The sequence below is a fragment of the Lathamus discolor genome, chromosome 5 (assembly GCF_037157495.1).
Source record: "Lathamus discolor isolate bLatDis1 chromosome 5, bLatDis1.hap1, whole genome shotgun sequence".
NCBI lineage: Eukaryota > Metazoa > Chordata > Aves > Psittaciformes > Psittacidae > Lathamus > Lathamus discolor.
The window spans coordinates 105,364,353-105,429,508 of record NC_088888.1 but is presented as its reverse complement, the minus strand read 5'-3'; the positions used below and the strand labels follow the sequence as shown (position 1 = coordinate 105,429,508).

The 65,156-nt window shown below is 40.8% G+C and overlaps 1 long non-coding RNA gene across 2 annotated transcripts; it reads left to right on the top strand.

Moving 5' to 3' along the window:
• Positions 1–9,962: 9,962 nt before the first annotated feature.
• Positions 9,963–33,053, top strand: LOC136014451 (uncharacterized). Of its 2 annotated transcripts, none has more exons than XR_010612717.1 (4): positions 9,963–10,149; positions 24,643–24,755; positions 31,818–31,864; positions 32,743–33,053. It is a non-coding gene; the product is annotated as an uncharacterized LOC136014451 (long non-coding RNA). The 2 variants fall into 2 exon arrangements; XR_010612716.1 differs by lacking the exon at positions 9,963–10,149 and adding an exon at positions 16,249–16,352.
• The last annotated feature ends 32,103 nt before the right edge of the window (positions 33,054–65,156 follow it).

Genomic DNA, 65,156 nt, shown 5'->3' with positions numbered 1-65,156 from the left:
AAGTAAAAAAGAACAGAGCAGATTAGCATAGTGATTCCTTTTCCTGGTTACATTTTCAGGAGACAAATACTGAAGGCGCAGTTGCCTAAGAATAAATATGCAATGTTTTTCAGATACCCCAGTGTAAATTGCCTTCTGTAATATCTGTAGTATTTGTCATATCTGTGATATCTGTGATATGCACAGGAATGTCTCTGACCAACCAAATCAGACAGCATTATATTTGGGAACATGATCAATACCTGAATGACTTGCCCTAATAATAGATGTGCATAGTCAGGTCTTTAAATCACAAGCTGAAATGCAGATACTGTCATGCCCATAACGTGAAGGCTATGGTTTACTAGCAGTGGGTGAAGTTCACATAGATCAGATATTAGGATGCGCAAGCACTTGGTGGGATGTTGACTGTGTACAATATAAAAGCTATAACAATCTTTTTTTGCTAGCAGAATTTTAAAAGGAAATCCTAAACCGATCTTTCAGTAGTATTATATGACAACCACTGATAGCAGTACTGTTATTTATAGTTTGTCTTTAGCTGATTGTCTTAAAACAAAGAAAGACCTGTTGTTCATTGTACCTCAGAAAAGATATAAAAAAGCCAGGAAAACACAATGGTGTCTGAAATGGATGATTCCTAGTGTGGTCTGACTTTCCTGCTAAGAGCAACTAGGTTATGTAGGACTATGTCAGCCTTGACATTTCAGCCTGGGAAAGGTTACTCCTGATGGAAGTAAAAGGATAAAGTGAGTAAGAGGGCAAGGATAGAGTGAATAAGAGATTATTGCTTACTACCTCCTCCACCACACGAAGAACTAGGGGTCATCTGTTAAAGCTTTTGGGTAGCAGGATCAAACCAAAGCCAAAAACTATTTTCCTCAGAAAACACAATTAGATAGAGTTTGACAAATGGATGTTGTGAATATCACAAGTTTCACACACCCCCAAATGAAAACTGAGTGAGACGGTACTACACTGAAGTTATTAAGTATGTGGAGGTCACGCAATTCTCAGGAAATATTAAAGCCTGGGAATATATTCAGGAAGCATAACATACATGCTTAGTGTATTCCTATAATCTTTCCTAGGCATTTTAGTTTGCGCACAATTTATGCAATGTTCTATGTAAAAGAGACTTTGTTACAGATCAAAAGGCTAGTGCACCCTGCAACGTTATCAACAGAGCCTGAGAAATTAAAATGTGACCCAGTTCAATAGAGCACTTCAATGCATGCTTAGTTTGAATTCATTAAATCTTCAGTTTAATAAGTAACTGCTGTGTATCTGCTTGACTCTTCTAGGGAAACAGAGTATGTGTTTATACAAAACAGCACAACCACAGACCTCTATACTGGAAGGGACTGCATCAAGAAAGTACATTGTTAGTGCAGAAAATAGCATGTTGGGGATGCTAAACTGGAGCTTTCAGGTAACAGAATAAAGCAGGACAACATTTAAATGGAATCATTTTGCTAAGTAACATTAGCTGCAATTAATAACATATACCTGTCAGTCCAGATCATATCTGTGTTCAGTTTATGCTATAAAAACTTATTCCTATTGGACTAAAGATATATATCTTTGAAGAAACACAAGGGATATACATCATATAAAAATTACACACCCACACCTCACCCCTGGCCCCGGGAGCTCCTGGTTTATTAACTCGCTCTGCACAGAGTAGTAATGTGGCACTAATCTTACAAGGGAAGCAAACCTGCCAGTTCTTAAAGTTACATACTTGCGAGCAGGGGAACCTTTCTTGTTCAACCTGGGTTGGAATTTTGCCAGAAGTCTTTGGGAAAAGCAAGAAAATGGTTTTAACCACATGCAATGAAAGTCAGAGCTGTATTAACTATCACAGAGGCATAAAACGCCCATGACTGGGCAAGCCTCAGGAGATACATGTTCTTGATGTGAATTTTCTTTGCTTTGGCTTTCCATGTACTTTATGTTTGTTTATCAGGCCCTTCTGCATGTCTTGATGAAAGATACAGTATATTTGCTTTTATATCAACTGTTGGTGAAAATAAATGTTAGCTCACACAGTTGTTGTGATTGTTTATATCCAGCAAATGCTGGACAAACGTTCATATTATCTTACCTTGTCAGGCCATATAACCTGGTGTAGGAATTTTAATTAGGTCACAGCCCTAGTATCCTGCTCTTTGCAACATAGCAGTAGGGTTAAGTGGTTGCTCAGGCAACTGAAATATCTGGCTCCTAGGTATAGCCCTACACTGAGGACACTTAAGACGAAGATGCCCGCATGTAGGCATCTGTCACCGCCGGAGACATCCAAGGATACATGAGGCATCTGCACAGGGGTGTACAGTATGCCATGGTGTTTATAGGGAAATCATATCTTTCTGGAGCATCAGCTAGAAGTGGAAGTAATACCTTATGGGATGTCAGGTAATAATACTACAGGCCCATACTTTGTCAGCTGAACCAAGACACTGCGTTTCAGAAAGCAACTCATTTGTCTAAAAACAGAGATACCTGGAATTTCCTAAAGTATTCAGGACATCTCTATGGAGGCACTATGCCATTCTGCCAGATAGGAAATTCCAAGAAATCTCACATGACATGAGATGCTTCTATTTAGGCAACTGAGTCAAGTCCTAGGTCTTTGAAGTTGATTCCCACCCTCTTGTCAGTTTGATCTACATTAGTACTGTGATAATGTTCACAAATGTATCAGCATGCTTTAGGCTAATATTTAGACCCTAGTTAATTAAAAACAGCTTTTTAATCAAGAACTTTCCTCATTTCCTCTTTATGAATGTTAATATGATTTTGTAAATCATTCATTTTTATCAGTGTCATGCCAATGCTGAGGCTTTTTAAAAAGGCTTTTTGCCAAAATAGTTTAGGCATATGGAGTACTGTAGCCCGTGATAAGATTCACACAGAAAGCTATTCCATTATGAATTATTTTCTTCAAGGATTTTAAGCCTGCAGGCTGCGCTTACAGATAAAACAGAATCTTGGAACTGAGTAGCATCTAATCTGAAGTATCCTTTTATTCTGTTCTAATAGTGTTTTAAAATATTTCTCATTTTTATGGGATCCTTATAAACAAATACTTATATGTTTCAGCTTTTTATTTTTTTCCCCTGAAATTACACAACAGAACTAAAAAAAATGTTTCATTCAAATGACAAGTCCTGATGGAAAACAGCCAACAAAATTTTATTATTCTGAGCAACAGTCTGAACAAAGGAATAGCTTTGATAAGTTCTCATTCATTCAACTTTTTCATTCAGTCTTCTTTGCATTGTTTTCCTCTTTAGAAACACAAAGTATAATACATTTTGCCCCAAACTGTAATGCAATGACAGGTGCTCTCTATCAGGGTTTTGTTGCCTATCTATACAAAGCCCAAACTTCACAATATGCTGTGCTTGTGGTTATTGAACCTCTGACAGCTATAACTGTGGAACATAACTGAATAATCTAGGTAGAAACAAGTTGAACAACACTTGCTAGATTATATATTATTCAAATGATGTGCCTTCTGAACAGTCTTAAAAACTGTCAGTGGACTAGGCTGGGTATCAGAGGAATTAAACAACACAAGTTTTGCTCAGTTCTCTGCTGTGCTAATGCATCCTACTTAGCTGATGTGGTCTTACTGCTTCACAAGTTAATTTACTTAGAGCTAGTTTGAGTATACATACACATAGCACTTCATTTTGTAGCAACACCTAACTTGGAGTAAATAACTCTTAACAACCAGCCTTCCAGATAATATGAAAACTAATCTAGGAAGCAATGCAAGGAAGATATTTGTATGTGTATCTTTCTAGGTGAAATAATTTTTAAGATCTGATTTCCCAAAATAAAGTTAGAAGACTTCAGAACTTGAGAAATCTTTTATCAAAATATCATGTGGTGTGCCAGTAAATATGCCCTAGTAATCTCAAAAGATTAAAAATATTTTAGTAAAATGGTGTTGAAAAAGAAGATTTCATCAATGTTTACAAATATGTGAAGGGTAGGTGTCAGGATGATGGAGCTAGGCTTTTTTCAGTGATATCCAGTGATAGGACAAGGGGCAATGGGTGTAAACTGGAGCATAGGAAGTTCCACGTTAACATCAGGAAGAACTTCTTTACTGTAAGAGTGACAGAGCACTGGAACAGGCTGCCCAGGGGGGTTGTGGAGTCTCCTACACTGGAGATATTCAAGGCCCGCCTGGACAAGTTCCTGTGTGATGTACTGTAGGTTACCCTGCTCTTGCAGGGGGGTTGGACTAGATGATCTTTTTAGGTCCCTTCCAACCCTTGGGATTCTGTGATTCTGTGATTCTGTGAAATTAAACGGAAGTTGTTGGTGCTGGCCTCGTGTTTTTAAGTTACTGCATTCATTCCAAAAAAAGTGTCTTCAAAGGACATGACATCTGTTCCATGCCGGGCAAATACACCTGCTCAGCAAAACATGTCCTTAAGTCTATTTGAGAAATCATGCAGAAATGTTTATTATAAATGTAAAATATTTCTAAATCTTGTTCACTAACTGATTTCACTAAAACATAGTTCAGAGAGAGAAAGACGAAAATAATAATCACAATTGCAATATCTGACTTCCTACATAGCACCGGACACAAGATCTTAGGATCTTACTATCATTTCTACATGAAGTAATTTATTTAGCTGAGATCAATGTCTGCCCAAGAGGTTGTGGAGTCTCCCTCTCTGGACATTCAAAACCCACCTGGATGTGTTCCTGTGTAACCTGCCTTGGCAGATGGGTTGGACTAGGTGATCTCCAGAAGTCCCTTCCAACCCTAATGATTCTGTGATTCAGTGACTTTAGACTTTCAAAGCTTTTTGTTTGTGAGAGATTTTTAAATCACAAAGTGTACACTATGCTTTCCTCCCAGTCTGAACTGTATTCTGAGTTGTTGTAAAAGGGTTTCTGTAAGGCCAGTGACTATGGCGTAGTTGTTGAACTACAGGTTTCTCACCTAGTAACCTGTTCATCTGCCTACATGTCACAGGCCGGTACTGTTTGTCTCTAATAAAAACACTAGGCTTTAACTGAACTCTTCACAGTGGGAAAGCTTACCTCATCCAGGAGCGATTCCATGTCTAATACTCAATCAGTGATAAAAGGAAAATAAAGCAATAATTATTGGCCAGAGTCCTTATGCTGCAGCATGCTGCTCTCTGCAGCAAATCTGTGTGACATTACTTTTTGTCTACTTACACACTGCTAGTAATGCAGCAAAACGGAAATGTCAATTAGCATTTGCACTGAGAGCAGAAAATTCCATATAAATGGATGTTCACTGCATTTGTGAAAGATTATATAAACATATAATTGTTTATATCCAGCTCCTACCAGCATATCTGATCAAAATGATTTTGCAATAGCAAAATACAGAGGATTTTTTCTTTCTTCTGAAAAGAAGCAATAGCAAGAAATGATAAAGGAAATAAGGTAAACTGTGACAAGACAACAAAGTCTTTACACATATTCCAGAATATGTTGAAGTTCTGATTAAGAGAAACACTTTAAGCTTTACTTAATTCCTGCTTAGAGATAAAGGGGCCTTATCAAGAGACATGAGTATACCCAGGAGGCTAAAACATGCCTAAACACTCTGCTGAATAGATTGCCATTAAAAATTTAACTTACAGAGGCACTTGATGGTTTTATAGAAGGTAGACTTGGAGAGAGTGCTTGTCTTTTAGATACTTCCTCCATTTGAATTCCTGTTTCTTTTGTATAGAAGTCAGAAAACTCTTCTCTCCACATAGCTGTACTGTAGTACACGGTACTTCCATGTGTTTAGATAAGATACTGATACAAACATCACAGCCACTGTACTAGAGCTCTTTTACACTCACTTTCCTCCTGCCTTGATTCATCTAAAGGCAGTACCAAGATGGTACCAGTGGAAAACATGGGCTACTAAATTTCTAGAGATTGCCATCAGTTCGGAAGTGAGGTGCCTCAAGAATGTGATAAATTGCAAGCAGTGCAGAAAAACTGACAAGGCAGAGGTTAGAATAATTCATTAGCTATGGTAAAGTAAGAGAGAAAACTCCATAATTTGGAAAAGTGTCAATATCCAGTGCTTCATATTTAACACAGGTACAGCTATGAATACAGGTGTAAAATTTGAGAAAGAATGGGTTAAAGGACGCAAGCAGACTAATAATTTTGGCAATAAGTCTTCAATGAAATTCAAATTCAGGCAATAATCTCCTGGGAGAGAAGTGTTGCATATTTTTCTGTATAGGACATCTACATCAAACCTAGATGACAGTGACAGCAGAATGATTTTTTTTGCTGTGCCATCTTGGAGAGACTGGATACTGTCCTGACAGATATAACTGCAATTTTTTAAAACCTTGTTGCCTCCTTGTCATTTCAGTTTCTCCCCAACTTGTAACCATTCACCTCCTGTCTTCTCTTACCAGTCATACACTAGAATCACACTTATCCTCCTTCTTTTCAGAAATAGACATGCTTTGTATGTACAGTAGTTCTCTCCAGCATCTCCTTTGGCTGCTTTTTACTCTTCTACCTTGTACTCCTCAAAATTAACACAAAGGTTTCAGCAAAGCCCCACATGAACCTAATTCTGCTTTTAAAAGACTTGGTGAAAATTTTGCCAGGGAGTTTGAAGGGAACATATTTAAGCTGTCTTAGCACTGTTGGAATCCCATTCATAGACGCACCAGCTTCTTATGACATTAGAGAAATTAGCCTTCTAGAAGACTGTGGGAGAGGATGTTTCCTCATATGTCAGAAGGGAGTAGAGGATATTTGAATATTACTAAAGGGACCTATTAGAATCATAGAATAATTAGGGTTGGAAAGGACCTTAAGATCACAGAATCACAGAATCCCAAGGGTTGGAAGGGACCTCAAAAGATCATCTAGTCCAACCCCCCCACAAGAGCAGGGTAACCTACAGTACATCACACAGGAACTTGTCCAGGCGGGCCTTGAATATCTCCAGTGTAGGAGACTCCACAACCCCCCTGGGCAACCTGTTCCAGTGCTCTGTCACTCTTACAGTAAAGAAGTTCTTCCTGATGTTAACGTGGAACTTCCTATGCTCCAGTTTACACCCATTGCCCCTTGTCCTATCACTGGATATCACTGAAAAAAGCCTAGCTCCATCATCCTGACACCTACCCTTTACATATTTGTAAACATTGATGAGGTCACCCCTCAGTCTCCTCTTCTCCAAGCTAAAGAGACCCAGCTCCCTCAGCCTCTCCTCATAAGGGAGATGTTCCACTCCCTTAATCATCTTTGTGGCTCTGCGCTGGACTCCTTCAAGCAATTCCCTGTCCTTCTTGAACAGAGGGGCCCAGAACTGGACGCAATATTCCAGATGCGGCCTCACCAAGGCTGAGTAGAGGGGGAGGAGAACCTCTCTTGACCTACTAACCACTCCCTTTCTAATGCACCCTAAGATGCCATTTGCCTTCTTGGCCGCAAGAGCACATTGCTGGCTCATGGTCATCCTCCTATCCACCAGGACCCCCAGGTCCCTTTCCCCTTCGCTAGTTCCACCCGCCCTGCCATGGGCACGGACACCTCACACTAAACCATGTTGGCCAAGGCTCTGTACTAGCATCTGCACATGGCAGCTGATGTACAGTAAGGGCTGCAAAATCAAGTCACACAAGAAAACCAAGTAAAGAAACAGGAAATATCCTTCAGAAGACAAAGCTGCCAGGCTGGAGATATAAGACTAAGCCTCAGTTAATGTAAATCAGCACTTACACTAAACATATTTATGATCCATTCAAAGATCTTTCTCCACCTCTGAAATAAACTTTTCATGTTTTCCACTTAGGATTCTTCAGCTTAGACCTAACTTACTGTAAATGTTCATTATATTATTTACCCTCTTTCCTTCTCAAAACGGGAGCAGTGACTACTTTCTTCTTCAAATATATTTGCAAGTTTTGACATTGCTACAAAGATCAGAAAACACAGTGCATTGCTCGGGTTACACAGATGACAGCTGAACTCTCTCTTTCCCCATCCTAATCTTCCTCTGACATCTCTGAATAAGACAAAAAAAAGGAGGACATAACTTCCAAGCCACTAATTAAGCTGTGTCCTTTCCTCATCATATTGATTCATTCAAATGTTTCATTTTCATCTTACCCAAAGGCCTGGGGCAATGGTCACTTCTGTATGCCTCAATAGTGTCTAGCAGAAAGAGATACTTCCTCTGCAGAAATATTTGCAGTTGCCAGCATTACCCTGCAACCCAATAAAATAGAAAATTGCTCAATCAGAGATGGCTCAGAGAAGTGATCCTGTTCTGCCTTAGGCCCATGAACCCAGATTCCACTTGACATCCACAGGCTCTACCAGGCATTTCCAGAAATGCTTTCAGAAAAGACACAAAAGAAAGTGGAAAAAACTTTCCCTGCTTATGTTATCCTCACTTAATAACTTTTGCAGGAACCTTTCCTAATGGACTGTGCTCCCTAGACTATCAGGATATTGAAATGGGAATCTGTGGACCAAAGGAAATTCAGTCCAAACTTGTCAACAAAAAGAATTATTTGAGATTCTGCTGGCATGTGCAAATTACAGAATAAGAACCACATATTTGGCACTCTTCTGCTGACTGTAATTTGCTGCATTTGACTAGTCTGCTGTTTGCTTCACCACAACCCATGGGATGCCTCTGTCTAAAACACCGCTTGTAACCTGGATTTCTATTTTATTAACCTTCTCCTTTATCTAATGACAGTCTGTCATGTTTTGGGATGCCAGAACAATGTTTGCCTGATAAGATGTCTCCTGGGAAAACAGACAGTTATAAGGTATAAAAAGCACACAAAAATGGCCAGCTTCAGCAAAAACTCCTGCTTTGTGAACCTGCCTTAATTAATACGTGCTCTACCCTTGGTGCATTTGTGCTGCCACAAATGACATTATTTTAAGTTTATTAAGGACGCCTGCAAAGAGAGAAGAGTTTTTCAAAAGACCATGTCTTCTGAATTGGTGTTATGAAAAATACAGTGTTCTTGGGGGTGGGCTGGAAGCAAGCAAAGAGAAACTTTATTATAAAACTACAGCTCTGAGTTACATGTTTTCATTTGGACATATTATATGGTAATATTCTAGTACCAAAACCCTGCTATGAGCTATCTGTCTTCATTTTGCATATTTAATACACATGGAGAGAGGAGTAGCTTTAGTATCAATTCCCCTTTCACCGTGATTTTTCCTTGGATTTCCTCATTTCATGTTCCTCCATGAACTCTTTTACAGCTCTTTGTAGCACCAAAGAATAATTATTCATGTGACACTTTCTTTTTCTGTCTTCTCAGCCACCACTGGGCTTCTCGTCCCTGACAAACAGAATTTCCTGAGCAATAAATTGTGGGGAGTGAAGGTGATAAGACTTGCGTGAAAAAGAGTTTGGGAATGAGCTCTGAGGTCTTGGTGCTTTGAGAAGCCCTGGGGCGATGGGTTGGAATGTTATGGACAGGGAAGGTAAACGAAGGAAGCCTCGGGAGGATGGGCCAGGATGTAGTTATGGCAGGAATCTCAGTTGTAGGCCAGAGGATGTAGGGGTTGTGAGAGGGTCTGCAGCGTTGTGATTGGACTGTTTACCTGGAGAGTTTCACAGTGGCCAGTGAGACTGAATGTTCTATGTATGTGCAGGTTGGGAAAGTACCGAACAAGGGGATAAAAAAGGCTTGGTGGTAATAAACCAGGTAATTTGAATTTGATGAAGATTAAACTTATCCTCTTCATAGGATACACATCATAGCTTCTGACTGTGGTGAGCAGCTCGAGAGAGGACGCCTTCAACACCGGAGTCCGGAAGAGATCAGCGTCCAGGAGCCTCAGCTCAGAGCGGCCAGAGCCACCGAGGGAGCCTCAAGTCCTCGGCAGGACCTGCCCAGGAGCCGGCAGCTCCGCGGACGCGAGCAGGGACTCACAGGGGGCGGAGCCAGGAGCAGCGGCACCAGCCCTGAGGGGGTAAAAACCTGCCCCAGGGAGCGCGGCGAGCAGAGCGGGCCGGGGCAGTTGGCGCGGGCAGGCGAGCGGGATGGTGAGCACCCGTCGTGTGGGCAGGGCCCGGCCTGGGAGCTCTGCTCTGGCTGCCCCGGCGGTGGCAGCGGAGGCACCCAGACAGAGCCGGTGAGAGGGGAGGCTGCAGTGCAGAGCTCGGGGTGCAGAGGGTGCCTGCACTGGGCTTGCGAGGGGAGGGTGCACAATGGGCAGGGCTGCGCTCGGTGCTCCCTGGGGGAGGTCCTCCTGCAGCAGGGGCTGAGCTGCGGGACGCTGTCAATAGGCTGCAAGGTGTCAGGGGAGCTGAGAGGAAGCGGGGCTGCTTGCTCCAGCCCCATACTGTGCGGGGGCCTCAAGTGTCCCCTGTAGCTCATGGAGGGAAGAAGGAGGCCACCAACCGAGAAACTGGGAAACAGCAACAAAAAAAAAAAAAAAAATCCCAACAAAAAAAGGAGGAAGAGGACAGTTAAAAGCAAGGCCCCTTCTCCTAAATCTGTTGTCTAATGAGGCTAATGAGGAAACACACACCAGAAACAGCCGGCTTATGCACTGGTAAAGAAGATCTCTACTGGTGCCGCAAGGAAAAAGCGGAGGGTCGTAGTAGTATGGGACTCTACTTTGAAAGGGACAGAAGCACGCGTCTGTCAGCCTGACCCAGTCTCAAGTGAGGTGTGCTGCCTACCAGGGGCATGGATCAGGGACGTTGCAGAGAGGCTGCCTGCTCTAGTAAGTCCCACTGACTGTTACCCACCTGTAGTGATCCTCGTGGGTGCTAGTGACATAGACAGCAGTAGCCTGGAGAACATAAAGAAGGACTACAGAGCCCTGGGAGAGGTGGTTAGGAGGACCCTAAAAAGGCTAGGAGGATTGGCCAGGTTAATAAATGGTTAAAAGGGTGGTGTCATAGTCAGGGGTTTGGGTGTCTTGAACACGGGACCCAAGTTTGTAGGCCAGGTCTACTGGGGACTGGTGGAGCTGCTCTGGTAAAGAAGGGGAAGAACAGTTTTGGTAGGAGGCTTGCCAGACTGGTCAAGGGTGCTTTAAACTAGATGTGTTGGGGGAGGGGGCATCATTCCATCCCAACACACCCAGTCAGTTGCCAGCACCTATAATAAATGCTTGGAGCAATGTAGAGATATTCCAGCCGCTCCAGCCAATGAGCCGGCTTCATTTGGAGCTCGGCTCAGATGCCTCTATACAAACGCCCATAGCATGGGAACAAACAAGAGGAATTAGAGATGTGTGCACGTCTACGGGGATATAATAGGCATCACAGAAACATGGTGGGATGGCTCCTATGGCTGGAGTGTTGGAATGGAAGGTTACAGGCTCTTTAGAAAGGACAGGCCTGGCAGTTGGGGAGGGGGAGTTGCCCTTTATGGTAGGGATAGGCTGGAGAGTATGGAACTGTCTGGGGGCAGGTGAGCAATTTACAGAGAATTTGCGGGTCAGGGTTAAAGGGAGAACAGCGATGGGAGACATTACTGTGGGAATCTGTTACAGACCGCCTGATCAAGGAGAACCTGCGGCTGAAGCACTCTACAGACAGATAGGAAAAGCTCACAGGCCCTTGTTCTCATGGGGGACTTCAACCACCCTGACATCTGTTGGAACGATGGTACTGCACGGCACAAGCAATCCAGGAGGTTCCTTGACTGTGTGGAAGACAACTTCCTTCTGCAAGTAATAGAGGAGCTGACAAGGAGAGATGCCATGCTTGACCCTGTGCTCACCAACAGGGAAGGGCTCATTGGAAATGTGACACTCCAGGGCAGCCTTGGATGCGGAGATCATGAGATGGTCGAATTTGAGATCCTCAGGACAGTGAGAAGAGCATGCAGCAAGCTCACTGCCCTGGACTTCAAAAGAGCAGATTTTGGCCTCTTTAGGAACCTGCTTAGTAAGGTTCCATGGGATATAGCCCTGAAGGGCAGGGGGGTCCAAGACTGTTGGTTGATATTCAAGGATCACCTGCTACAAGCTCAGGAATGTTGCATCCCTACTAGAAGGAAGTGCGGCAGAAGGGCCAGGAGACCTCCTTGCATGGATAAGGAGCTGCTGACGAAAATTCAAACGAAAAAAGAGGATTATAAAAGGTGGAAGCAAGGACAGGCAGCCTGGGAAGAATACAGGGATGTTGTCTGGGAAGCTAGGGACCAGGTTAGGAAAGCCAAGGCCCAGTTAAGAGTTAAACTTGGCTAGGGATGTTAAGGATAACAGGAAGGGATTCTATAGGTATGTAGTGAATAAAAAACAGACTAGGGACAACGTAGGCCCCCTGAGGAAGCTCTCGGGAGAACTGGCTACACAGGATTTGGAGAAGGCTGAGGTTCTGAATGACTTCTTTGCCTCGGTCTTCACTAGCAAAGGCTCTGACCACCCAAGTCTTGGAAGGCAGACGCAGGAACTGTTCAGCATCTTTGTCGGTGACATGGACAGTGGGATGGAGTGCTCCCTCAGCAAGTTTGTCGATGACACCAGGCTGTGTGGTTTGGTTGATACACTGGAGGGAAGGGATGCCATCCAGAGGGACCTTGACACGCTTGTGAGGTGGGCTGATGCCAACCTTACGAAGTTTAACCATGACAAGTGCAAGGTCCTACACCTGGATTGGAGCAATCCCAGGCACAGCTACAGGTTGGACAAAGAAGAGATTCAGAGCAGCCCTGCGGAGAAGGACTTGGGGGTGTTGGTCAGTGAGAAAATGAGCATGAGCTGGCTTCAGTTTTCCTGCCCCTCTACTCTGCTCTCGTGAGACCTCACCTGGAGTATTGTGTGCAGTTCTGGTGTCCTCAACATAAAAAGGACATGGAACTGTTGGAACAAGTCCAGAGGAGGGCCACGAGGATGATCAGGGGACTGGAGCACCTCCCGTATGAGGATAGGCTGAGAAAGTTGGGGCTGTTGAGCCTGGAGAAGAGAAGGCTGCGTGGAGACCTCATAGCAGCCTTCTAGCTTATCTTCTAGTACCTGAAGGGGGCCTATAGGGATGCTGGGGAGGGACTCTTCATTAGGGACTGTAGTGATAAAATAAAGGGTAACATATTCAAACTTAAACTAGGGGAAGTTTAGACTGGATATAAGGAGGAAGCTCTTTACTGTAAGGGTGTTGAGGCACTGGAATGGGTTGCCCAAGGAAGTTGTGAATGCTTCATCCATGGCGGTCTTGAAGGCCAGTTTGGACAGAGCCTGGGGCGACATGGTTTAGTGTGAGGTGTCCCTGCCCATGCAGGGGGGTTGGAACTAGATGATCTGAAGGTCCTTTCCAACCCTAACTATTCTATGATTCTATGACTCCAAAGTTTTAACTTCAGATATTGAATATTTTTTACCATTGCAACAAACAGCCATCTGTAACAGCCCAGATCATATATTATTCTCCCCATGATGAAAACCTTGGTGCTTGAATGAGAATCTACAGCCGTTGTACATGAGTAGATAATTGCATCCAATGAATGCTGTGTAGCGAGTGCTGTGCAAAAGATATCCCTTAGCAGAATCAACCCCTAACATGCCCCTTGTCATCCATCATGCCATATTAAGCAGACTGCATGTGTGATTTGTGAAACCTCATCAAAAAGCAAAACATACTTGTTGCAGTTAGAAGTTTCCATAATGGCTCATGAGAAATACCTGTCCTGGGTTCAGCAGTAGCAGTCATTTTTCTCCTTCTTAGTAGCTAGTGCAGTGCTGTGTTTTCATTTTTTGGCCTGGGAAGAGAGCTGATAACACCGATGTTTTCAGTTGCTGCTCAAATGTTTGGTCTGGCCAAGGGCTTTGTGAGTCTCATGCTCTGCTAGGGAGGAGGGGAGGCTGGGAGGAAGCAGAGACAGGACACCTGACCCAAACTGACCAAAGAGGTATTCCATACCATAGCACATCATGCCCAGGATGTAAGGGGGAGTTACCCCGGAAGGGAAGGGCTGGGACTGCAGGGTTGGACAAGGTATCGGTCAGTGCTCGGCTGGGGGGAGTGGGATGAGTTATTGGTCGGCTGGTGTTGAGGTGGTGTATTCTTTCCTCTTGTTATTTCCTTTATCATTATTATTATTGGTGGTAGCAGTAGTGATGTGTGTGATACCTTAGTTACTAAACTGTTCTTATCTCAACCCGTGGGAGTTGAATTCTTTTTGATTCTCCTCTCCATCCCTCCAGGAGCAGGGGGAGGGCAAGAAGGGGGGGGTGGGGGGGTGGGGTGTGTGTGTGAGTGAACGAGGTTTGTGGTTGGGTTTAAATGATGACAATACCTAAGGTGTCAAGAGTCTGAGCACTAGTGGGATCTGCCAGGACGCACATACCAAGGGCACACATACCAGTTAACTGAACATGAATTATTTTTTCCCTCTAAATTCTACAGATTCTATAACCTTTTTGTTAACTCTGGGATGCGCTTTTTTGCATGAGTTTGTACTTCCGGTTTTGTTGTGGGGTTTTTTTATAGTTTTGGGGTGTTTTTTTTCTTAGTTTTTAAATTTTTTTATTTTTATGAAATAAAATCCTACTCCAGAAACATACTGTGAAAAAAGAATAGAAACAATTTATCTTTCACATCAGTTTCTTTCTCATTTTTCTGCGCACCACTCTGTTCTGGCTGTGTTCAGTGTAATCAGCATGCCCTTATTGCAAGGTCTTTATTCATATATGTCTTCAATGCTCACTAGGCTGTGTATGTATAGCTATGACATCTCTACTTAAGCATAGCCAGATAACAGAAGAATGCCACATCGGTCAGAAATTTTCCAGGTAGATGGAACAAGTGGTGTTAGCTCTAGCCCAAGAGTACTGCTCCCTTGGAGGCACATTGATTAGATTTTACAGCTCATTACTTGAAATCAAAAGAAATATAATGTTCAAGTAATCTGTTTGTAGCTTAATTTCTCTACATAATTAATTGCTCTTCTCCAAGAAGGGTAGACCCTTCTTGCCACATGTTCTTTTTATTGCCATTAAACTATTTATTGAGGTAGCTTGCTTGAGAAGCTCAGCTAATGGTATACAGCTGAATACTAATATGACTTTGATAGAAGTAAGGCTCAGTGGCAGAGTGCTGGCATGTTTTAACTGGGACTAAATTCTATCATCCTTTTTTAATTCAGAGGATAAATTAAATGTCAACCTGAATGCCTGCATCTGTTACAGCAACCTATATTCAATAAAGATAGCTAAGAAAATCAGCTAGAAAATAACATTATGCTTCTCCAGGCTTGTGTTTGGAATTACTGTCTCTGCAACTATTTAGAAATGTTTGTTATGGCTAACTTAGTCTCATACCATAAGGTGAGCTACCTCTGCCTACCTATCACTTCATGATACGCTTGTATTTTCTAGAGATGGAAATGGGCTGTAGTCTGGGAAAAAAACCCCAAACAATTGCCATTACCTGAGAAAAGCACCAGGTGAAGGAGGGACGTCTGATAGGAGGATCAGGAAGCCCGTCACCAGCATGTCTGGGTGTGTACCTGCCACTGAGCCGAGCCCAAGAGTAAATTATTTACTTAAGCTATACTCATTTCAATTCTCAAATTCTACTAAGTGTGAAATAGCATTATGTTCGTAGCGAAGGAGGTGTCAGACTGCTAATGTTAATACTTAGATGTATACAAGAATGCAAATACAGCTGTAATAGGTTCCCCTATGCTATCCCAGGCAGCTTGGGCACCAGTTACCCTTAAAAAAAGAAAATTTACCTTTCAGCACTCTCAGCTGCCAGTGTAAATAGACTGAAAAACACAGTATCAGCCTCCAGACCTTGCACAGAACTTTTCCCTATAGTATCCTCGTAGCTGTGTAACAGAGGAAAATGCAGTGTGAGCAGGAAACCGAGTGTTATTACTGGACAATTCTGACATATTTTATGTTACGTTGAATGCAAATATAATATTCCTCTCAAATAAAAACCACTTTTCTATAATCAGTAAGCAAATATTAGGACACTTTCAAATTTGCCTGTAAGAAACAAAACAAAACGAAACCAAAAAACTTAACAGGGGAAGTTTAGATTGGATATAAGGAAGAAGTTCTTTACTGTAAGTGTGGTGAGGCACTGGAATGGGCTGCCCAGGGAAGTTGTGAATGCTCCATCCCTGGCAGTGTTCAAGGCCAGGTTGGACAGAGCCTTGGGTGACATGGTTTAGTGTGAGGTGTCCCTGCCCATGGCAAGGGGGTTAAGATGATCTTAAGGTCCTTTCCAACCCTAACTATTCTATGATTTCATATTTCTAGAAAAGAAATCATAGAAACAGAACTCAGGAAAAACCATCCATGAACTTGAAAGGAAGAGTGATGAAACCACATACTCTAATCAAACATGGAATAGAACAGTATTAATTCAGGTAAGGAATGTCTAGAAAGCATTTTGCTCCTCATCACGAAAAAAGCTCAGTCTAGTTTGGATAGGATTGCAGAAAATCAAGGTCATGCACCTTCATTAAAAAAACAGCCTCACTATAAATCTGTACATTTGTTAATAAGTTATCAAGACAGTTGAACACAATCAGACACCTAACACTGCTGAATGGGGACAGATCCAGGCACATTCTTATAATTCAGCATATGCTTGCAGCATTTTCTTCTGTTGGGAACCTCCTCACAGCTTTCATTGGGGAAATAATGTTTCTGTAATAAGCTACAGACCGACCCAACAAGACCTGCTGTGACCATTGTTCTATTACTGTGAACTACTTGCTTCGTACATGTGAAAAACTGATTTATCTGAGGTGGCCTGATCTTTCTACTTCATAGGTCCTATTCATCTAAATCCCCATATAAAGATTTTGAAGTATTCCAGGCTCTGAGTAGCTTTAAACGAGTGATATTGCTTGCATGCAGATGAACTGAAAGGCAATGCCACTTTTCTGGTAGGTGGTAACTTTGACAGTGACTGTGCCTGAAGACTCAAAAGGCAGTTCAGCTACTAGATGAATATGAAAAATAATAGAACTGGCTTCCAGAGCACTCTTAGTTCAGCCAAGTGACCAGAAGGAGTTAGATGACAGTTTAATTTCAGCAGAACAGACATTCATAGCACAAAACCATTACCAAAACTTACAGCAACAAGACTCATCTGAAAAGGGTGAAGGACTTAATGGATTTGGAACCAGTGCTACCTCTAGGTCAAGCCAAAAGTGCCATGAGGAAAAGCTTGAGCTGTCACGGGGAATAGGAGACTTTGATCTCCAGGGCTGGTATCAATCTTCAATCAGCACTGAATTAACAAGAACAATTCAGAAGCAAAGTGAAGGCTTTGGGGCTCTTATCGCAGCCAGTTCTCTGTGACCTTCACAAATAAACCTAGGCTGGGGAGAAAAAAAATGTAGAAGTCATGTAACAAATGCTGCACAAGGAAAAGTGATGCAATAGCTAAACTTTAGAGGACAGCACAGATCTCTAGATCCTGATGAAAGGGAATCCAATCAAAAATAGCCGGGGGACACTCAGTGGAGGAGATGGGCAGCTGATGATCTTGACAGCAGCTCTTGACAGTAAATGTCATTATTTGCCATCAAAAGAAATCAAATGTCCCTGCTAAGTTTCTTTGGAGCACTTCTGCTTGCGTGTTGTCAATCAACACTGTATTTTCTCTACATTTACTGTGGTCCATACTTCGGGAAAAGTCAGTACAGCAATGGGGCGACTGATAGATGGTACAGTCACTGCAACACAGAAGGGGGGTGAGTAGGAAAGATCTCAAACCTGACTCCGATGCTGCTTCTTGCAAAGGGAGGAGCTTTTTCATTATCTTGGTTGGGGGTTGTCACTGTCCTTCAGAAGGAGTGCAGCTGTCTGGTTTTCAGCACCTCACCTGGTTTTTATTCTTCCTGTAGAAGTTCAGTTTATAAATAGGCTGGAAATTTTTCCTGAATTTGTCTGTGACATAGACAAATAATCACCATGGACAAAACCCCTTTAGTTTGAATCCAGGCTCTTCCACATAAATAACTCAAGCTTGGAAGGTATTTACAGATTAGGCTTTTTTTCTCCTCTATGGTCTATGGAGAATGTCCATCCTGCATACTCAAGGCTATATTAAAAGCTGTTGGTTACAATAATTTTGGTTTTTTTGAACCAAAGCCTAAATCCAGTTCTGTTGTACCATCCTAGGCAGCTGCAGTTGCCTCACAGTTTCTTTCCTTTACAGTCAACTTCCCATGCTGAATTTGCAGTGTCAATTGCTTTGATCCATCCCAGTTGGCATGCAACCACACGGGAAAACAGGAATACAGAGCTGCTTGGTCATCTGTGCCATGTCTAAGCTGTTTAGCAATGTGCTATGCAGCTCTCGGAAATTATTGCAGTAGATTTTCAAGAGTGGTGGGAAGTAATCAGAAATATGCATCTTCCATGCAGATGCACCTGATCCCATAGGAATCCTGAGTAAGGGTAGGAGCAGGATAAACCCCTTATGTTAATTTAGCTGTTTATGCTTTCTTTTTGATTTCTGTAGCTTTGGCAAATGTTGATCTTCCTTTGAAGAGCAGTGATCCCATTGGATTCAGGCACGTCTGTAGTGCACTATGCAGCACAGCTGTGACATAGCACTGGCTCTGCTGTGCTTCATGAACCCACCTTTTCCAAACTGGAATGATGGAAGGAAAGCTCTATTTTCTCTTCTCTAAAGGATGGTTTCCTCCAAAGTAGATGCTTCTGACTTCTCTGAAAATGGAAGAGAGACTGTGTTTGAGGTGTAAAGTGGTCTGTGTTGCTTTTCGTCATCCGCATAGGTGTTTTTTTCTGGGACGGTGCTGATCTCTGTCCATATCAGACTTTCAGACTCTCAGCAGACTCATTCTGGACATCACTACAGCACTGCACCTGATTCATAACACCTAACTCTCCTGCACAAACGCTATGGCCACAGACTTTAAAAAAGGAAAACAAAACCAAACCAAAAAACAAAAACGAGGTGTCCATGTGTGTGTACCCCCCAAAAAAAATCAAAAATCAAAAAATCAAAAAAGACACAAGAAGAAAAAGTTATTTTATATTATATATATTATATATTATATAAAAGTTATTTATATTATAAAAGAATAATAGAGACCTTGTCAGCTGCTACCTGGTGTCAGCACTGGAGAGACCTTAATCAACCACTGAGTCTGCTATGATAAAGACTGTCCTCTCCAGCTTCACATGATACATGTCTCTGTGCTCAGTCATCATACACAGTATGTTTGAAAACATAAGGTAAAAATGTAAATAACTCCTGCACTGAACATGACCTGGTGAAAATTATATTTGAAATAAAACTGATTCTCCTTGCCTGCAAATTGTTTTTAAAAGTGTTGCTAAATGTTTTAGTGATGCTAATAAGTGATGCTTAAGGCAATTTGGAGAGAATAACACTCCATGCTGTTATACTAATCATGCATACTTTTAATCTCTACTACAACAGTACATGAGAAAGCAAAGACAAATTTCTTATTTGCTTAGGGCTTCAGTTAGCTTTGAAATACTGTTTGATAAAATGTCAAACACTGATTTACTCAAACAGCTGCATATCATGAATTGAGCTCCCCAGTAAATTATTACCTTGTAGCAATAATAATCAAAGTAGAAGTGTTTTTTTCATTCACTTTCAGGTTTTGAGCATTTATAGGTCAGATTTTTTGGTTTTATATGTAAGCATGAAAACTAAAGCATTTCGTCATCACTGGATTCTAGGAACAGGAGCTGTAAGAAAACCAGACAATATTCTGAAACTCATGCTGGCAAAATCATACTGTATTCCTGTGTAGACTGACTCAAGAGTCAAAACTATCTGAATGAATGAAAGTACTAGTTCATTAGCCTAGTTGCAGAAGAAGTTCCAGTTTGTTTGCATAACATGTAGATTTAGATGAGGATGTTTAAAACAAATTAAGTGAATCATGAACTGGATGAATAAGAATACATGCAAAATGGTAGCTAAGTCAAGCAGAAATAACAAATTAATATAGGAAAGTGAACATTTTGATACTGTAGATAAATCAATACCAATCCACGATAGCCATTGCCATACTTCTTGGCTTGAAGGAGTCCAGCGCAGAGCCACAAAGATGATTAAGGGAGTGGAACATCTCCCTTATGAGGAGAGGCTGAGGGAGCTGGGTCTCTTTAGCTTGGAGAAGAGGAGACTGAGGGGTGACCTCATCAATGTTTACAAATATGTAAAGGGTGGGTGTCAGGATGATGGAGCTAGGCTTTTTTCAGTGATATCCAGTGATAGGACAAGGGGCAATGGGTGTAAACTGGAGCATAGGAAGTTCCATGTTAACATCAGGAAGAACTTCTTTACTGTAAGAGTGACAGAGCACTGGAACAGGTTGCCCAGGGGGGTTGTGGAGTCTCCTACACTGGAGATATTCAAGGCCCGCCTGGACAAGTTCCTGTGTGATGTACTGTAGGTTACCCTGCTCTTGTGGGGGGGTTGGACTAGATGATCTTTTGAGGTCCCTTCCAACCCTTGGGATTCTGTGATTCTGTGAGGATCAGAACAACACAGAACTCTTGTGAATCACTCTGCAAGCCAGTATAATCTATTGCACTGTAAAATTCATTGCAATTGTGTCTCTAGGAGAACAAGGAAAGAGTTTGTATGGCACTTCTATGTTTCAGCCTTCCTGTGTGAGTCTCCAAAAAGTTGTCCATAATAGCTAATTACCCACTTGTAGTAAGCCACTGAGACTCAGCTATTTTGCATCGGTGGGTCCTTTTCCTACCAAAGAAGTTTGTTGGAAGTACCTGCATGACAAAGAACTTCAGATTTCCTAGTAGGGTATAATCTATATGGGCCTGTTTAATGTAAAGAGTTAAAACTGGACATTAATCTTCCCACTAGAGATGTTTTGCATCACTGGGCATAGAGTGGATGTAAATCAGGCATTAAGGCATAATATCACCACCTCCCATGTACATACAAAATATTTAGAGCTGTTTGACTGTGCTTGCAAGAATCTGTGAGACAGGTGACAGTGCAGAAAGAATCAGTTGATCTTATCGAGTTCCTTTAAAGGGTAGTTCTGAAACGCAGGATTCCTCTCCATGTGCAGGTTGGAGGTAGAACAGGTCAATCCACTGTCAGTCATCTCAGCTGAATCAGGGTGGGTTGCCAGACCAGAGCAGAGTAGAAACTGGTCAACCAGAATGGTAAGAATGTTAATGCTCTAAGAAAGCTTCCAGGCATGAATCAGTTCATGAACTCAGGATCCTGAGAATGTTGGAATAGATCCAGACATCATTTCACCTGGTTCTTCTCTTTGGTTTTAAGTGGAGGTATCACAAAAAACTAAAATTAGTTCTATTTCCAATGTGAACTTTACCCTTTAGAAAAAATTCAACGTTTATAAAATTAACTGTTCAGGATTTGTGACTTGATTTTGGTTTATTTTGTGGTTTTGGTTGGGGTTTGGTTTATTGATTTTGGATTGTTTTGTTTTGTTTTTCCAGTGGGAAATTTGTCAAACTAGTAACTAGAATGGATTTGATGTTTGATGAAATGACATTTTTCTGAAAAGAAAATATTTTCTCAAAAAATTCCCTATCCATCTTTAGTCTACCTCTATTATAACATCAAAGAAGAAAGTGGGAGATTCTCAGATTTTCATAGAAACGGTTCTTTCACCAACCTGAATCATATCTAAACTTGAATCACAGCTATTACTAGATAATGCATGCTGTGACCCAAGGATCAATGACACAGCTTTCTATTGATGCAATAGAAATGCTGCAGATTTATTTGGAAGCATTCTCTGTCCTCTTGCTCTCAGAAGGGCATTCTGTTCCTTATATTTTGCAATATCTAGATACCGCTATGCTCTGACCACACGTGTTCTTCTTATCCCACTCAGCTGCATTATGTCGGGACACTGTTAAATATTTAACTTCTGCATCATAATGCAGCACTTAAATGCTAAACTTGCCATTTCTGCCAGACAAACATAAACTATAGCAGGGTTTATAAAGTTATAAGTTCCAGATGGTGATGAATAAGTAATGTTGCACTCTGGGCCTAATTGCTGTAAGTTTCTAGATACCTGCAAACCATCAATTATACATTACAAGTGCTGCTCCTTAATTGTTTCTTGCTGGCATTTCAAAAGAAAATGTAGCACAACAATGGCACTGTACTGGCAAGGAATTTCTCTTTCAAAACTCTTTCTTTACCCTTACCATATTTTTAAACAGCTCTTTGGCTCTGAATGCAGTTTACGAAGCCGGCATTGAAGAATTTCCCCCAAGAGAAAAAATGAGAGTCCTCACTGTCTGTTTAATGATAAAAATGGGAATTTACTTCCTGCATGACAGTCATTGTGCCTAATATATAATCCAGTAAGAGGCTGGGCACTGTGCTTTCCTTATTAGTGAATTTTAAGAGGCTGATCCAATTAACTTGGAATTTTACTTCAGTCTCCACTGGCAGTGTCAAAAAAACGACTACTGAGTATTTCGTAGTTCACTGTACCCTTCCAGCTCTGGAGAAAGCATGTTTGCAAGCTCAGCAGGAGTTAGCCGCCCTCATCTTCCACAAATCAGCACAGCTGTCTTGCCTGGTGAGCTCAGTCGCATTTTGGCAACTCTTGATCCAGCCCTCTCCCATTGCAAATGCAGCTCTCCAAGGAGTTGGTGGTGATAGCAGACTGACTGGGGAGCATGCGCAGTCTGCACTGACCTCCAGCATCCCACCTATCCCACCTGACTTACTGTGTGCAAGACTGGTGTCACGTGGTATTGTTCTAGGATAGCAACACACTCCTGAAAGGTCATGCATGGTAGATTACGAGTAACGAGTGGTGTCCCTCAGGGGTCGGTGTTGGGACCGGTCTTGTTCAACATCTTTGTCGCTGACATGGACAGTGGGATGGAGTGCGCCCTCAGCAAGTTTGCCGATGACACCAAGCTGTGTGGTTCAGTTGATACGCTGGAGGGAAGGGATGCCATCCAGAGGGACCTTGACACGCTTGTGAGGTGGGTTGATGCCAACCTTATGAAGTTCAGCCATGACAAGTGCAAGGTCCTACACCTGGATTGGAGCAATCCCAGGCACAGCTACAGGTTGGGCAAAGAAGAGATTCAGAGCGGCCCTGCAGAGAAGGATTTGGGGGTGCTGGTCGATGAGAAAATGAACATGAGCCAGCTTCAGTGTGCACTCGCAGCCCAGAAAGCCAACCGTATCCTGGGCTGCATCAAAAGGAGCGTGACCAGCAGGTCGAAGGAGGTGATCCTGCCCCTCTACTCTGCTCTCGTGAGACCTCACCTGGAGTATTGTGTGTAGTTCTGGTGTCCTCAACATAAAAAGGACATGGAACTGTTGGAACAAGTCCAGAGGAGGGCCACGAGGATGATCAGGGGACTGGAGCACCTCCCGTATGAAGACAGGCTGAGGAAGTTGGGGCTGTTGAGCCTGGAGAAGAGAAGGCTGCGTGGAGACCTCATAGCAGCCTTCTAGCTTATCTTCTAGTACCTGAAGGGGGCCTATAGGGATGCTGGGGAGGGACTCTTCATTAGGGACTGTAGTGACAGGACAAGGGGTAATGGGTTAAAACTTAAACAGGGGAAGTTTAGATTGGATATAAGGAGGAATTTCTTTAGTGTGAGAGTGGTGAGGCACTGGAATGGGTTGCCCGGGGAAGTTGTGAATGCTCCATCCTTGGCAGTGTTCAAGGCTAATACAGAGCCTTGGATGAGATGGTTTAGTGTGAGGTGTCCCTGCCCATGCCAGGGGGTTTGGAACTAGATTATCTGAAGGTCCTTTCCAACCCTAACCATTCTATGATTCTATGATTGCACCTAGGCACCCTTATATACATATACCTATACCCAGTTCAAGACTACATCTATTTTAGTAAGGTGGACAGGACCAAGGACATTGGGGCATTTCAGCCTGTCTTCTAACAAATTTTTAGGGTGGTGCTGGCTTGGATTTGTCTCCTTTCAATGAGCATTGTCCCAAACAAACCCTGGTCATGGTGGGAATTTAGTATGAGAAGGAACTGCTCCCAGCAAGAAGCTTCTGTCTGGCCAACCTGCCTCGGAGACTGAGAAGTTTAGTACCTTGGAGAAAACCTGTGGTATGCCAGCTGGCCTAAGGGCTAGAGAATAACCCTGGAACTGCCCAGTGTGTAAACAGAGATGAGGCTTGTGGAAACACACATGCATTGCAGTCTGCCAAACTGCTTTAGAGTTCACCCAGTGCCTGAACCAATCTACTTGGGGAAAGGCAAATTTGGATTTGGGCAGGTCTTATACCTCCTCCTCGGCAGACACAACCTTTCTGTGGAATCTGAGTCAGTGAATTGATTCGGGTATTAACATATTATGTGGTCAAAGTTTAATTTTAGCTACAGCAGAGATTGAAAAGTGACAAAACAAAACTGTAGCCCAGTGAACATGATATCTCAGTCTGCTAAGAAAATAAATTCCACAGAGTTATTGAAATAGAGCATAGAATCAGAACAAAATATTTTGCCTCCTGCTACCTTTTTTTGTGCAAGATTTTGTGAGAGGAAAAATAAACACAATTAAAAAAAAAAAAAAGAATAAAATGCTCCAGTGATTAAGATAACACAGCTGAAAAATATCTGCAGCCTAAACCTGGTGACTGATTTTACGTGCCAATTCAGAGAATTTTTCCTGATTTCTTCTCAGGAAATCCAAATTGGACGAAGGAAAATACACTCACAGGATTGTCCATGCCTTGATTCTCACATCAATGCATTTGCCACCGTCACCGCTCTTTGATTACACATACTAACTAAGAGGCAAGTATTTATTTCATTGATGTTTTCTGCTGTTTTCTATGTTAGCGAACATCTACAGTATAAAGGTTTGGGTTCCCGGCTAAAGACAGGCTAATTATTCCCATCAGAATGTTAAACTTCCTGAATGTCCACTTACTCTAAAGCTGAATTCCACTATTAGGACAGGCATCCTGCTTGCAGATAGTTTGGTAGTGCTTCAACGCTGAGCAGAAGCAGAATAGAAACATTTCCAGGTATTTGTGCAATTAGCTGCAGATTCTTTAATGTCTTCCCAGTTAATTTTGGCAGGAGGAACTGTGCATTCTTTAGAAAGAAACCTTATTTTTTTCTTATGTGTCCCCCTACAAATATATACAAATATATAGCATCTGTCCTGCATATGTAGGCTGATGCCAAATATTTTTCTGTGTTGCTGAGTTTTCTGTTGGTATTTTGCATTTTACTGTGAGTGAATTCTCGTTTTGCCTCCCCTTCCCTCCTCTCTTCTCGTCCCCTCCCCTCCTCTCCCCGCCTCGCCTCACCCTTCCTCCACTAATACAACAGGGATCATGCCATACTCTGCTGATTATTATATACTCATGTAAGCTAGAAAACTGGTTTTCTAGAAGTCCTGCATATAGGGCAGATAAAATCAGGCACTGTGATTCATTTAATGCAATTTTAGACAAGTATGCACACAACTGTATTTAGACTTTTGACCTCACCAAAAGATTCCCAAATAGGCAATCTGAAAGCATCATTCCTCCAACATATTCTGTGTGCTTCAGGATGTCTCCCTCCTGAAAATATCTAGACATCTAAGTGGTAGTCATTTAATTAGTTAAATCTTGGGCCTTTTGCCTCTTATTTGTCTTTCTAGTTGCCTGGAATATTTTTTTATGTGCAGTCTGTGTTTGCCCTCACAGGCATTTGTCAGCTAGCACAGCTGTTTTGCCTCTGTGTTGTGCGCAGCAGACTCAAGACTTCATCCATTCCTTATTTTATGTGTTTCCTCCCATTCACCTGCTTGGTTTGCATGTGCATTGGCTGTTCTTTCCTCAGTGAGTACAAGTAAAGGTTTTGGCCTTTTTAACCCCTTTCACAAATGTATGTATTGAACAATGACTTGACCCTCTAGTTCTAACCTGTTGCCCCATTGCTGATGGCCAGTGTTGGCTGTTCTGCTGAAATTTCAGCTCCTGGAAATGCAGAAGACACGTTGGGCTTCTGATGCTTCTGTTAGAACATGGATCCCAGCCAGTAACTTTGTCCTCTGTCCAGCCATTGTTAGTCCAGCTGCATATATATTTTATTTAGTCAATATCTTGTCACTTCACAACTTGGTCATTCAAGTGTTGCAGAGCCCAGGTGTCCTGTTTATCAAACAAAAATATTAGAACCAAACAAAAGCAAAACAAATAAACAAAAAAAATGCAGTAACAAAAAAAAAAGTTTCATTGGAAATTATGGCCAGTACATATGGAGATACCTACATTTTTTGTAGTAGAAAAAGGGATATAGAAGAAGAGAATTCTTGGAACTGAACGAAAAATTTCTCTGCAGTTTTAATGCACTGGAGATAGAGATCAATAGACCCCAACTGTGCCCAATGCACTATTTTCTATAATCATAGACTTTAGAGTTGAAAGAGGTATATTAGGTTTATCTAAGCCATCTCCCTGTCATATAACTGCATTGTTCTTTATTGTTCATTTTCCACTGCTTTTCCTTATTTAGCTTATAAAAACTTGTACAGCTTAAAAAAGCAGGTTAGAGACAAGAAGTGAATAGTTAACTTAGAGGTATTCTGTCTCTGCACTAAATTACTGTACTAGTACATATGTTCTGCAAGAATGTGACGTCTGTGTATTTTTATTCTTCTTTGTGATATTGTATCTGTGTTACAGCAGTGAAAACATTAAAAGTTTAAGCTGATTCTATTTCAGACTTAAGTAGTTTGTCCCAGGTTTTTCCATCCATTTTAAAGAATACATATTTCTGTTTGATTATATATTGCTAAGTTACTATTGCTAAGAGAGTGTAAAACAGCAGTCCAAAAGGAGAATCCCATTGAAGAAAATTAGTGCTCAGAAAAAATCTGGTTGCCAGCCAGCCAATACTGCAAAAAATTATTCATATTCTGCACACAATATAGAGCTGTTAGGGGCTCAGGATTCAGGAGGTGGGAGAATTTAGGAACATGGCTTGAAATGATAAAAGAGAGTTGCAGAAAGACTTAGGAAACAGATCCATGTAATAATGAGCAGCTTCTGAGACCCTGGAGACTATGTTTTAAATAATATACCATTTGTTGGATAAAATACCTTGGGCTTGATACTGATCTCACCCACTCAGATGTTACAATGCTGCTTTTTACTGACTCAGAGGAAGATGACCCTGATTTATATCATCACAGCTCAGAGCAAAGTTTGTCCGTTGCACTGGAACAGAAGCGGGTTATTAATGAATTCTGTTGCAAGTTTAACCTTGTAACCTCCAAAGGTACTACCATTACGAGAGACAGTGGGATTAGGAAAGAAAGAAAAAAATTAAAAGAACCCTCAGAATTCATTCTGACTTCTAACTAGCTCCTGGGTCTTCCCATTACCTGGCATTGTTTCAGTGTCAAGGATGCTTTCACTTCTGACTGTTACTGACATGCTCCCGTTTCCTTCAAGAAGAATATTTATCTTGTATCACATATTCACATTTTCCAGGTGCTTGATTTTCAGCTCAGGCATTCTGAGAGTTGCTGTTTCGAAGTTTGTTGTCAAACGCTCTTTTCTTTTCCCAACAGGGAATCTCTGATACCCCTTTTTAAGAAAGTAAGAGAAAAGGAAATCTCAGTAGGCTGTAACCTAGAATGACAGAATCACAGCAATTATTGTGACTACTGCTCGCACCCTAAAGCACATGGACTGCAAGATATCCATGCAATCACACAGCAAGGGGTTATGGCATAACAGATGTGGGGGATAAGGAGAACCCCTGAGACAGTCCAAAATCCCTTAGCCTGAACTATGATGAGCATCTCCATCCCATTTCATCAGGGTCATACTTTCACAAACCCGTTTCTTACTGTATGATCCCAGTCTTTCAGAGGACAATCTGGTCTGCAGTGCCTTGCTCTCTGCTTTTTCAGATCCAACACTAACACCACCCATCAATCCTTGGGACACAGACTGTGAATGGGATGTTTTTTTGCCTCCACTCTGAGAAACCAGATCAGAACACTTCCAATGATTCGTGCACATTGATCTGTATTACCTCAAAAAAACTGTATGTGGAAATAGCAGGAGTCTGCTTTGGGATTGCTTCTTGGCTCACGGCTGTGCTATTTTCTTGGTCATTTTCTGTTGTTGATTCACAGGGTTCCTAAAAGTATTAATATATTTATGGAGTTCTTCAGGGCATTATTCAACAAAATGTTCTCTTCACGTAACTAGGTCAAAAGTACAGAATCCAAACTCACAGGCTGGCACCAAACCAAAGAATGACCATACAGGAAATTAACCCCTGCTGAGCTCTGAACTAGCTATTCCCACCAACAAAAAAGAATTCAAAACCATAAGTGCCAGTTCAATGCAAATAATAGATTAGTGCATTGTAGGACATGTAAGAGGTTAGGAATTGCCTTGAAAGGAACAGAAAAAAAAATAGCAAGTGTTATTATTAATTCTATAAATCAGTGGTGCACCCATAAATTGTGTATGATCTGCTGTCCTGCTTCCCTCATCTCCAAAAGAATAGAGGAGTTAGAGGAGGGTAACAAAAAGTAACAGATTCCGTAGAAACAGGAAAAATACATGAGGCCCTTCTTCCTGGAACATAGAAGAGTAAGAGGGATATAACAAAGTGTGCAGCATCCTAGAGATAAGCATCTGTTAAGGCCTTCTAACCTGCTGACATTTGTAAGCTGAAGAATGTGTTCTGATATTGCTTGATCTCCTTTTTCATTAGCAATTACTATTAGAACAATAAATACTTCTACCACCTATAAGAAATAAGAATCTGTCCTTGAATATTGGTAAGAATTTCATAACAGTGATGGAGAAAAATATCCAGTTCTGCATCAAAGGTCCTTTTAGGTCTACCTGCTATAGCTGCCTGTAGCAATGCAATTACTTTGACATCTGGACCAATAATAGAGCAATGAATGATTTGCCGCTATGCACAGTTGTTATCCAGTCAATAGAAAGAGACAGTCAAGGCATCAGAGTTAAGCAGCTATAGAGTACAGCCAGATACATCTTTGGCTGAGAGGCATTTTCTTTCATATATCTTGAATTTCTCCCATTTCACTTTTCAGAAATCTTCAGAATGAAAGGCCTTTCAAGCCATGTGTCTCGCTCCATCGACCCAACAGGGATCATAGACACCTACATTAGAAGATTGCTTTATTGAGCACTTCAGATTTATGCCCAAGCAAGGAACCCAAATGAGGTGGACTGGATCTTAGGATTTCCATTTTCCTCTATGGAGATGGCAATAGTTTTTCCCACTGGTAGCTGCCACCTTTGTTTAGATTTTTATTATAAGCAGTTGTGGAAGGAAAGGAATACTTATGGAGCAACATGGAGTCTTTACATGCTATTTAAATAATGTGGACGATTACAACATGTTCCAATTTTGACTTTCTGAATGGAACAAGATTAACAAAAGAAATTACCAAGAATGGGGTCAATTCTGAATACAGCAGCTAACACAACTCCTTTTAAGCTGAGAATAGATGAACAAATTCCAGTAAATAACACAATCAATTAACTCCAGAATTTCCAGTTCAGATCCTCCAAGTGCTCTTTCTCACCTATTAAAATTTAAAAGGCTAATGTGTTCTGTTTGAAATATCAATCTACTGACACACAAAAAAGTATGACCTGAGTACGAAAGCAGAAGAACCCATCATTTAGAGTGTCACTGGAGCCAGATTTTTAAAGTTAGTTTTTTTCTTTTGAATTTCCAGGTTATTAATCACCTTTATCTGGCCCTGAGGCTCTTTATATGCAAATATTAGTGAGATATATTATTAATATCATTCAGTAGCTCACTTGGAAGATTTAAGGAAAGGAAGAGAGGATCTGAGCTGCAGCTGTTCAAGAAATACAGGGAAGGACAGGTTTTAATGCAAGAGAACATAATGTACAAATTAAATAGGTTCTTCCTGAACTTGCAGCAGATTCACTCTTAGCTTTCACTCCCTTCCAATTTGACATCTGTTCCTTCCTAAAATTTCCTTCTACTAACAGCGGAACAAATTTAAATCCACTCCAGAAATACATTTAATTCAGAGCTTGTCTTTTCCCCCCACCTTTTCTGGTGGCTGCCTGGCTGTCAAGCAAAATAGTACTGCCACACTCAGCAGAATGAGAAAAATACCAGCCTAAATGCATTGCCCTCCACCTTCCAGAAAACGTTCAGAGCTTTCTTCCATTAACAAGATATTCATTTCAGCTGAAGAACACATCCACAGGGGAGCAACTGTTTCAGCTCATTTTCATGCTGATATATTTGCTTCTCTGGAAACTGCAGAACAACAGCATCGCTGCTGCAGTGCACAGCTTAGAAGCCACTAAAAAGCATTACTGAAAACAGGCGTAAAAGGTTTTCTATCCCCATATTCTCTACCTAAAGAGGCTGGGCACACTGCAGAGCTATGAGAGGGCACAGTATCGTGGAGTCTGAGGATGATTAGTGTGGGTCTGCAGAGAAGCTGTGTTACTTACTGATGGAGTGCAAAATTTAAATCCCTGACTTTGTCCAGGAAGTTTGGACCTGGTGTCCAGCTAAATAAACAGCACAGATTCTGAGCAAAATGAAAAAAAATAAAAATTCATTACATTCACTTTAAAAATCAGTGAAGGAAGACAGAACAGCACAGTTCCCAACTTCATATAAGTGTGTTTTCATAGATTCAACTGATGTCGTCAAGATCAGTAGTTGTAAACTTTTCTGCCGCACACTATATTACCTAATAATAACCCACAAATGATGACAAACCTATTGTTTCTGTCTCGAATTACTAAGCAGGAGTCCACAGTTACATGGGTCTTAGTTTAAGACTCCTCAGATTGCAAAAGGTTGAAAACCATTGTCATGGGTGATAAATTTTTTTCTGTGAGAAATGGACTGAAATAAGTACAAAATAAGTGGCCACTGCTTGGCTTTTCAGAAGGCAATTTACAGAAAGTCAGGTCAATAGAGTCAATAGACATAGTCAAAGACAATAGACAAGAAAATCAACTAGATCTTTTGTGCTGTAACACTGACAAAATTTCTTCTTGTAGAAGATCTGCAATGTATTGACGATACTCTATATATGTCAGAGAAACATTAATGACAAGTGTCGCTGAAGGCTAAAAAGAAGGCAAGAAAGCGCGTAATAAAATGGGTGCAGCAAAATAAATCAGTTGCTGACTTTCCGGTTCGATTTATAAAGAACTGATTTTTTTTTTTTATTTTTTGCAGAAATGTAGAAAAAAAAGAGAAAATTGGAAACCCCTTCTCTCCCTCCCTCCTTCCCTTCCTCCCCCCCCTTCCCTCCCCCCCTCCATCCCTTCCTCCCTCCTTCCTTCCTTCCCTCCTTCCCTCCATCCCTCCCTCCATCCCTCCCTCCCTCCTTCCTTCCTTCCCTCCTTCCCTCCCTCTCTCCCTCCTTCCTTCCTTCCTTCCTTCCTTCCTTCCTTCCTTCCTTCCTTCCTTCCTTCCTCCTTCCTTCCCTCCTTCCCTCCTTCCCCACCCCTCCCTCCTCCCTCCCTTCCTTCCTTTCTTCATTCCTTCCTTCCTTCCCTCCCTCCCTCCCTTCCTTCCTTCTTCCTTCCTTCCTCCCTTCCTTCCTTCCTATTTTCCTTTGTTATTCTGCATTACATTCTTTCTCTTTCTTGCATTCTTCTGTTAATTTTTTCCCCTTTTCCCTTCCCTTCCCCACATAAATCCCAGCAGCTCTTGGAAAGATAGCTGGAATTACAGTCATCTTTAAAAAGGAGGCATTTATTAATAGCCACAACTGCAGACATAGCTTTCCCCTCTGCTTGAATTCAAGCTTTGCCTTTTATATATATATATATTATTTTATTTTTTTGCTAGAGAACACATCCCATCTGCAACTCCATAGGACAAAGAGACATCTGCAGGTAAAGATTTCATATTCACTTGCTGTACAACAAAGAAGTGCCAGGGCAAAGCACCTTCAGAAAGAACAGTTTCCACTGCAAGAAAAAAAGCAAATTTAACATGTTTTCAAACAACTAATAGAGGTGGTACTCTAATAACCCCTTTTTTTGAGATGTTCTTCTTTCTCATGAGAAAAGAAAGCATATGAACAGCATATTAATGAAATATGGAATATGATTGCTGAAATATGATCACTGGATTATTAGGAATCACTGACTAAGCTATATTTAATTAAATATACAGATTCAAAATCATTGGAGAAAATATTTCAGCAACATATACTCCATTTATTGGTATTATACATCACATACAGATATCTGAGTGGATTTTGTATTTTTCAGTGGAGGCTGTGGTCATGCACCATTTTATTAGCAATGACACACACAAATAAAACCCTCAAAGCAAAAAAAATTCCACCTGACTGTTTTGGGTTTTTTTCCAATTTATCATTCAGGGTGTACATGCAAAACTTTCAATGAGATCATTAATTTGGGATGTTTGAATTGTCTTCGTTTTTATCTATGACCTAGAAAAAGTCAGTATTAGTAGACAAAAGTAGCGTGTGGTCCTTAATATCTATGAATTATGAGGAATTTTATCCCTGTCCACTCACAAAGTAATATCTGTGTATCCAGATATTGTCTGTATGGCATTGCAGACAGACTAAGAAATGTGCTCTCAAGAAAGACATGTAAACCAGGGTGCTCAACAGGCTGGATCCTGCTGCCTGTACAGTCACTGAGATGAAGGTGTGATATCTCAACTAATTCAGAATACAAACATGGTCCATCCTTGTCTCTGCCTTCTGTATTTATATCTTTTTCCTCTATCCATCTAGGCTCCAGCAAACCTGGAGAAAACAGGGGCAGATATACATGGCAGCACTTTGCACAATCCCACCATGGATGGAGTTTTGACGCCATGCAAGCCTCAGCTCCTGTGAAGCCACACCTGACTTCTGCCACTGCCCCCATTTCAGATGGCCCACTCCTTGAAAACATGAACTATTCCAATTAAAGATAGTTTGACAAGCAGGAAATAATTTATCACAGCTTCATTCTTTCACGGAGAAGAATGATGAAGAGTAATGTGGCTCTTTTCATGAGAATCTGTTCGTTTTACAAACACTTTACTCTGCTGTACTATTTCAATCCCATAAAAAATTATTTGAAATGCAGATTTATTTCTTCCAAATGTAATTGTGCTCTGTAAAGCACTCGAGTGCTGTTGACCATGACTAATATTAGCTGGCAAAGCTCACAGGGGCAGCAGCTTTTGGAGGTAGCTAGATATGTTTGTGGCATTTCCCTTGGGAAAATAAGAGAAGCTGAAAAATTATGCATGAAATGTACTTTGCTGTCTGAAAAACACTGATTTGCTATTACTACCTAGAATGAAAACAAACATACTCTGGGAAAAAGCCTCTTACATGGGAGTCTGTTTGCAGACAGGTTTTGAGTACACTATAATTGTAGTGAAAACTTGTGTGAGTTTTTAACCAAGGACTTCTAGCTCATTGTTTCTCAATAATTGAAATTAATTCAGTTTGCCCCTATTTTACTTTCTGACTTTGCAAACTGGTATTGTATTAGTGAAAAAGCCTGTGCTGCCACAAACACTGATTTGCAAAGCAAGATGTGTTTGTAAAAACATGGATGTCTCTAAGCAGATTCTTAGAGACATCACAGACAGGAAAACAAAGAAAAATAGGTCAACTACATTCCCAGTGTTACAGTCTTTAACTGATTAAACATAGGAATTCAGGTAAGCTGAATCACTTTTTAGATTCCATTGGTTGTTTGATAAAACACAGTTTCTAGGAAAATAAGTTTTAAAATTTATATTTACCTATATAACTTAAAAAATGAGAAATACATGATACTATCATCCACAAAGAAATATACAAATACTATTATTAAATTTAAGACATTCAAGTAAAGTATAACTATCTTAAGGTTGCTCAAAATCTGCACAAAAGAAACCAATATTATTAAAAATAACTTTTATTTACTATTATGTCACAATTTACTTGCTGTAGAACAACTTTTTAATTTCATAAACACCTTTACAGTTAGGATTCCTTACATTCTATCATGAAATCACTGACAATATCAGGACCTGTCTCCTTCTAGGCAGTCATTGTTACTTGACAAGTCAATTATTAATCTAAATTCATACAGCGTGAATATGATGGCATGTTTATAGTAGTCAAAGGCTACCAAGTGTAAATTGTTTTTTTTTTTATTCTCCAACATTTTCAAGGTTTTTGAAATCTTGACATTTTCAAAAAAACCCAGAGAAATAAACCACCTTATAAATGAAAATAAATAAAGCACTTATAAACCTGCCAATGACAAGGTAAGAATGACCCTCATTTTACAGATAGGTAGAAAATGTAGTGTTTATGGTTCAGTGGAAGGTCGGATAAGAACCAGCTACTATTAAGTATTTATTCTGTAAAACATGTTTGTTTTACCCTGTCAAATATTTTAATCTGTCTAGGACTATATTTTTAAATACTTGTCAAGCACTTGTGTAAGGGAGTGCCGAAACCTGACTCTTCTTTGGACAGGAAGGTAATAAATGGCATCAAGAAGAGTCTTGATTGGAAATCAGTTTTATTGGCTCCCAAACTTGCCAACTCACAAGTTCACTTCTTTCTGAGGATGTACTTTAATGACTTCAACAATACACAAAAGAAAGACAATACTGATGTCCCTAATGGAGGCTGTTAATCACCTCAGCTCTAGAACACTTTCCTAATTTACACAGGGGACTTCAGAAGTGAGAAGCACTAAGGTCCCCATCTATCAATCAGCTTTGCAATGCAACTAAGGTTTTGGAGTGAGATGGCAAATTCTCTCCTCAAAACAGGAATTCCTGAGCTCAGGGATAAATATTTTTGAAAAATCTATCGACAAAAACTTGAGATTAAGTAGGAAAACATTTTTAAAATCAGCAACAGAGAAAGATGGTTGAGAAAAGGAGGTAGACCTGAATTCTTTCTGGGAGTGACATGAATTTCAAGGGCCTAAGTGAGATGCAGTAGAACTGTATCCCACTCTTCATCATAACACATACACACGTGGGAAGAGATTCAAGTTTCCCTAGACCTTTTTAAATTTATCATTTCCGTGCTTGTTAGTGTTTCTCATTGCAAAAATCTGTTTAAGGTGGACTTTCTTGAATACCTGCAGTTATAAATGTATATTTCTGTCTTTTTGCTAGATAACTTCTTTGTTTATAGTTGAAAATGTTGCCAGAAACAAGGAAAGAAACAGTGTACTAATGGAAAGCAGTGCTACACAAAGATGTATACGGCAGGCAGTGGACTTTGTGAAGGTCATAGCATAAATTAGAATAAAACCAGAAAGAGAATAAAACTTTGCAAACTGCAATTTGAACATAAAACATGGAAAAACTTTTAGTCATGTAAGTCTTGTACCCTAAGCTGATTCCATGCACTGTTTAATGTATCCGTTACTGGATTTTTTTCCTTATGTAGAATTTGCTAAAAGTGAGTGGGTGTTTTGTGCTAGCATCTGTGAGGATCAAATGTAATCCTTATGAAAATCACCATGAAAATGTATAAATAGCCCTGCTATTTTTATCAATTCCCTGGAATTTTATCATCAGAACTGTAGCACTCATGATTGCACATATCAGAAATGAAGTGAAAAAAGGAAGGTTTTTTTTATAGTACATAGTTGGTTATGGTTCTTTTAATCCCTACAGTTTTATGAGCTTTAGGAGGGACTCCATATAAAATTAGACAACATACATCCAAATTAAATGTCTCAGAACTCAACAAAAGGGGTGAATATCCATGAACATTCAACTTTGCAGTGCTTTCCGCTGCTCAAGGATATGTTGCTGAATCACTAAAGAAAATCCTGATATTTATCTTTCAATACGGGGGCATATCTCTATGAAGAGCAAGATAACAATATATTGCACTGTGCAATATTTACCTATTCATTTATTTTAAATTCATTAAAGGTTTGCCTCTAGACCTAAAGCAGTGACAATTGTCTTACATACTCTTTAAGAGAGGAGCAATATTAAGTGGATTTTTTGTTTGTTAAGCCTCCCAGCTGAATGATTAATAAATTCCCAAGCCTCCTAAATGATGAATGTTTAAATAGAATTAAAATAGATACAATAGATGAGATTCATTTACATTTATATGTTTCATATTGTAGATGCCTCCCTTTTTGCTAGTCCCTCAGTCATTTTCCTTTGTAGTCAATGGAGAGAAATAAGAACTACAATTTACCTCAGCACACTGTAGAGGTTAAAAATAATTTAGATTAATTTTTAAAATAATAATAATAATTTTTTTCTTACAGCTGATAATTTTATTCAAATTCGGTGACTGTTAATGTCGACAAACCTGGACTCTGTTGGAAGTCTGTAAACTGTTCCCTTTATGTAAAATGATAGTGATTAACAAAAAGAGCAGGTCTGACACAGAGATTTCTAAAAGTCAGTGAATTCAACCTGATTTTGAGGTCAGCATGGCTTGGGAGGGGCAAAGATTTACAGCAGGTTAGCTTGCCCTACAACCTGTCACCGCCACTAAGAGCAGAAAGTGTTTAAAAGCTCGACAGTGAACTATACACTGCCTCTTTATAACAGATTGGTGGTGGTAGCAAGGTGTCAGGCACCAAGATAATACTGGACATAGCTGCATTTATGGCTCCCATAAGGCACTTATAATTAATGTACAGTAACAGCATTTCCATAAGAGAGCCCATTCAATGTATCAAGGCATTTTAATGAGCAAAATGCATGAACTTTCCAATTTGCTGCCAGATTAAACCTTACTTTACTCTGATGACCATAACTTGTGCCTGAATAGATCCTTTTCTCGTCCATGCTCTTATATAAAGTTGGCACTGTGTAATGAATTTGCATATGTCAAAACAGCTACTTTAAAAAGTCACATTGCTCAGGCATACAGACTTAATGAAGGACAGATGATGAAAAATGTAAGGCCTGATTCGCTGTTTCATAAGAAAAACAAACAAAACTAAGCTGAGAAGGGTTTTAGATGCAACTACCATCCTGCTAATTTCCCAATTAAATTGCTAGGTATTCCAGTGTTCTGATTGTGCACTAGATTCAAATAGGGTTTGCTGGTTTGCTGTAAACATAGTTAACTCTACTTTGAACTTCTATGTTCAGGGCAATAAATTAATACAGGAGCTCATCTGCTTAACAATGAAACACCAGAGAACCACTGTTCCCAGTGCTTTTCAAGGTTCCCTGAGTAATTTTGCCATAGGATTATCCCAGAGCTCACAGGACTCAGTCCTCCTGACTGTACATAATCTGCAAGGGGCTAGCTCTGAGGCTTTTTTTAGCAGACATATGGTATGTCCCAAAGGAAAAAAGCATGCACGAGTTTTACAGGTGTGTGCATTTCCCACCAGTCCATCATGCAAACATTTGTCTTTGTTCTCTTCCTGTTATGTTTCTCTTGTTTTCTGACTGAACTTCTGCTAGCAGATGCTTTGTGGCCTGTGCTGCACGGCACTCTGAAAAACCTTCACCTGATTTTGCAGTATCAGGTTCCAAGGCTGATGCAGTGCTGGTCTCAGGCACCAACTCTGATTATATGATTTAGTGTTTGCAATAAGAAGCAAGCAGTACTTTCAGTGTATTTGATTTGTGAGGAATCACACTCATTTGAGTCAAAATGACCTGACAGTTACCTCTAAATGCCGTCTGTTTCTGCATAACACATACACTGTTTCTCAGTGCAATATTAACCCTTCTCCTCACGTTTCATTGATTATCCAAGATTGATCTTTGATAAAGCATTTTGCAATGGCCAAGCCCTGTAAAAGCTTTGGCACTGGGAAGACTCAAAGCCACGATAATTTTTGCTGGTTTAGGGAATACAGACTATCAGTACGTTATGATCATTGGTATCATTAGTAACATCCCATAGAATCATAGAGTATCTCAAGTTGAAAGGGGTCCCATAATGATCACCAAGTCCAACTCCCTGCTCCTTGCAGGACTACCTAAGACTGAACTGCATGACCAAGAGTGTTGTTCAGATGCTCCTTGAACTCTGACATCTTTAGGATCCCCACAATTCAAGAGAACCATGAACATTCCTCCTGTTTCAGGAAGACAGATAGTATCAAAACATGATCAAAACTGTTAACAGCTTATTTACTCTGTCATTCAGTCTTCTCAGCTCCTCCTCAAGGTGTAATCCCCTATGCTTCTGCCTTCATTTTCTTGGTGTTGCATTTGAGAGACCAACAGCTTTCCTAAGACATCATCATCGCCAAGCTTTTGTTGGTAGGAAGCACTTGAATTAATCCTGTTCTGAACTGTAACTCACTAAGCTAATGGAAATTGGTGTAAGTCATCTACCAGTGGTTTCTGAACTGGAGGCTGTAGGATAATGGCTGCAGTTACAAAGGGAGCATTTATCTTTCTTTTGTCACTTTATTGTTGACACTGATAGCAGTGGACATTAGCCTTTGGACGACAGCCTTTTTAAAGTACTGCCAGTAGGACCTGAGCCCACCAGACTGTCTACAGTGCTCAGATTTCAGCACTTACAGTACCATGACAAAGCCATCATGGAATACCGTGTGCTGTTCATTTTGTAAGTTTGTAAGTTCACATCCCTGAAATACTCCTAACTATTTCATATTCACCTTTTTTAATGTATCTTTGGCCATATTTGAGAAGAACACACAGTTGATGAAATCACATCCCTTCAATCAGCAGCTGTTCAAGATATATCCCTGTTTTCCTGGAGTCATTTTTACCACCATTTTATTTGCCTTGCAGAGACAAATAAAAAGAATTTTAAAGGTTAGATTTCATGCCTTTAGTTTTCTGGAACCACTGTGTCTGCTGTCCTGGCAGGTATTGCAACGAGGGGTGCTGTGGGGAGCAGGAATTAACTAGGAATTAGAGTGCAATCACAAGCATTTCACCAAGTAGAACAGCTTTGGGGAAAGAGAAACAGAATGGGGCAATCAAAGAGTGTCTTGGTCAGGATGTATTTTGGATCTGTTGGCTACTATGGTAAAGCCATGGCAGCTAGCTCAGTTCCTGGCCTTCTGCAGTCAGTGATTTACTTCCTTTACTGCTCTACAGCACAAGGTTGCCATACTGCCACTCTTTATGAGGCTGCTCTGTAATCAGAGCGGTAGAAATATGGGTTGCATATAAGTTAAATATAACTCTTTAAAATAAGAAGGAAATCAGAATTAAGTTTTCCAAGCACGGTAGTTGAGGGTGTGGGGATATGTGTGATATGTGCAGGAACTACTGTGTGGGAGCAGAAGGAGAAGGCATGTATTTCTGAAACCAGTTTTACTATCAAAAGCAGAATCTTGTGAACCCACCCTCTCTTTCAGCATCCCATTCAACCAGCTGGTGCTACAGCACACCAGGTTTGTGGTTTGGTCTTTTCCTCACCACCCTTGTGTCTTCTACAGTTTCTACATCTTTCCTCAAGTCTGTGTTTGTACTTTGCCCACTTTTCTGTGTTTCTATCAACTGTCTTGTGTCTTATTTTCTTTTTGCTCTCCCTCATTTAGTTTCTTGTCTGTCTTCCTGGCTTACTGTGTTCTCCTGGCTTCTCTCCAGTTTTGCAGCAGTACTTGTCCTCACATCTTCATTGTGCAGCTAAGTATTTCTTTTTCCCCTAATTTATTAAAACTCCTATATTTTCCTTTTAGACCTATCAGACTTCATTCCCAAATGCAACATCTCCAAGCATATATTTGAAACACTCCCACCAACATCTGTTCATCTATTAAAAATGCTGCATTTTGCCATTCAGAAAAGCCTTCCTCTGTAGAGATGCTGAATAAAAAAAACACAATCTGCTAATAAGAAATAGAGAAGCAGAAAATTTCTCCAGGGGAAACAACTCAGCTAAAAATAAGATACAAAATATAAATATATCTCCACCACTCCTCATTTTAGCTGCTGTGGAGCAGCTCAACTGAGTCTAGCTGCTGCTTCAGAAAAGTGCTGGGTTTTTTTCAGTCCTGTGTCCTACCTCCCAGCCCTGTGCAAATGTCTGGGATACTCAAAGGTGCCTTCAGACATGTTCCATGCCTAAGCTTAGACAACTGAGGCAATCCTGTATTGTCAACCATCTTTTATACCATGTACAGAAGACCCAGAGATCAAAACTAAGTCTACCATAGGTGAGGTCAAGCTGCCTTACATAGACATCCAGTATGATCAAAGACACCCCTGGACACTCCACATCTGCTCTCCCTTTCATCCTATGTCTTATCCACCAGCCCCTTCCAAATAAATGTTTTGGGTACTTCAGGCTGTGTCAGATGGCACCACTGTTTACTAGATCACACTCACTAAGGTGCAATCACTGTAACTAATTAAGACAACTAAATTGAGATCGGTGTTTAAAGGCATGCAGCTGTCTCAGCTCCTGTTACAGTCAATGGATATCTAATCAATGCAGTCAATGACATGCAGAAAATGATTCCAATATCTCAAAAGGAGGCACCTAGTGACTGAACTGCTACATTACCCTGTAGGTTCTGCTGGTTAGATTGATTACCTCTTTGCTGACTTAGACAATTGGTTTCCATGTAGACATTTACATGTAGATCCATGTATTTTGTTGTTGGAACTTCAGACTGAGCCCTGTTCACAGAGGCCATCTCAATTGGCCTAAATAACTCATTGGTTAAATTCCAGAAAATAAAGTCATTCAAATCCCAGACCTGTCTAAGAAATCCGGAGTAAGTGGAACAAAAGGGCTCAATTCAGTCATTTACACAAAGACATCTAATACCCTTTGATATGCACTAGGTTGTCAAAGGATCATAGAAGCATAAGACAGTAGAATGTTTTGGGTTGGAAGGGACCTTCAAGATCACCCAGTTCCAGCCCCCTTCCACTAGACCAGGTTGCTCCAAGGCCTGTCCAACCTGGCCTCGAACACTGCCAGGAATGGGGCAGCCACAACTCCTCTGGGCAACCCGTGCCAGCACCTCAGCATCCTCACAGGGAATAATTTCTTCTAATGTCTAATCTAAACCTTTGTTTTTTCAGTTTAAAGCCGTTCCCACTTGTCCTATTACTACCTGCTCTTGTAAAAAGTCCCTCTCCAGATTTCTTGATAAGCAGGTCAATAACCAGATGTGACATCGAACCTACAGAAGACCTATGTGCTTTGGAATGTCACCATAAGGTCATGCAGGATAACCCCAGACATCTCAGGCAGTACTAGGAACCTATGTTCAGTGCAGCCGCAGTGTGGCCACTTCAGGAACTGTATATTAAAGTTAGATGATTATTATAAGCACAATATCTCAGTTTTGACCATGTGACAATCCTTCCTTTTCTTGGTCAACACATGTCACTGTATTGCTCTGACCTCGGAAGGCTCACTTGGAGGAAGTTGCGCAGTTTCTCACTAGAATGAATTGCAATTAGGAAGGGGTTTTGGTGTTTTGTTTACTTTTGTTTTGTTCTGTTTTTTTGTTTGTATTTTTTATTTCTGCAATGCATCATGAGGATCAGATTATCTCAAAACACACTTCAAACATCCTGACTTCACCTGAACCTGGATATGCAGCAGTATTCCTCTTTTCCGTGGACTAACAATTGTAGGTATTTCCTTTACTTCCTTGCCTTTTTTTTTTTTTGACGATGTGAGCTCCTATTTCTTTGATTTTCTCCATTTCATCCCCTTCATATCTTATCTTCCTCTCTAATATATTGTGCAGGGTCCCTAGAGAGCGCCTTTCAAGCCTGTCCTCCATAATTTCTATTCAAACCAGAGGTTCCCACCTCCTGCCCAATCTAGTTGTTTGTTTCTTTATGATATTTCTATTCCTGAGCTTTCCTGTCAGCCTGCTGAAATGCACAAATGATGTAAGGTGCTTACATATAGCACAATTCCCTTTCTGCAAATGTACTGTTAATGGAGCATAAAAATGTTTTTGATGCAATGCATAAATTCCTTGGATCCTAGATATGTCCTGTAGCAGGTGTGTCAGCGTTGTCACTGTGGCTAGCCACCAGTTACAAGAAACTCAGTGAAATTCTGAGCATGACACAGTGTCGTGTGTCCCATGGCTCTTTCGTTTTCTAGAAAACAAACAATTATGGCCAAAATCCAGCCATAAGATGCTATTGCAGAATTAGATATGTCTTGAAGTTACCACTGTTGACAGTGGCTGAGCTTTCCCATACCAAGGTCTAATTACACTTAAACTTCTGAAACAAAGTAATATTTGTACACATTTAGTGCAATTATACAGTGGGGCAGTCTGATTACTGCTCACTATAAAGTAACTACAATAGTCAAAGAATCCATCAGTATTCCTACAAAATATTAATCTTCTTTTAGAAAACAGTTTTTCTCTTTTGGTTCCCAGTTTACCAGCATAATTTTTCCAGCTGCTGTTGACCTGACCATCCCTTGAGCTCAGCTTTTTGGCTTTCTAACTGTCCTCATTGCAAGGCTCTGTAAGTCAACAGTCTCCAAAGAAAGGCTTAGACTTAACATTTTCATTCTGCTCTTTGCGTTTTTCCAATGGAATATGTCCATCTTGAATGTCATAGCTAGGTGAAGTCTTTAGCACTACAGAGATGAGGTGTTTAATACTGATGGCCCTCATCAAGCCAGTAGCAAATGACTAGAGAACCTTGATCTCCTTAGGGAGAGAATTTTCAATAATTGCTTATTAATTCTCTAAGCAAAAGAAAGACTTATCTTGAACTGCAGGACTGACAAAGCGGACCCAGACACTGAGCCCTGAGGAGTTAAGAACACCAGGTTGTTCAACTGCAATATTTCATTTTGACTTCTTTTGCACTGCAGAGAACATACTCCTGGTCTGGCTCAAGCATAATAAGTAGGGCTTCTTTTTTGTCAGAAATAACGTTTCTTTCAGCGAGATTGCTGATATATTGGGGTACTATTCAATTTTCATGTGGTGCCAAAATCCAAACACCCAATGCAACATCTCTTACCTTAGAAAGTCTTATGCCTTTCTTATGTCAGATATTATTTATGTCTGTGGCAGTTCTGGCTGCAGGTGATCAGAGTACCAGGCCTTAGATGCTGAAGGCTGGAAATCACAAATAAGACTTTGCTCAGTAAAGCCACAGTCATCTGAGAGCAGCAGCCCTGGGAAGGATTCAGCGCTGGTTTGGCTGCAGTGGGAGTGAAGGGCAGGGAGTAGCCCAGATCTGCCTCTGAGAATAAGTCACACTCATCTTGCAAAGCTGGAGCATTCACTCATCTCCACCATCCGTTCCCACTTGTGTGTTGGCAGCAGTCCCTGCTTTGCTGTTGGCGTGGGGGAAGGGAGAGTTTACAATCTGCTTAAGCACAAAATCATCCCCCTCAACTGCAACTGCTGCTGATGTAGTTGAGCTCACTTCTACCTGTGTGTTGAAGGAGATGATGTAGATTCCATAGCTCAGCTCTAGGGTCAATAATAGGATGTCAGCAAATTGAGGGGTTTTATGCATCTGTAACATGACAGCGGAGGGGATGGAAAGTGTTATTAAAGGGCTGGGGCATGTAGTTGAGAGCTATGTAACAGTAAAATTAAGCAGAAACAATACATCAAACTAATTATTAAATTGTAAGTTAATATGAACATTTTTAAGTCCTTTGGATGTGCTCATCAGAATGCAAAATTTGACAAATTATCGCTTTTGCCTATGCCATATATGGAGTTGTAGCTATGATACTTTATGCCTATCAGGACCCAATGAAAAGTATTTGAAGTCCTTAGTCCACAGGTTGCAGACTATGCAGGTAGGTGCCCAGAAATACCTGAGCAACAGGGGCTGAGAAGGACTGCATGAAGAAATTCAAGCCAGACTTTATATATGACTTTTTGTTTGTGTTGGTGGGAGGACATTTGCTGTCCTGCCTGAGCACAGTGCATAATCAGAAAGCAAAAAGCACTGGGATGCAGAAAAGCCCTCAGGTATCCAAAGTATTAGCTTCAATAACATCAGCACAATTTGCATCTTAGATATCTTTATGGGGAATCTGTAGCTTGTGAATTGCTATACTGGATAACAAAATAGACTAAATTAAATGTCTTACATTTTGTGCATCAGTCCAGTTTTTCAATTCACTGATTAAAGGGTTTTTTTTTTCCTCCCCGATTTCATTCCAAAAATAAAAAAAAAAAGAAGAAAAGAAAGAAAACATGCAAACTAATTTAAATATCCTCAAATTTCTGCTTCTTCAAACATGACCTCCTTTGACATAGCTAAGAAAAAAATTATCTTACAAAAGCATGCATTTCAGGCCTGTCTCTGTTCATTTTAAAATGATTGCAAATGTCACTTTTAGCATATTTTAATTGCAGTGTAATGGTGCATCACCAGATTTCATAACCTTGCAGTCTGGCTTTTATCACCTCTTACCATTTCTCTTACACATTGAATTCAGCAGGAGTTATAGTTGTTTCTATTAAAACCAAATTAGACCCATGGATAGATGAGAATAATGTTAGATACACAATAAAAATTAGCAATGTTCATTGCCCTCATGGCACGGTTTTCTCCATTATACCATTCTCTGTATATTTTTAAGTTCTACCTGTTTTGCGAAACTACAGTGTCAAACAGTGGAAGCAACATTGATTTACTACTTGGCTCTACTGATGTCCCATGTGAAATCTATGTTGGTGTTTAACAATCCAAAAATATTGGATTCTACATGATCTAAGGGTAGTTTTTTTTTTCTCTCAAAAGCTTAATTTCATCCAGTAAAATTTAATATGAAATATTGGATTTCCTCTGTCATAATCAGCATGTTCACATCCTGGGGCTGTACATAACACCATCACTTTCACGAACCTCAGTGTACCTGCAAATTCATTACATTTATTTTTCCAGAGCCAGTAAGTGCTTTGTAACTTTAATACCTCCAGAAATCATGTGAATTTACTCCAGCCCTCACAATTTAATATTACAGGTAGTTTTTGCATAGAACTCCCAACAGTTTGGAGGGGAGGTAATCACTATATAGGGCGAACAGCTGTAAACTTTATCAGTAATAAGTCAATTAATAAGGAAGCAAAGCTACTCAGAATCAGCTTTCAGTGCTCACAAATGTTAACATAGAGAGGCAAATGGAAAGATAAAACAGCATTTGTAAGTTTGCTAGACAAATATTTTCCCTTACAAGTGGCTTGAAAGCTCACAGAGAACTGAGTAGGGAGCAAAGTAAATCAACTTCCATAAGGAAGTTGAGTTGCTGAATTGTTATCGCTGTTCAGGTTAGGAGAAGAAACCCCAAATTAAATTTTTCTGCATAAGATTCATGTGGATAGTTTGTTTAGATTCTTTACAGTGTCTATATTATCTGTTCTTACGCTCCATAAGAGTTTAAAATATGATTTTGAAACATTTAAAGCAGATGGAAAAGCAAAATATTTCTACCCTGGTTTATCACTAAAATACAAAACTAGTTACTTTTGAAAGCATTGTAGATGCTTCCCTTTATACTGAATGGATACAACACTCACTTTCACTGACATGCATTTATTAACAAAAAATCGTCATACAGAAATTTCTCAAGCCACTCAAACTTGAGTATCTGTGAGGATTCAGAGCAGTAGGTACATGAATATAAAAACAACTGCAGCCATTCCTGACCTCTACCTGTTTGTTTCTATCTATCTTTTTTACCCATTCCCACAACACCTAGAATGAGGAATTCCAGCTCTGCATTGCCCTGGATTCTTTCCCAGTTAGACAGAGAGAACAGATTCACTTGCTGGGTTTGTGGCCCTTCCTCACTACATCTGCTGATAACAGAGACTGGAGACTATCCAGAGCTCAGGAGTGGGTTTCAGCTCCTGTTGGCAGTATGGAAAAAATTGACAAGTGCTGTGTCAAGCTGCTGTGACGTAACAAAAATCCTTCGCCTCAGTCCTGAAAATACTCTCCTTTGTACTGCCATCTTCATGCCTCTGTTTATGCACTCCTCAAAGATATCAGTATGCATTTAAGAAGGTTCCCTACCATGGTGGATGAACTATGACTTGGCCATTTGTCGAAGTCCAACGTATATTTCAATATCATTTCTTCAGAGTTTGTTGCGTTGATCTTATGGATCAGAGAGAGGCTGAAGAAGACCGTGAGTGCATCAGTGTTTCCAGGAGAAAAAGCATTGGTGCAGACCAACCCAATACCAGTTATTGCACTTTCAGTTTCCCACAGGCTTCCTTTAGACTGTCAGAAATGTCTGGGAGGCTTTGAATTTTCAGTGGAAACTTGACATGGTTCTTCACTAAGTTGTTTCTTAATAAAATGTTCCCATTCAATTCAGCCAGCCTTAACTTTCTTAATCCATTTTGCCTATTTCTAATTATGCTGTCTGTAACTTCATAAAGCAGATGAACATCTGTGCCACTTCAACGCCTTCCAGCTGTCCCCAGCTTTGTTTGACCCTGTCATAGGCTGACAGTGTACAAAACTGTATGTATAGGAGTGGAGAAGGAACACAAGAGGAGCATTGTGTGAGCACGTACTGACTTCAGCAGGCTGCCCATGCATAGAAAGGTCAGGAGGAATTTTACCAAAGACATTAAAATGTGTTTTGTTGACTGCACATTGACCTGCAGCAGACACAAGCTGAGGAGACCCAGAAAAAATGAGGGCTGAAAAGTAGCCATGGTGAAACCATCCCATCTGATGCTTTGTTGACTGCAAGTAGATATGTTAAATTTGATGTTAGCCATAACCCTGTGACACAGAAAAACAGAAACAGTAATTGCAAAAAGTATTTGTGCTTGAAGCTAGCCAGCTCATTTTCTACAGTGGTGGGCACTGGTTGAGACAGGAAGACAGCAATGTCATAAAATAAATATGGTGATTCCCAGGTTACCTCATGCACTAGCAAGATTGGCACTCTGCTTCTGCTTCTCCTTTAACAGACTCTTTTTATAACCTTTAATATGTTGTCTGAGTCTCATTCAAAGACCTTTGAAGTGACTTTGGAAAGAAGACTGAAAGCTGAGACTATAACTCGTAACTACAGCTACATGGAGGATTAATATTCTCTTTACCATGTGCATCAGGGGAATATGGACATGATCATCACTAACTTCAAAATGTGAATTAAAAAAAAAACAACAGAAGAGGTTGAGAGATGAAAAAAGAGAAAAAAAAGACCACTACTGTCTGACTGTTTACCAATTGGAGGTCCACTGTTGATCTCAGGATAAAAGATTAAGCCAGTGCTGCTGCATTTTGGCCACCACTCTGCAAAAGCCAGGTTGCCCTTATTAACAGAGTGTGTATGAAGCTTTTTTGTAACGTGCGCCAAACAGCCCAAATCAATTATATTAGTGAAAGACTGTCATGTAGAAATACTCTCTAAGCCTGATCGACAGGCTGAACTGCAACCACAGCATCCTTAATAGTGAGATCTCCCATCCTTGCCGTCTTCGTGATGTCAGTAAAAGAGAGTCTACAAACATGAATCAGGATGAATCACCTGCATTATTTTCAAGATTTGAGAGAGGTTACAGATTTTCTTAGGACTGGAGTATGACTGTGTTGCAAAGGGTGGTGTATTTATGATTGAAAAATGGGTTCCAGGTCTGTCTGAAACGAAAAATACTTCTGTTTTCAGGTGAAAAAAATGGCTGTTTTCACTGCAACAAGAGCTTGTATTCGTTTTAATAGGAACTTCCTTCTTCAGAAAAATTTCTGCTAATATTCAGGTATTTTATGTGTTCAACAATGTTTGAAATCATTGAGACAAGCATCTGATTAAGCAGAGTCATAAACAAGGTTTTTGTTCTATAGGCTTCAAGCAGATGGTGAAATTCCATTCAATCTCGAAGAGAGAGAGGGTTAAAGCATTTTTGACTTAGAGACCTGAAGTCTGCTTTTGAATATTCTTGTTCGGTTCAGCAAGTTGCATGTGCTATTAATTTTAATGATGCTATTAGACCAGCAGAGGCCGTCATCCGTTACTGTGCATCTCTCAGAGGAAGAGACCCATGCACACTGGCTGTGTCATCCCGAACAATAGCACATCTGCACTAAAGTGCTCCTCTGTGCTGCTGATCTCAACTAGCAGACAAGACAATATGACAGGTGAAAGTATGTATATTTTAAGGACCTGGCTGAAAAAGGAAGATTTCTCAACAGTAAGCAACACAGAAGACAAACAGAAATATCACTAAGATTATAGACAGTACCTGGATATTTTGTCTTGAGACACACATATATGTATGTGTGTGTGTGTGTGATAAAATAGACTTCCCTAGCCTAATTCTCTTACCCAATTTGAAAGTGACAAGAAAGTAAGATAGTTTGGCTCTTCTTCCCGGTTTCTGAGCCTTTGCTGAATCTAAGGGTGTCTACACAGGTTATAGGATACAGATAACCTAAGCTGGCTTTCAGTAAACCACAGTAACTGAGCAGCCAAGGATGTACCTAGCTTTCAATTAGACTTTATGCAGTCTCCAAGCCAGTTTCCAGTTAGCTCAGTTACCTTTATTCAGCACATATTTTACAGGGGAAAACAGCCCAAGCATCTGAAATTGTTAATCACAGCTAGACATTGACAAAATTTTGGAGTTGGGGTGCATTGTTTTCTTCACTTAATCTTTACACATGACATCTACCACCCTGAATTGCCATATGTGGCAGAATAATGTTGAAAATAAGGGGAATAGGAGTGTTATGGGGCTATGACAGTTACAGACAAAGGCTAGAAAACTAGCATTTCTGAGAAGAACACAAAAAAATTGGATGATTTCTCCCAAATGCATTTGCTAGGGAAAAATATAATCAATCATAACTCTCAACCTCACTTTGTTATTTTTGCCAGTTTTAATTAGGAAGATGCCAGAAGGCTAATGAGGAAAGTATTATACTTGTTAATGTTAAACAGAGGAGACTGCTTGTCCTAAACATTTCTGAGTGACAATGATCCAAGAAATCAGCAACTGTGTGAACTGTATATATATGAAAACATAAGGATAATAAGAAGAGGAGAGCAAATAAAATAAGAGCTTTTGTTGGCCATATTTCTTCATCCAGTGCAGGTCTATTTGTGTCATTCAATTATGTGTGTAAATCAGTGCTACTGCTTTGTTCAATTTAGAATAGAGTATTTATTGCAACAGTGCAGTGTTTTTAACACTGCTATATTACAGCTTGCCAAGGTCATAAGAAGTAATTTCTAAAAGAGCAAAAGAACCCCACTGCCCAAGAACAACTCTGCCCAACAGAAAAGGACTTTGAAGGGTTAAAACTCAATACTCAAAAGTGTGAGAACCTTTCACAGTGCTAGACCTAATTACAAGTCGAAATAACATGTCTCAGGAGGAGGAAGAATATGAAATCAAAGACTTTTGTGAGACAGCAGTGACAAGAAGTGTTTCTGCCCTCATATTTTTTCCCTGAGAGATCGTCCTTCTGAGAGTCCTCGTGACTTCAGGACAATTTAATTTGGGGGAGGGGGGAGCACAGAATGCAGAAGAAATGACAAACATAACAAAATCAGTCTCTAAGCGCATGCTACAGGCAAATATTTTTCTCCACAGGAGGCCAATTTAGCTCCAGAAATGTGGAAAATATGTTTTATTTATCTCCCAGAACACAGGACCTAAACACGGGACCTAAAGCTTCATGGGAAATGCATAACTTGGGTTTGGTTGAAGGTACTCTAAGACGATAGCAGTCACACATGATGTGAGAAGGCATTGCAGGGGAAAATACTGATAGGATATTTTAAACTAAATCAGAATCAAAACAGTTTTTCCATTTTTTATCAACGCACAATCAACTGACCAATGGTGAACTGTATGTTCAGGGTCAAGACCAACAGTAGGACAGATAATTACAATACGAGACACTTACAGACGAGCATACCTACGTATTTCTAAATGTGCTATCCCTTGCTGGCTGGGTACCAGATCCCTGCAGCTTCCCAGAGGAGGATGCTTGGCCCAGCCTGGGCAGGCTGGTGAAGCTACAGGGCAACTTCTGGTAGCCCCAAACCAGGTTCACTCCTCGGCTCTTCTCACTTCTGTTTCCTCCAGTAAAAAACTCCATGCTGCTTGTTTACTTCTTTTGAGGATGATTCTTCATTTCAGAAGTCCCTTTTTAATCTACCAGTTATCGTTTAATATGGCTGATGACCATCTTCCTACTTAACATGATGAGTTTGGGGCACATGCCCTCTAGTTTGCTGCTCTTTATCCATGCTCTCTGTGTGCTTTCACACTCTTCAACAAACAGGCAATGCTGTCCAGGCCATTTGCCAAGTGAGCCACGAAATATCTCCCAACGAAGGGTGTGAGCTACATCACCTCAAACTGCACCTCTTCCTTTGAATTGTGATATTAAAATGTTGAATGTTATTGAAAGAAATTGAAAGAGGCCATTTGTCGCATAGTATCCTACTTGAGTTCCCAGTGGTAATTCCCCTGAAAGCTTATTCCTTGCATTGAACAAGTCTTCCTTTTTCCATGTCTCCATGTTTATACTGATAAAATTATCAGTATAATTTTATATAAATTTCTTTAGATGCATCTGTTTCTTATATTCATTGCCTGTAGGCTGAAGCCATAAGTCACTAACAGCTATAACTGTCCACCTGGCAGCCATTTTACATTTGGTTCAAAGGAAGAAGTTGCAAAGACTTATAGAATAGAATCATAGAATAGTTAGGGTTAGAAAGGACTTCAAGATCATCTAGTTCCAATCCCCCTGCCATGGGCAGGAACACTTCACACTAAACCATGCCACCCAAGGCTTCATCCAACCTGGCCTTGAACACTGCCAGGAATGGAGCACTCACAACCTCGCTGGGCAACTCATTCCAGTGCCTCACCACCCTAACAGGAAAGAATTTCTTCCTTATACCCAATCTAAACTTCCCCTGTTTAAGCTTGAACCTGTTACCCCTTGTCCTGTCACTACAGTCCCTAATGAAGAGTCCCTCCCCAGCATCCCTACAGCCCCCCTTCAGATACTGGAAGGCTGCTATGAGGTCTCCATGCAGCCTTCTCTTCTCCAGGCTCAACAGCCCCAACTTCCTCAGCCTGTCTTCATACAGGAGGTGCTTCAGTCCCCTGATCATCCTCGTGGCCCTCCTCTGGACTTGTTCCAACAGTTCCTTGTCCTTTTTATGTTGAGGACACCAGAACTGCACACATTACTCCAGATGAGGTCTCACGAGAGCAGAGTAGAGGGGCAGGATCACCTCCTTCTACCTGCTGGTCACGCTCCTTTTGATGCAGCCCAGGATACGGTTGGCTTTCTGGGCTGCGAGCTCACACTGAAGCCAGCTCATGTTCAGTTTCTCGTCAATTAACACCCCCAAGTGCTTCTCTGAGGGCTGCTCTGAATCTCTTCTTTGCCCAACCTGTAGCTGTCGCCGGGATTGCTCCGATCCAGGTGTAGGACCTTGCACTTGGCATGGTTAAACTTCATAAGGTTGGCGTCAGCCCACCTCACAAGTGTGTCACGGTTCCTCTGGATGGCATCCCTTCCCTCCAGCGTATCATACGGACCACACAGCTTGGTGTCATCGGCAAGTTTGCTGAAGGCACACTCAATCCCACTGTCCATGTCACCAACAAAGATGTTGAACAAGACCAGTCCCAACACTGATCCCTGAGGGACACCACTCATTACTGGTCTGCAGCTGGACATTCAGCCATTGACCACAACTCTTTGCATGTGGCCATCCAGCCAGTTCTTTATCCACCAAGTGGTCCACCCATCAAATTGATGTCTCTCTAATTTAGAGACAAGAATGTCATGTGGGACAGTGTCGAACACTTTACACAATTGCAGGTAGATGACATCAACTGCTCTAATGTATCAAGCTTTCTCCTTGAAAATGTGTAGTTGTTGTCTTTGGACATATAAGGAACATATAAGTGAGCATAAGAGCCTCAAGAAAATTTTACAGGGCAACCCATATATGCAAATCACATTAGTGATTAGTGGATTAATTGGCCCAATCTGCATATCATTTTATCTCATTTTCTTTTCTCCTTCCCTGCTGTATAAGATAAGCACATTAAACAGTTCACCATATGCAGAGAGTGGTAGCTGGCTACTTTTGTAATTTTTGCATGCATGCACACAGTGGATCTGAATAGCCATCATTACCAAAAAAAGCACAGGGATCTCTCTATTAGTATTTTCTGTGCACAAAGAAAATGAAAAGAGGATGTTATGAGGATCCCAAAGAGAGTTAGTATTGACTGAAGGATGGCAGCAACATTAGAAGCAGGGGCTGTAGAAAGTTTTAACTCACTTTTCTGAGACTTCTTTACTGTGATCAGATTTCTTCTGCAGTACTGAGATGTGTCTTTTGGCAGGCCAGACAAGGAGTTGTAGTACCATGGGAACTATTTATAAGTGTTGGATCCTCAAGTATGCTACTGATGTGCTAACACAATTTCATTGATCCCAGTGGAATGTATTATGGTTCATATAGCTGAAGCATGGTGCAGCTGGCAGTAAAATACACAGAGACCTGCTATATCCTCTAGTTGTTTAAAGTTTATTAGTTCCTGTGCTCAGCCAACTCTACCTGCTGCTCACTTATTATTTCTGCAAGCATTAACAAATTGAAAAGGTGACGGGAGGCCCTGGCCTCACTTGGAGCTCAGGCAACTTATGATCTTATGCTTCAGTGCTATTAAGATGCTACATGCTGTTGTGCTTCCTCTACTATGTTAAAAAAATCATCTTGTAGATGTCTTTTAACCTGTGTGAAGCATATTACAAAGCTTATCAGATGTGGGGATTCTTGCTCTTCAAGTCTTCTCATCCTGCTTCTAGATAAAGGCTCTTTTGGCTACTGAGCTTGCAAGAGATAAATAATTCCTTGGGTCTGGGGACAATTGTGTATTATAAGGTGCACTTTTAATTCAGAGGGCTGAGAGGCAGTGACTTTGCTGCACTTTCTATATACTTTCTATACTTTCAGGTGGGAGCTAGTCAAAATAAACTACAAAGACGTGCTTGTAACAGCACTGGGCCAGCCTCTAATGCTGGCTAAATCAAGCATTTTCACCAGATGAGGATCTAGACTTTTTTTTTTTTCCCAAAAAAGGTAAAGAAGTAACACAAATGCATATGATTTAAAAGGAAGCCTCTTCTTTGAGTCCGATTATATGCAAATGAAGAAGGGGCAACACTATAGTCTATTATACTATACTATAACATTATATAGTAGGACTACTACATTCAACCTCTTCTTCCTAGGCAATTGCTGCTTTCAACAGCAGGAAGAAAAGCATCTCCACTCATGTATTTGATGGTGCTGAAGAGCAGTTTGGAAAAGTCCACAGCATTTTTGTCCTTTGGCCAAACCACATAAATAAGGCAATTGCTACAACCGTCTTTTTTTTCTCCCAGGGACATTGAACATTGTGCTCAGGGTGGAAGCAATCGTACCTGATCAAGGCAAGCTAAAGCAGCAGTGAGTACAGCAAAGCATGTGCGGCACAGGCAGCTCCTGCCTGTGTCTTTACCTTGGAATGCACAGTTTTGTGTGTTTTCTTTACATAGAGAAAAAGACCAACACCATGATCCCCAGAAACATGGGTAAAACACTCAGAGCTTTCTGCACACCACATACATGGACTGCATAAAGGAATGCCAAAATTGATTTGTGATTAATTGACCCCTCAGAGGGGACTCTCTCCAGCTCTCTCGCTTTTCAAATATCGCCAAAACAACCTTTGCAAATGAAGTTTTGAAGATCTTGGGGTAGGTGTACTAAGACAGGTGAGATCCCACAGCCTATTCTCAGGGTTGACAGGTATTCTCAAAGCAAGTAGCATCTCTGCAGACAAGGGCGGACAGGGATGCAGTTCCTCTGACCACATCTTGATCCCATGATTCCAAACTTGGTTTGGAAACCATGCAGCTCAGACCTAGGCTGGTGAGGAGAGACATGTACATGGGCAGCTTCCCAGGTCAAGGCAGCTTATGTCACGTTGGCTGGGAACAACACATTGTATGTGGTTGTGGAGTGAAGACCTTAGCTGCCCCTTGAAAACATCCACCATTATTTTCAAAATGGCTGATACCACTAATTCCTTCTTCATTGTCTTATCTGATGCCTGCTTCTAGCTGAATCTCATCACCCTGAGTAAGTGCTGTAATGAAAAGCATTAGCTATAAAATATCTCAAGTAAAGCTTTTGACATCTGATTGCAAAGCATTTTCTGTGATTGAGAAAAGTACAGGCTGGATGAATGGGCTTAAATGGGCTCAATATTAGTTGGATTACCAGGCTTAAAGGGCAGTAATGAATAGTTCAGCATCCAGCTGGCAACCAGTAACAAGTGGAGTACAATAGCAGTTGATTCTTGGACGATATTATTCCACGTCTTTATCAATGGCCTGGATGATCAGAGAGAATGCGTCTTCAGCAAATTTGCAGGTGAAGATGGGCAGGATGGAAATATACCAAACGACTGGAAAACTTTAAGTTACATGGAACTTGATAAACTTGAGGCTGGGGCCAACAGATACCTCACAATGTTCAGAAATGAAACAACACAAACTTCTGAACATGGGACTTCCAAACTCTATACTTGGCTGCAACAGAAGGAGCATGGCCAGCATACTAGAAGTTGTAGCCTTCTTCTGCTTTCTTATAAGAAAATCACACCTGAAATGTGATCTGTTTTAGGTCCCCTAAGTTAAGAATCTTATTGAAAACACTTTGCTGAGTGCTAACAAAATTGTCAAGGACTTAGTGCATACAATCTTCAAGAAGAGCAAAAGGGAGCTGAGTCTGTTTAATCTGGAAAAAAGGAATCCAAAGAAGAATCTAATTTCAGACTACATGAAGGAGTTTTTTTAAGTTGATGGAGCCAAATTCAGCTTAGTAATAACTGCAGGTGGTAAAACATTCAGCAATACCAATCAAGTGCAGCTTGGGAGGTTGCGGCTGGATATTAGGACAACTGTTTTCACTAGAAAGGTGGTGCAATACTGCAATAGCTTGCCAGGAGAGGCTGTTGAATCTCCAGTCTCTTAGGTTTTCAAAATGCAGTTAGACAATGCTGCGGTTTACATGACTTGCTGTCAGCAGCAGCTCTACTTGAAGTTGGCTGACGGATTAAGTGTCTCCAGAGGTCTCTGCCAGCCAATGTTTCTATGATTTGCTCTCCATAAGTGCATTGACCATACAGATATGACAAATGCTGACTGAGAACAGTTCATTTTCCCACCTCTCTCTAGTCGCTGTGTTAGTTAATGGTGGCGAAGTTTTATTCTACAGTCAATATGCCATAAAAATCTTGTCCTTATCACAACAGAAACAGGAAAAAATACTGGATTGGAAGGGGTATCTGGAAGTTTAGTCAAATCCCCTTCAAGAGCTGTCTTCAGAGTAAAATCAGGTTGTTCAAGGTTATTCGGTGTTTTGAAAATCTCTGATCTTTGAAAGCTGTTCCAGTGCTTAACCATTCTCATTATGAAGAACTTTTTTTTCCTAATGTGTAATTGAAATATCTCTTGTTATAACTTGTTCCTGCTGCCCGTTTTCACTGTGCATGTCTGGAAAGAGCCTGTTTCTTCTGACAGCCACTCATTAGGACATGGAAGACTACAAGTTAATCCCCTCTTAATTTTCTGTCTCCTGGTTGAATAAACCCAACTCCTTCAGGCTCTCCCTGTAAACTGGGTGCTCCAGATCCAGATGAGCACCATCACTACAACAGCATATTGCTGACTTTTGTTCAATTTTTTGCCCCCTAGGACCCACAGTCCTTTTCTTGCAAAGTTTCTTTCTGGCCAATCAGCCTTTGAATAGCAACCCTTTCCTCCAGGTTATCAGCTATTTTTCCTGTTTGTTATTTGCTGTAATCCACAAATTTGCTAAATCCAGCCAGTTTATATCAGCTTTCCTGTTGAACCTTTCAGTCCATACCCCTTCAGCCTGGCTACAAGGACATCATGAGAGACTGTGTAAAAGGACTCGCCAAAGTCAGTATAAAAATCATTCGCTTTTCTTCCCTCATCCTCAGAACCCACCTTCTCCTCACAGGAAAAAAATCAGGCTGGCAAGGCAAGATTTAACCTTGGCAAATTCAATCTGGCTGTTTCATGTCCTTCACGTGCATGGAAATGGCTTCCTTAGAGAATTCCTCCAGCAGTTTCCCAGTCAAGAGCCAAGACTGACCAATCCGTTTCCCTTGATTTTTCATAGATGGGAGAGACAATTGCCCCCCCCCCCCTTTTTTTTTTTTTCCAGTCTGCAGGGAACGCCCAATTGCCACAGAATTTAAAAAAAGATGAAAAGTGGCCTCAAAATGAAGCTGACCAATTCCCGCAGCACCATGCAAAACGTGTACCAGAGAATTAAATCTATAATTACATTTTCTAAGGGAGCTCAGAAATATCTTTCCCCTTAGCTAAAGCTTGTATAGAATTAAGCCAGCTGATTTGGAACAGGGAAGCTCTCACCCCTCTCCTTCTATATCACAATTCTTCATGCATTATTTTCTAGCTGTTATCAAGAAATAAGGGACGATACAAGGACTAAAAATAAAACAAAATATGGTTTCATTAAAAAAGTAAATTGTTATTTCAGAAGTACATTGCAAAGTGTAAAGTAGGAAAAGCATTGGAGAGAGCAAGAAAAAAGTTCTGGATAAGTTTCAGAAGCAAAACTGCAAGTGAGCAGCAAAATAAATTGACCTATATAAAAATCAAAGTTCTTCTGTTGGTCTCCAGCAGGCAGCATGTCTCCCTTCATTAGAGGAGTAAGAGAACAGATGAGCTGCCCTTGCTGTTCCTTTTGCATAGCTGCCAGTGGTGCAGCACACAGGTGTTGCTAACTGTGCTCTGCAGAACTCAGATTAAAACCAGTTATTGTTTCTTTGATTTTTTCCTGTTTTTATTTTTCCCCCATGTCCTAACCATCCTTATTTGTTCCCCTTTTACTGTGATATTAACTGATTTTTTTTTTTTAATTGCATTATTTTCATTGTGCTTCTCTTCATTATATCTATTTTTATGGCTCTTCTGGCATGCTTTTTGTTTCTGCAGTGGTACCCAGCATAGATTCCTGACACAGCTTTCCACTTCCTGTCTCGTCCCCTATTTTATTGCCTGCAGACGTACAGACTCCTATATTCATGTGGCACAAATGCAGATAAACCTTATTCAACATCTGGAACTCCAGAGCATTAATGTAACACAAAAAATAATACTATACCATAGCAGTTAGGAAAATGTATTTGTGTCAGGAGGGAAAATTGTTGAATAGTTTCCCAAGGCAACTTGCAAATTCATCTGTGTTGGATGACTTTTCAGTTAAACTAGCTTGTCCCCAGGTCTGGACAGTCAAAACTAGTGAAATATCTCAGATTATTTCTGCGTATAGTCTCTTTTCTGGCTGTTTACAGAGCAGACAACTCATCTGGGTCCTTGTTATCCTGTGTCTTAATTCCTGGTCACCTTCCAAACAACTCCTCTTTTGTTTTCCTCTTGTTCACTCTGAACCATACTGTGAGGCCATTGTTTGTTGGACTCACTGGCATCATTGGAGGTTTATCTCCCCCGCTTGTTATCTCCAGAACTAAATCTCCTGCAGGTTGAAGCCTGAAGTTCATTTCTCACTCCCTAGTATGCACTCACAACCTTTCGCTGCAACCATTTCTTGCTCCCTGTCTCAGAGAAGCAGAATTGTTGCCCTGCTCCCTCAGCACAGACAGGATTTATGTGAACGATCTTTCTTAATGCATGGTGTCCCATTTTAATGCCAGCCTCAGAGATGGAGACCCACAGTCTGAGAAGTGGTCCTGTCACTGTTTCAATATCCTCCTTTTTGAGATTCAGTTCCTGCTCTCTAACATCAAACATCAGGAATGGATGGTTTGTCCCAGTCCTGACAAGGCTCTTCCATTTGATGTAGCACAAGTACACGAGGGCTGCACTTGACATCAGCGGCATATCAAGTTTATGGACACCTTCAGCTTGGGCTGTCATGCTGATTGTCCCCTTGAACACCCAAGAGCTAGTTTCATTGCTTGACTTCATATCTTCTGAGATCAATTCGGTCCTGACATCTGCAAAAATAAGGCAACTGTTAAGCTCTGCCAGCACTACAGCCTCATTTTGATGACAAAAATGACATTATTTTGAGGGGAAATTGATTGTTTCTTCTCTCATACTGGATTATAGATACTTGCAGGGCAGGGAACCATGTGCTTTCTTTTAGGCAGCACCTAGTACATAACAGAATGGGGCATCACAGCTCTGCTGCTTGCCTTTGCCTGCTCCAAAGCCATGGAAAGCGCCAGCCTGCAGCCAGCCTCAGCTTTTCCTTCACCAGGGCATCAGTCCTGTTCCTCCCAGTTCCCTGGTGGCAGTTAAAAAGTTGATCTGCAATATCCTCCCATAGTAGGAGCAGCCCACGGGACAAGGAGAAATAAAACCCAAGGCATCCTTCTCCCTCTGCCCAAATCTCTGAGGAGCTGAATCATTAAATGTACTCTGAGCTTGCCCACCACTCAGACTGTGACAGGAAGGAAATCCTCATCCATAGTTCTCACAGGAGCCAGTTCCAGATAACATGGATATGAACTTGTTGTTTTAACATTAATACCCAGTACTAATACAAAGGAAGAACTGGAATTGCCAGACCTTCCTAGCAAGGGGTTTTCCTGTGACAGTCAATGTGTTAAATACCAGCATTTCAGAAAAAGAGACAGCATGGCTGAATCCTGATAACAGTTTGACTCCAGGACGAAACATTTGGTTTGTAAGAAATTCTTTCTTTGCTGAAAGAGGGATTCAGTTATTCTTCAGCCTCCTCTTATTTCTCCTCTGATAACTCAGGTTGTCACATAAGGTTGTTTCCATTTTCTGGTGATGGTGATTTTTCTCATATCCCCAGAAATATGCCTGCTAAGTTTTGCCATCCTCTTGATGTGCAGCTTCTTGGCACTGCCGCACAGCAGCATGGTTTAATGAGAGGGAACTGCTGGAGTTACGCACTGGCACCTGTTCTCATTCCATTTCCAAATTCTCTCTAGAATGAGTGAACTTCTGTTATGCTGGATATTAAATTGCACTGAATCCTACACTTGGCCAATTCTATTATCCTCTCTACTGCATTTTTAAAAAATAAAACCACGGTTGACCACTCTGAAATGGTCTTACATTGTTTGCATGGCATATAGGTTATATACTGCACACACTGAATCTAGTGCACAAATATCTAAGCATGTCAGCAGAAAACAGTAACTGGAATATATGCAGCAAAACAGCCAGGAAAGCCAATGTCATTAAAAGAAACCCAGGGGCAGAACAGGGGCCACAGCCAGAGGGAACAGTGCAGCATGTCCCCAGACCCATGAAACTGTGGTGGAGTCACAAACACCAGCCCTTTGGCATTTCTTCCTCTGCACCAAGAGCCTCCATCTGCCATGGGTAAGTTGAAGGTCAGGTTTAAGGATGGTTATGATGGGACATGCAACAGACATGGAGAATTGTGGCTTTTAAGTTTTGAAGCTGTTAAATTCCCTGGCTATTTCCACCCAGGAGCAGGTTTTGCCCACCCATAGCACCTCTCACATGTGACTTCCTGGGAGTGAGCATCCTGACCCTTTCTAAGCCATGTAAAAGGCACTAGGACAATAAAAGGACTTGGAGGAGCCCAAAATCAATAGATTAGTACTTAACAGCCGGGAGCAGAGAGTGAAAGGACTGGCTGCTCTAATCCGTGGTACAGATGAGGCATTGCTACCTCCTCTGGCAGCTGCCAAATGCAGCAGTAGTGTCTACCACAGGCAGCAAGGGAACACACTCCTCCCCACGTAAACTGTCTCAGACCCCACTAAACCTTACAACACCCAAAATCTACCCTGAACTTGCTGGGATCTCACTGATGCCACTCAGTTCTGCACTCTTGTCCTTAACCCAGACTTGCAGCAAGACCCCTGCCACTTCCTGAACTAAGTCTGCTGTCACAGCAAAAGTGAGTTTTGTCATCCTTTTGGATATCATCCTGAGGCGCTTGATCTCATTCCTGACCGCAGTGCCGAAAAGCCTGGAAATGGCTCCTACCCAAAATGAAGCTAAAGAGTATTTACCTCTGCTGAGGAAGGATGTACTGAATGCGGTCCTGCAAACTGCGTGGGCTCTGGGGAGGAGACTGCTTGCAGAGAATACCTTAGCCATAATCCTCCGCAGGAGCTGTGCTTTGCACAGCAAGGAATCTCTTTGCCTGTGTGTGCACCCCCAAATTCAGGCAGTACTGGGCCTCCCCAAAATCAAGCCCCACATATCAAAGCTTTTTGTAGGCTGACAGAAGTCAATGCCAGAGCAGAGTCAAATGTTTTTCCTTCTTCAGCCAATGCTCTTTCCACTAGATTGCACTCTACCTTATATAACAATTTTAACTACATGAAATCCACCACAAATGTTAAGCTGAAATGAACTGAAAGATTTTCTTCATAACAGTGGAAACTTCATGCATCTGAAGTACATTTAAAAAACATTTAAAAGTAATTCCGAATATGCCAAAGCTATCTGTTCAACATTTTCTGTCTGGTTATCCCTGTATTTATGAAAATTCACCAGATTTTATGACTGATCAACAAAATCAGCATGTTTTTACAAGTGTAGCTTACTTTAGAGTTCTTCTGTCTGCTTTAACCACTGATCAAGACAAAATTTGTTGTCTGCTGATTTCAATGGGGACTCTGTTAGTCTCACTGGAGCTATCTTTTGAGGCCAAACATTTATAATTACATACACATTCAACTAATATTTAAAGAATTATTTCATGCTCTTAATAATTACTGAACTAAAGTAATCACTTTCCTGCTATACGATAGACTAGTTTTGCAAGGTGGACTGCTTCCAAGCAGCACCATGCATGAGAGCTTGCTGATTATCACCTGACATAAGTAATCAGGTTGGAAAATTGCTGCTACTGTAATTGAGTCATTCAGTGGCAACTGTTGTTGGAGTTATCTCCTCCCCCCTGGCCCAAGAGAGAGAGTCAGATGAGCAATCAGATCCTTGTACTTGAAATACTCTTAGCATGGAAAACTGCAGTGCTGCTGGTTTGTTTTCCAGAAATTAAAGCTGATCCTCAGGGGAAAGGTGTCATTTAAAGATGAACCAGAATTTATCTATGAATTCAGAGGAGACTGTCAAAGTGAGAATGTCTGAATCAGCCAGTATCAGGACTGATGCTTCACTGGTTTTCAACTTTCCTTGACTATTTGTAATTCCTAAAAGTCAGGTACAGAAGAGTCCAGCAATAGAAACTTGTTGGGAACTTTTTTTTTGGTGGCACACTATTCCAGCAGTTGCTTACCATCTCCAGCTGTAAGGATCAAAGCAAGTGAGAAGCACAAACATACTGAATCTGATGGTCTACTTTGAAAAATTCAAAGTAGCATCAATCATCTAAGTCAGTCAGTTGATCATCATATTGCACACATCAAAGTGTTACAGGGGCAGAGACTAGATAAAACTCTTTTACAATTCTGCCTTGCAAAGCAGCATGATGGTCTAAGTATATCAGGACAACAAGCTTGTCTCCCCAGGCTCTGCAACACAAGCGTAACCTCAGCCTTTCAAAGTACATGAAGCCCTATGCATGCAGTTAATTATAAATAGTGTTGAAATGGAAGCTTAAAAAATGGAAGGTCGTGTTCCCTCCATCTGAACATTAAATCCCTTCAAGATCAGGCTGCCCTAGATAGAAGTAGCTGTATTCAGCTGTATGGTATCTGTATTACAAAATGTTCTTTGAAATGATCAGGTGGTAAAAGGAGCTTGACTTTACCAAAGAGCCAAAGCAAAGAGGAAGGGTTAGATACATTGCCTTTTCTAAGTGCTCAGCCAACAGTACAAGCATGTTTGTTATAGCTACTTGACTTCAAGAATGTTTAACTCTGAGCTTGCTTTATCCCACTGGAAGATGGGCTTCAAGGGAAGGGCAAAGCCCACAAAGTGTAGGGTATAAGGTCTGTATCTATTCAAATACGTAAACTGGACTTGCCAGTATACCAAAAACAATGATCTGCTTGGTAGGATAAATCACAGACACCCTTTTTTAATATTCAGTCACAAATTTAACAAATTGAAACCCACAAGCTTTTGCTAGTTTTCTGCTACTGTAATTTGACATAGGACAGAATTAACTTTGCTCCTCCCTGAAGGACAACAACCAGCAGAAAGCAATGCCAAGAATGAATCCAGACCTGTCCTTGGAGAAGGGCTGCCTCTGCTCCCCTCCAGGCCTCAGTTTGTCCCCTTGCTTTTCTTCCTGCCCACGTTAACGCTGTCAGTGCTGCTATTTCTCACAGTGTTAACCTGCCAAAGACAAATCCTGTGAACCCCCCGCCCCCCAAAAAGTGTCGGTGCAAATGACTTCCTGTTTGACTGTGCCACAGCAACCAGCTCCTGGAGGACCGTTGCCTCTCACTGGCATTGTCCAGACAGCCTCTGAGTTGTTGGGGTGACCTGGAGTCCATGTGGAGTCCAGGTTCCACCTAGGCCTCCAAAGTGAAACAATACCAGCCACAGAGACTGATGGTGCTGCTGTCATCAGCTGTGCAACACAGTCAATCTGCATGTTTGAGCATCTTCATAAGAAGAGAAGATTGAACCAGTTCAATTCAGTTTAATTCAGTTCAACCCGCTCTCCATTGCTACTAAAAGAACCACTAAACATCCTTAAATATTAAGAAAGAAGCCGATGCTCTTGCTGCTCATGGAAAGGGAAGATAGGTCCTGGTATGGCCACCTGAAATTGCAAAAATACTTTTCTTGGGGCTGAATAATACATTGTTGTTCCAGTTTGGGGGAAGGAGAGATTTTTTCTGGTTTCAGTGAAAAGCAAAAATATGCCATTTCTCTTCAGCTTGTTCTGTGTTGTGTTTTTCAGGATTGAGAGGTTTAATTTAGACCTTTGTGTTAATTTTGGTGTTCTGTATATATGCAATACTTACTTAGGAATTCCTGGAGACTGTTTTGACCTTCAACTGCAAGACCATACTGTCTTGTCTCTCTCCTACCACCTTAGAAAACACAGTGGTACAACATTTCAGCATAAGCCTGTGCTTTAGGAAGCATGCAAGTTCTTTTCTGAAAACAGACAAGTGAAATGAACGAAAAGCTCCATTGTACCTTGTGTAAATGACAACACCACTGCTCTTTGTCATAGAGCAAGGGCATGGCCTGAAGGAGTATGTGAATATTCCCAAGGCAATTACAAAATGGCAACAACATGAAGCCCATTCCTGACACAATTCAACCCACAAGTAGCTCCAGAGCAATAATGACAATCTGTGATTCAAATTATGTATGTTCATGGATATTGGGAGGATCATATACCTTGCAAGGGTATAATGAGAAAACAGGAGTACTGATATCCTTTGCAAGCCTATTTTTGCATTTCTGCTCATATTTAACAGAAATACATGCAACTCTTTTCTTATAGCCTGATCAAGGAGGCAACTAAAGCTATAAAAGATTTTACTGACTGATCTCCCAGGGGTACAGATGAGCATCAGTTCTACTCAGGCAAGCACATATTGCAGAGCCAGAGCTCTAGTTTTTGAACCTCATTGACTGTTTAGCTTTACTCTTTCCAGTTACTGTTCTTGACCAGAATTGTAGTATGCATTTGTCATTAAAATTCCAGCACCATATTCATCTGATAAGAATTCAAACAATAATGAAGGTGCTGTGAAACTAATCTAGCACTCTGGCAAAAGTCAGACTGATGGGAATTGATGAAGTGCAAGCTTAATCCATTCTTCTTTGAGTCTCACTGTCATTTCAAGGTCCACCTGGGACTGGAATATAGGCTGGCTTTTAGGCTGGACGAAATTTATGAGAAGAGATTAATACGTATCTATTGATTGTATCTAACCAAAGACAACTACAGTACGCACATCCAATTCTTTTCAGTGACACATAGTTTTTATGACATGTGTTAACTAATATAATCAATTTTCTTAAATCAAAATAAAAATAGGTCTGTAGCTAAAAGTATGCATTCCTTTGATTTTGTTGTAAGAGACCTGATTTTTGAAAATGTCAAGTGTGAAGGGACCATTAAAATCAAACCCATGCACAAAGGAATCAATATAAGAGAAGAAAATCAACGTAATTTTTTTGTCAGATCCCAAATTGCATTTTCTACTGTTTCCCTTCAGATACAGTGAGCATGCACTCAATGGCAACATAAGACACAAGGGAATTCCAGCATACTCTGGGTGACGTCTGTTCAGTTCTTCAGCACCATTCGGTCTGGAGATGCCTGTTTCGTCAAAGGCACATAAGAACATACAGATGCCTACAATTTACTGTGACTAAATAGTGGTGGCTGAAAATGACAGTGGTAATGACATCCTGGCAATCAGAGCTGAGAATGAGTCACATGCTGGTTTTTAAATGGAACAAAGAAGACCAATTGTAGCTCAATTCTGCAGGTGTCGGAAATTGCACTGGGGTAAATCACTGTAGAAGACTCATTTATTTTTTGTGGTTTGCTGATACCTCTGGAAAGTAGAAGCTCAAGCAAAAGTTTTGGTTGAACTGAAACAAAACCCTTCAGATATCTTCTGATGAATTGAAAAATAAAATCCAGAAACAAAAATATTGTGGATTCTACAATTTTTCACTTACAGATATTCCTCCCATGCTAAATACAAAGAAATCTGAAAATAAAGATAAGTTCAAATAAAAATATTTTTGCAATTATTTGAAAAAAAAGTTAATGTTTTATGTTTATATTATTATTGTTGCTTTAGGAACTGGAAAATTGGAAAAGTTTATGCAATATGAGATGAAATATTCATTTTTTGAAAAGAAAAAAAAGTTATCTGAAACCTATTGTACAGCTTCACATCTGGGACCTATGTGTTATACTAATATTCCCCATAACTGAAGTTACAAACACCCCTGTTGTTGTAGTTATTTAAATGTAATTGTAAGGCTTTGCCTCAAATATAATTTTTTTTAATAAAATAACTCTTCAGCTCACGGGTAGCTCTCTTCATTGTGTGTGTTTTCATGCAGGCAGAAGTTACTAAATTCTGTTTTCCATAAAGTCAAAGTACCCAAAATGCAGAGCGCGGCATATAGGAAACAGCTTTGTGCGGAAACACTCTGAAGGGTCTGGGTCACAGAATCTATTCTGTGCCCTAATTCAGAAAGGACGAGACAAGCCCAACCTCAGCTCCAAAAAGTAACAGCTTGTGTTGTTTAGTT